At 37.3% G+C, this 72,089-nt stretch overlaps 1 protein-coding gene across 1 annotated transcript; it reads left to right on the forward strand.

The window, feature by feature from the left end:
• Positions 1–34,111: 34,111 nt before the first annotated feature.
• On the forward strand, positions 34,112–45,421 carry nkx2.2a (NK2 homeobox 2a). The gene is made up of 4 exons (XM_053633838.1): positions 34,112–34,197; positions 34,372–34,468; positions 43,384–43,698; positions 44,367–45,421. Exons 3-4 carry the CDS (start codon positions 43,443–43,445, stop codon positions 44,915–44,917), a joined length of 807 nt encoding a protein of 268 aa, XP_053489813.1. The 5' UTR covers positions 34,112–34,197; positions 34,372–34,468; positions 43,384–43,442; the 3' UTR covers positions 44,918–45,421.
• The last annotated feature ends 26,668 nt before the right edge of the window (positions 45,422–72,089 follow it).

Consider the following 72,089-nt stretch of genomic DNA (forward strand, 5'->3'; position numbering starts at 1 on the left):
AGAGGGTGGGAGGAGGTGTTAACAACTGTCCATGTAATGGCTTAGTCTATATCGGATAAAACTGACACGGCACTGAGGACAACCGATGAGCAAAAAATCCATATCAAATAGTCGAAAAAGGTGTTTGCACCAGTGAATGTTAGCTCATTATAGCATCACGTCTTGAGCCTCCTTTCTCAGTAAAGCACACAGGGCCTAACTAAAAATAAATAAATAAAAACACCCCCGATAACTCGTAAAAGTTTCCCCCACCAACGTCTTTAGCCCTAACAAACCAACAGGTAGACAATGCTAACACTTATATTTAATGAAGTCCGTGGAGGGGAAAAAGCCGAAAATAGAGAGTTTTAAGGAAAAAGGGCTCCAAGCAGCCGGGTTAATTACTTATGACCTTTACAAAAAATTCCCCTATTAAAAAAACATCATCTAATTGGAAGATGTGGAACGGTGTCACACATTGGACGAAAACACCGCTCAGAACACGACCCATGGCACGCTTTTCAGCTCTAACAATACATGCCAACATCTCCTCTTTGGAAAGGCGTTAATGGTGAATGTTCGGTTACGGTGCCTGAGGTGAAACATAGTAGCTTATTTCCATGTATCCATTTTCATTCCAATGTTTTCATGTTTGGTAAATTTTAAGAGAGAGAGAGAGAGAGGGAGAGGTCCAAGTGTTGCAAAAGTGCATTAGTGTTATCTAGCAAGGCAGCCTTTTTGAAAGAAGTGACACAGCTGTGGATTTGCTTTTGTTATCCGTAAGATTCTAATTATTTAAAGAAACAACAAATAAAAGTTAATTCAAGTATTCAGTGCAGAGTTATGTGTTTGCACAGCCAAAGAGCCTGAAAGGTGTATCAACACAATGCATATTTCCTTTAAAGGGGTAGCATGTCTCTAAAGTTTTTAGGGACAATTTTAACCAAACAATATCCTGAGGACATCCTGAGGACAGAATAGAGAAACACACCAGTTTGTCAATTTTGCAAAACGTAGAAATGTTGCATTATTAAACTTTAGATAAAGTGTGCCTTACAAAGAGCACTTTTATTGTATTACAGTGTCAGCAGCATTGAATGTAACATCACGTAAGGTGTGTATAGGGTTTATTTGGGCTTGCATGCAAGCAAGCATGGCTCGTGACCATGCATTTTGATGGGGCAGGATGTCATTAACAACGGTATAACCTCAAACAAAATTAAGTGAAGAGGCTATCACATTTGAGTTATGCTACAGGCTTGAATTATGTTGTGACTTTTTAGAGTAACCCCTTAATAGGCAGTTGAGAGTGGACAACATACAGTCATCCAGTATGCAGTCTAGAAGCTTGTTTTGAGCAGTTGTAGACATACCTTCATTCAACTGTGTTCGACACAGAAGGTGTACTTCCTATGTGTTTCACAGTGTGTGAAGGTATAATATCACTATCCAGGTTGTCATGTATCAGCAAAATATCCAAGCCAAAAGCATCTCAAAAACCACACAAAAGATCTCAGGCATTGTAAAAGGGAGTCATTCTTCTTTTTCCTTTGCATGGAGAACAAATTCACAGTTGTGCACACACATTTCTTGCGTACCAACATCTACAAGATAATTCCCAATGGCCACAGCATATCATTTATCATACAATATCGATTTTATTAATAATGTTATAACACTGAATCATCATGTTCTGTGGATGGGGACATTCTGGAAGAGACCACTTTCATCAAGATAGAAATGTTTCACCATAAGATAAAGCTAATCAGTGAGAATAACGTTGAATTACTATGCAGTGACCCTTCCCTCTAAGGGGACAAGTGGATCCAAACCATGCCAGTATTTTGCTAGCTGGTGACAGATTGCTGGTCCATCAGAGTCATTCCCTATCATAGAAAGTTCCACGTAGAACCACTTTAGGAATATAGCAACCTTTAACTACATAAAAACTCATGAGATGCCCTTTCATTGCACATCTGCCAGAAATAAACAGACTTACAGCAGTGACGTTAATGTCCTAAACACAATTCATAGTTTTGTCCGACAAATAAAAAAACATTATACTTGATTCTACATACTGAATTTGGACATTATGTCAAGTCTCATGACAGCCTTGCTAAGACAATAATATTTACCTATATACAATTCAGAAGTCATTGCAACAATGTGGCAGTGTGATTTACTGTTGATGTAGTGCAACATGAATTCATATTACTCAAAAGCTAGTCTAACACCTAGCAACTGCATACCTGTCTTTGCATGCTGGCAAAGAAAATAATTGCACAAACAACTGCTTATTTAAAAGCAAAATATGCCACTTTCTGCAAATAATTTTCAGTATGTACAAAGCAGAACATTTTTGCTGCATTTTACTGAGTGAGGTACTCAGGGTGAAAACAAAAGAAAATCATATACCAGCTACCATGAGAGTATGTTTGTGGCAGTAGTCTTGTATTATATAATATCATCAACTAGCAAACTAGAAATTTCCCAAACATGAATCTGAAATACTGACTATATTAAATGTTCAGTCATCCTATTGCTTTCTCCAGAGATTGATCCTGTTGAAATTGAACACATTAATAGACTTTTTTTAAATTAATGATGATTATTGCATGGTCAGGTACTACAAGGAACAGTGCCATATACTACCAGTTCTTTCTCACATTCTCAGACATACCGACAAAACCTCCAATGTGCTAATCTAGACAAGCTTCCTTTGCAGATGTGGCGCTGCCACCCCATTGCAAGCCATAAGGTGAAGTGCCACTGATAGAACCTAAATGGTAAACCTGTTGGAAATACACTGAAGTGCCACTGATAGAACCTAAATGGTAAACCTGTTGGAAATACACTGAGGCCATTTTAAATGCTGTTTCTACCTGTATAATTCTATGACATTATGGCATATTTGTATTTATAGTCATTAACTTTAGCTCTGTTTAAGAACAATAATAAAAAATCACATTATTTTTATGTGTTTATCTAAGTTTATATACTTTCATTATATTTCAGCCATTACATTTGGTGTTTTAAGGAAACATGTTCTATAAGAAAAAAATTATATTCTTTAACACCTACTACTTACAATTAGCATAAAAAAGACTGTTCTGATCAGAATATGGTATTAAATTAAATGAATTGACTTGAACCTCCAGACTCTAATTTTGATTGAAAAAGTAATTCAAATCTGAAAAAGCATGCAAAAAAAAGTTGAGTGCTTGCACACCTCTTACACCCATGAAGAAGGAGCTATCTAATCTGATATCTAGATATTTGAGTCGGAACTAATGCCTACTTGATAGGAAAGGTTCACTAAATAGGTGATAACTGCTGCTAGTTGATCTGTACATTGCCATAAGAACCAAGTAGTAATGCTGTCTGGGCCACCAGCTTTACTAAGATTTAACATCCTCTTTTGTACTATGCTGTTAACCCACTATTCTAAAGTGAAATATAAAGGGAGTAAAAAGGATATATAGGTAGTATTAGCATGAGAGGCTTCAAGAATTATTTAGGTTCTCAGCAACATTACTGCTGTCTTTTAATATCCTGTATTTGTACGGTTATTTTTGATCACGAAAGTTCTTCAGTGGTATAGTCCCACCACTCCTTAGGATTCTTTTCTGAGCTTTTGAATTTCATTTGAATAATTGTTTTTCCTTGCCTGACTGACTTTATTTCTTCATCCATTTCTCAGATGTCTCACATTAGTCAAATATCCCAGCAATTCAAGCAAGTTGAGGTATGAACAACTAGTAGTGATCACTTGAGGCAAGACGTGGTAGAGCCGTAAGAGTACAATACCTGGTGCTCAAACTGATAATGATCAGGTCAAGAAAAGGTCAAGTCAGTGTTTTGCTCCAGAATTCTGTCAGATTATAACCCATTTCATTTGGAATATTAGCAACCAGAACCTTTAAAATTTGTTCTGTACAAAATCTATTTTGTAGATAGATTGGTAGAAAGATAATTAGTTACCTGAATCCTGTGTCTAAATCTCTTTAAGACTCAAAGACTCAAACTCAAACTCTCAATGTCACCATAAATATTCTAAAACATTTTTAAGGAATTCATTTGAATTAGATTGATCAATGCTTAGAAATTCTTACTACAGTGATTTTGCCAGGTATTTTAAAAGAAATAAAGAAGTCACACTGAAAAAACTGAGTTAAACAGATGTTTTTCCCAAACATATTTTCCTGCAGGTTCTCCAGTTTAATCTCTTATATGATATTGGTTCCCTAATTGCCCTTAGGTGTGAATGAGTGTGTGACTGCATATGTGCAGACTGGCCCCCCTTACAAGTGTGTAAGGCTATAATTAGTGATTGTTACACAATTTATAGAAAAAGAAGGTAAACTCAAATCAATTTTCTTATGACAATGTGATTTCTGGACAATGTCATGAGAACCAACACAATTTAGGACTAATGGAATATAACTGGAGAAAATACACAGTGACACCCTGGTAGAAGTGCAGACTCCCAGAAGTAGCATGCCTCTGAGAAATGCCCATGAAGAGGTCTAGCAGTTCCTGAAGGAAAGTACCAGTCAAAGAGATGCACACTATTAATGGAAGAGTTTCTGCCTAAGGGCAAACAATGGTTTTAAATGGATCTTTTGGTTTCATATACTGTTAGGTTGTAGTAATCAACTTCATTCCAAGAGGCGAATATCACAGGCACAGGCTGGGGCTGCCAAATCTCTCCATTCATTTGGGATAGCAGATCCGCTCGGTGAGAAAGCCAGCAGGATTTTCTGACCACTAGCAAAAGCAGCAATGGTACCCAAGGCCTAATTGGGTGCATGAAAATTATCTGCAATTTGGGAAGATTCAGCTGTAGAGGTGGAAGGCATAAAGTAGATAGTGAGGGCAGTCATGAATAGGTGTGTAATGTCCCACCGGACTGTACAGCTCCACCAGAGAGAATCACAATCAGCAATGAGTTGATTTGACATTGACAAAGTCCACCTAAACTTTGCCAAATCTTTACCAGATCTTAGACAACACTTTTAGGTGCCTCAGTATCCAAGCAGGCTTGAGGGGCCTGAATGACTCTTCATGCCTAGGGCTCACAAAAGGCAGACAGAACCTTTGTTGGCATTGGAGCACAGAACTGGGATGCAGTGACCTAAAAGTGCCTCATGGCTAGTCCATTTGACCATGCTGGTTTTGTGATTCTGAACCTTTTTTTGTGATTCTGTAGCCACAAGCCACACTACTTAGTTAGTTTTACAGAAGATGTGGAAAACTCTGAGTATAAAAATGCTCCAGGGTAGAACCCAACTCATCTGGGAGAACGAGGGGTAAATGGAGACAAACAACACAGAGCAAGTTTATAGAGCTAACTCACAAACAGGATGGTGAATGATTGCTAATAAGGCTAGCAAAGCTAATAATAATAAAAAAAAAACTCTCAAAGTTAGTGAGAAACACTAGAAATGTATTTTTTCATAATTTTCATACTCTTGCCACAATGGACACCACCACAATGGATTTTAAATAAATCAATTAAGATTTGATTGAAGTGTAGACTTTCAGCTTTAATTCAAGAGGTTTAACAAAAATACTGTGATAACTGTTTATAAATTACAGCAGTTTTTTACATTGTACCTTTTTCACATTGGACAATTGGAGGATAAGCAGTTTCACAGACAGGTGTGGCTTGTTTCCTTGTTAGTTCATGACAAATTAAGTAGATAAAAGCTCTGGAGTTGATTCCAATCGTTGAATTTGCATTTGGTGCATGGGAAGTCTCAATATGCAGTCCAGTGAGGTATCAATGCAAGTGAAGGAGGCGATCATTAGGTTGAAAAAACAAAACAGACATACAGTGCATCCAGAAAGTATTCACAGCGCTTTACTTTTTCCACAATTTGTTATGTTGCAGCCTTATTGCAAAATGGATTAAATTCATTATTTTCCTCAAAATTCTACAAACAATACCCCATAATGACAACGTGAAAGAAGTTTATTTTAAATCTTTGCAAATTTATTAAAAATAAAAAACAAAAAACGCACATGTACATAAGTATTCATAGCCTTTGCCATGACACTCAAAACTGAGCTCAGGTGCATCCTGTTTCCACTGATCATCCTTGAGATGTTTCTACAACTTGATTGGAGTCCACCTGTGGTAAATTCAGTTGATTGGACATGATTTGGAAAGGCACACACCTGTCTATATAAGGTCTCACAGTTAACAATGCATGTCAGAGCACAAACCAAGCCATGAAGTCCAAGGAATTGTCTGCAGACCTCTGAGACAGGATTGTATCGAGGCACAGATCTGGGGAAGGGTACAGAAACATTTCTGCAGCATTGAAGGTGTCAGTGAGCATAGTGGCCTCCATCATCTGTAAATGGAAGTTTGGAACCAGCAGGACTCTTCCTAGAGCTGGCCACCTGGCCAAACTGAGCAATTGGGGGAGAATGGCCTTAGTCAGGGAGGTGACCAAAAATGGTCACTCTGACAGAGCTTCAGCGTGTCTCTGTGGAGAGAGGAGAACCTTCCAGAAGAACAACCATCTCTCCAGCACTCCACCAATCAGGCCTGTATGGTAGAGTGGCCAGACGGAAGCCACTCCTCAGTAAAAGGCACATGACAGCCTGCCTGGAGTTTGCCAAAAGGCACCTGAAGGACTCTCAGACCAAGACCAAGACAAAGATTGAACTCTTTGGCCTGAATGCCAAGCATCATGTCTGGAAGAAACCAGGCACCAGTCAACACCTGGCCAATACCATCCCTACAGTGAAGCATGGTGGTGGCAGCATCATGATGTGGGGATGTTTTTCAGCGGCAGGAACTGGGAGACTAGTCAGGATCGAGGAAAAGATGAATGCAGCAATGTACAGAGACATCCTTGATGAAAACCTGTTCCAGAGCGCTCTGGACCTCAGACTGGGGCGAAGGTTCATCTTCCAACAGGACAAGCACACAGCCAAGATAACAAAGGAGTGGATACAGGACAACTCTTTGAATGTCCTTGAATGGCCCAGCCAGAGGCAAGACTTGAACCCGATTGAACATCTCTGTTGAGATCTGAAAATGGCTGTGCACCAACGCTCCCCATCCAACCTGATGGAGCTTGAGAGGTCCTGCAAAGAAGAATGGGAGAAACTGCCCAAAAATAGGTGTGCCAAGCTTGTAGTATCATACTCAAAAAGACTTGAGGCTGTAATTGGTGCCAAAGGTGCTTCAACAAGTATTGAACAAAGGCTGTGAATACTTATGTACATGTGCTCTTTTGTTTTTTATTTATAATAAATTTGCAAAGATTTCAAACAAACTTCTTTCACGTTGTCATTACGGGGTATTGTTTGTAGAATTTTAAGGAAAATAATTAATTTAATCCATTTTGGAATAAGGCTGTAACATAACAAAATGTGGAAAAAGTGAAGCGCTGTGAATACTTTCCGGATACACTGTAGGTCTGAGGCAAGAACAGAGATTGCTGTATGATCGCAGTATTTATTGCTAGCTGGCTAGATTTTGGAATATGGCTGTGGAGTGTCCAAAATCAGGTGTCCAAATACACCCACTGAGCATTGGGAACACCTGTACACCTACTCACTCATGCAATTATCTAATCATCCAATCATGGGTGGCTATAACAGCAGAAGACCATGCTGGGTTCTACTTCTGTCAGCCAAGAACAGAAAACTGAGGCTGCAGTGAGAACAGACTCAACAAATCTGGACAGTTGATAACTGGAATAGCATAGCCTGGTCTGATGAATTTCAATTGCAGCTGAGGCACACAGGTTTGGCACCAACAGCATGAATTCATGGACCCACCCTGCCTTGTGTTAACAGTCCAGACTTGTGGAGGTGGTGTAGTGGTATGTTTTTCTTTATTTTTTTTGGCACACTGTGTTAATAGCAATCAATCATTGTTTGTATGTCATAGTCTATTTGAGTATTGTTGCTGACTTTGTGCGTCCCTTCATGTCACAAATAAAAAGTCATCTCAAACTGGTTTCATGAACCTTACAATGAGATCAGTGTTCTTCACAGGCCTTCCCAGTCACTAGATCTGAGTCCAATAGAACAATAGGAATAGATAATAATAATAATAAGAAGAAGAAGAAGAAGAAGAAGAAAATATTGAATACTAGAAGGAAAAAAGAAACTTAATAAATATCATTTTAATATCATCAGTGACATATTGCTAGAGTTTGCAACTTCAGTACTGGAGGGTTGGAGTACAATATAGTTTGATTGTACCTGATTGTAGATTGTACTTGACCTGTCTTCTGATTTTTACACTGCGAATTACCAGATTGTCATTTCCACTCTTGCAGATTTGGGGATAGAGGACTGCACTCTGAAATGGTTTTCAGTGGAGTGGTTAATTTTCATGACTTACAGGCTTACTATTGCTGTTCATCAGGGGTCAGTTCTTGGTCCACTTTTGTTTTAATCAATAATCAGTTATAGACATGACTACTGTAACACTCTTCTTGCTGGTCTCACTACGTATGCCATATCTCCTCTCCAGTGCATTTAAAAACCTGCTGTCGTCTTGCATATAACCTCCCAAATACCTACTCCAAGTGCAAGATCTTGCTGCTTCAGTGTCCTGACACTTCAGTTGTAGAATGAGTGTCCTCTCTCATTCTGAAAAGTCAAGTGCCTCTATTACTTCCACAACTCTTCAAGCAGTATCTAAAATAACACCTTACTTTGCATATGCCTTGCATTATGTGGCTTTTTTTATTCTGTTATTGTGTTACTAGCTATGCACTTAGATTTAAAATGTTCTCTTGTCTCTAGGATTTGTCTCTGTCTTTCAGGTTATGAATCCTTGCAGATAAACGAGATGCTTTCTATCATGGCACCTTCATCTGTTGTCTATGTGCACATCAGAAGAAGATAGCTTCTTCACTGGACTTCTCAAGATTTCATTTTCCACCTACACATCAAGGCCACAGACATGCGTTTTATGTTACACATAGGGGTTGTATGTGCTTTAAGCAGTTTAACCATTCATGAATTGATGGGCTTAGGAAAACCTTGAGAAAGCAAACTCCATATCTGTCAGTGTGACCAGCAGTAGCTATTCGAGACCATGTAAAACATAATCTCTCCTACAACCTCTAATACTACAGTGCAGTGAGTTGCGAAATGTATTCAGAAACTTTTATTAGAACATAAATTGTATGTATTCATAAGCATAAGCAAATATATGTTTAAAAAGCAAAATTGAAGGTAAAAAAAAATTCAGACACCACAAATTACCAATGTTAGTACATTGCAAAGCTGCTGCTGGCAATTATAGCTCGTTTTAAACTGATTTTTTTATCTATTGCTTTTTTTTTTTTTTGAACACTGGGAATTTTGCAAAGAATGATTAGAAGCATTAATAATAATTGAATACTCACAGGACTGTTGGCATAGCACTGATTTTGACAGATCTGTTTGGCCAAAAGGACAGACATGAACAGGAAAGAAAAGTTAATAAAAGACATAATTATAACTTTGATATTTAGCTAATATATTTACTGAAATTGCAGCTGTGGTTTTTCAAATATTATTTTAAATCTCACCACATTTACACCCAGCAGCCAGATATCTGTAAATACGATCCCTTATTTGTGCCCTTGTGTGAGTGCCAGATGGTTCAGGGTGTGGGTTTGTTTTGGGTGATCAGCAAAGCCCTTGGCTCGATATTTCACATAAGAGGTCTACTGACTTCCTGAAATACCCACAAACTTCTGCCGCTAGTCGTCTGTCATTTCAATGATTTTGTTGAAAGCTGCATAAGTTAAGCCCCATGTCTGCATAATGCTCGTTTGTTTGTGAAGTTACACAAGGATTCATCAACCTTCAACTTTGTGGCAGGCAATGCTGAATAAATGCAATTTCAGTTTGTGGAAAAAAGTACAGTTATATTGCCAACAAAAATACACATTTAACCAGCTTCTGTTTTTAAGGTAAATGCTCTGTTAAGTTTAGATTAAAAAAAAAAAAATCATGAAGCATGTCTGTGTTAATAATTGATCATCTCATCCCAGTAAAATCATGTACCTATTTATACTACTTATGTTATCCATATATGTATATATTTCCCCATTAAAGCCATATTTTCTGAATGGAATAAGAAAATTTTATAAATATTTTCTTTTAGGTTAATAGTTGTTTATATACAAATGATTAACAATTCTCTTCTCTGTGTCTCTATCTTTTTTGTTAGGCAGGCAATATTTGACAACAACTGTTCATTTACAAGGAAGTTCAGGACAGAAACTGATGCTCTAGAAAGCACACCACACTCTGAACATTAGAAAGCAGTTTTATATATTTTAGTGCATTTCTGATTCTATATTACAGTTTCAATTATTAAATGCTCAGGAGTGATCCAGAAACAAGGGGGTTTCCACTGTTTGAGTGATAAACGATATGTTACGATATGTTATTATGTCCCAGAGGAATGAATGTGAAAATCTGATGCAGGTAGCAGAATTCAACATGCTTTCTTCAAGTCAGAACAAACATTCTGGTCTTGCTGGACTTTAAGACAGAGTCAGTCAGTCTCTCTCTCTCTCTCTCTCTCTCTCTCTCTCTCTCTCTCTCTCAAACACACACACACACACACACACTAACACAAACAAACACACACACACACACATAAACACCCAGAGTTTCAATGGAGGTAGGCAGGTCAACTAATTAAAACTAATTAATCACTCCACTGTAAATATGGGTACCATTCAATTCCAGTTTGTGTTAATTTGTTAATATCTATAAACTATATACATACATTTCACTTACGAAATCAGGAATAACAGCATGAAAAAACGATGTATATTATTAATTCAAATGAAAATAGACAAATTAAACCACTATGGTGCAAAGATAAATTTAGCCCTTGGCCCTCATTTAAAAGACCTTAAAACAGACCGTATAGGATTGTGTGTAGGTTTTTTGCGATTGTTGCAGCCACAAAATTCTTGATTTTGTAGTGTTTTGTGGAAAACCATTTGAATTGGCGAAATGTCCGGTCTTCAGTATGTAAGTTGAAACTTAAGCACAAGACAATCTATCCAAAGCATAGGAGTAAATCCTAGTCCTGGAAGTAAGAGAAAGACTGATCTTCAGTCATCGAAAGCGTTTGGTTGCAGTTATTGCTGCTAAATTTTTTCACATGGGTGACAGGATAATTTGCTTCAATTAAAATAATAAATAAATAAATAAAACCCATATAGTGTGCTTACTCAGGTTGCCTTTGTTTTATGTTGTTTTTTGTTTGAAGATCTAAAACTATTTAGTGTGAGATATACACAAAAACAGAAGAAATCACAGCACTGTAGGTTTGCCACTGATCTCTTTTTAGATAGCTAGACAGAAGTAGCTAAATTTAGTGTCTATTAGTTTATGATGAATAACTGTAGCTGTAGGGAAAGACAGACATTTTAGTCTCCCCTACACTGAGTAGCTTTGAAATTATGAATCTGATGACAATTTGAAGAATCAGTTTCTGATCTGCTTGATGTCATGTCGAAGCACCTGAAGCTAGGCAGCAGATGTACCTGTGTACCTGTGCACTATGTCCAGAGTGATGGTCTGTTTCTGGCAGACATTTACCACATTCTTCTGGGCCTTGCCTTAAAAAAACAGCACATGTTTGTGTAATTAAAGGAGCCTATAGCACTTACAAAGTGGTATAAACAAAATGGATGCAATAACGGACACATGATGGTTGCTGTATAAGATGCTGAAATTTTGTGTAGAAAAAGTGTAGAGCCCCATTCTTTCTTTGCCACCGTTGTAAATGACAATAAACTCTCTTTTTTTCCCCAAAGAGTGTTTTTAATCAATTACTGAGGAACTATACATTCTATATCTATCTATCCATCTATCTATATACATTTTCCATATTGCTTATCCTACGCAGGGTCGCACGGCGCATATATATACTCAGTAAAAAAGAAACACCCCTTTTTCAGGAGACTGTATTTTAAAGATAATTTTGTAAAATCTAAATAAGCTTTACAGATCCTTATTGGAAAGGGTTTCAACAATGTTTTTCATGCTTGTTCAATGAACCAGAGGAAAGGCTGCATCATCACAGTCAGCACATGACCTCTTGAGTGACAGTTAACAAATATGGATAGGAAAGTTGTGTTAGCAATTGTCATGTGCATGAAATTGGCAGTGCAGTTCCTTTTAGTGAAGGTTGTGTGGTAAATCTCTTAAATTGGTAATTCATATTTGTGATCAGAGGTTTTCTATGAGCAACAGTGTCAGCGTTATGCTAGTAGGCCAAAAATAAGAATAAAAAGTACAGCAATTTAAATGTCACAGAAATTTAAAGGGATTTTACACTGATGCAAGGTTATCTTTTTCTTTGCTATACAGATATCAACTAGCTAACTAGTTAATCAGCAAAATGACAGCCTATTCTTGTACCCTTGTGGAATTTGCAGCTAATGCTAATTATTTTTCCTAGTGGACACTATAATAAAATATATTGAATTAATTGTAGGCTCAAATACTTCTCTGTATAGCATGCATTAGAAATGTGCATCAGAATTCTGCAGCACCAAACCAAAATGTTGTGTGATCAGACAATGTTTACTTTCATGTGGACAGGAGAGGGCAGGATTGGTCAGAATTCCTTCAGAAGCGGGTGAGAGGGGTATTTAAAAAAAATTAAAATAAAACTCCCACTCACACCTCTAGCATACATTCAGTATATACATCCATCGATTAAAAATGACAACAAAAAATTGCATTACAAATCATGATGTGGACTATACCCACTGGCAGTTACACAACAGTATCTCACGAAAGTGAGTACACCCACTACATTTTTGTAAATATTTGATTATATCTTTTCATGTGACAACACTGAAGAAATGACACTTTGCTACAATGTAAAGTAGTGAGTGTACAGCTTGTGTAACAGTGTAAATTTGCTGTCCCCTCAAAATAACTCAACACACAGCCATTAATGTCTAAACCGCTGGCAACAAAAGTGAGTACACCCCTAAGTGAAAATGTCTAAATTGGTGCCAATTAGCCATTTTTCCTCCCCGGTGTCATGTGACTTGTTAGTGTTACAAGGTCTCAGGTGTGAATGGGGAGCAGGTGTGTTAAATTTGGTGTCATTGCTCTCACACTCCCTCATACCAGTCACTGGAAGTTCAACATGGCACCTCATGGCAAAGAACTCTCTGAGGATCTGAAAAAAAGAATTGTTGCTCTACATAAAGATGGCCTAGGCTATAAGAAGATTGCCAAGACCCTGACACTGAGCTGCAACACGGTGGCCAAGACCATACAACGGTTTAACAGGACAGGTTCCACTCAGAACAGGCCTCGCCATGGTCGACCAAATGAAATTGAGTGCACGTACTCAGCGTCATATCCAGAGGTTGTCTTTGGGAAATAGACATATGAGTGCTGCCAGCATTGCTGCAGAGGTTGAAGGGGTGGGGGGTCAGCCTGTCAGTGCTCAGACCATACGCCACACATTGCATCAAATTGGTCTGCATGGCTGTCGTTCCAGAAGGACGCCTCTTCTAAAGATGACGCACAAGAAACACCACAAACAGTTTGCTGAAGACAAGCAGACTAAGGACATGGATTACTGGAACCATGTCCTGTGGTCTGATGAGACCAAGATAAACTTATTTGGTTCAGATGGCGTCAAGCGTGTGTGGTGGCAACCAGGTGAGGAGTACAAAGACAAGTGTGTCTTGCCTACAGTCAAGCATGGTGGTGGGATTGTCATGGTCTGGGGCTGCATGAGTGTTGCCGGCACTGGGGAGCTACAGTTCATTGAGGGAACCATGAATGCCACCATGTACTGTGACATACTGAAGCAGAGCATGATCCCCTCCCTTCAGAGACTGGGCTGCAGGACAGTATTCCAGCATGAAAAAGACCTTTTTAGCCTTGCTAAAAAAGCTGAGGGTGAAGGTGATGGACTGGCCAAGCATGTCTCCAGACCTAAACCCTATCGAGCATCTGTGGGGAATCCTCAAATGGAAGGTGGAGGAGCACAAAGTCTCTAACATCCACCAGCTTCGTGATGTCGTCATGGAGGAGTGGAAGAGGACTCCAGAGGCAACCTGTGAAGCTCTGGTGAACTCCATGCCCAAGAGGGTTAAGGCAGTGCTGGAAAATAATGGTGGACACAAAAAATATTGACACTTTGGGTCCAATTTGGACATTTTCACTTAGGGGTGTACTCACTTTTGTTGCCAGCGGTTTAGACATTAATGGCTGTGTGTTGAGTTATTTTGAGGGGACAGCAAATTTACACTGTTACACAAGCTGTATGCTCACTACTTTACATTGTAGCAAAGTGTCATTTCTTCAGTGTTGTCACATGAAAAGATATAATCAAATATTTACAAAAATGTAAGGGGTGTACTCACTTTTGTGAGATACTGCAATCTAGTTAGATTATGAAAACCCAGTTATATTTTTCCCTAACCTATTCTGAATTTTTCATAGGCATATTCATTTTTATTCCTTCTCCTAGTGAATTAGCTCAGAGTAGGCCTACATCTTACAGGACTTCTGGGTAGCTTAATGTCACCCCTAGAACTCGCTAAACAGGTTGTAAATGATACATGCTGTCTCTAGAGATTCAAACTAAATCAAGCATGGCATTATTAGCATTCTTGAAGGAACATGTTTGAGTTAAAATTTTAAAAGAATTTGTCACTGTCCACTTTTACTCAGAGGATGATTCACTGTATCTGAAGCCTGTCTTTCTTTTTCTTTTTTTAATTTGGTTGAGAGCCAAAACAAGCTTTCTTTTCTCTGAAACATTCCACTGGGTGCTTTAATAGCTCTTATTTCTCATTAATAGTAACCCCAAATTTTTTTTTCTGTTATATCAAAAATTTTGTCCAAGCATGAAGAAATCAGATTTGCTTTAAAACTCAATGGTTATTATTTTTTAGTTTAGTAATCAGTTAATGACTTTATGACATATTTTAAATATTATACCTGATCAAAGAAATAAATTAATGAATAAATGTACTACTGGAGCAGTTTCCAGATGAAAACACTTCATATTAAAGTTTATATCATTGCACTACAATATTTCAAACTGGCAGACTGATTAATTAAAAGTAGTGGTTAGCTGCAGTACAGTTAAGAAGTGACTGGTTGTTGGTGCCTCATCAATCTCATCCCACTTCTATTGCTTTCACCTGAACTTGATATGAAAGATTGATATGAAAGTTTCATATCAAGTTCAGGTGAAAGCAATAGAAGTGGGATGAGATTGATGAGGCCCCCAGTGGAAATATGACCTAAATGCAAAGTCAGGTCTTAAAGAATTCCAAGTAAAGGGTAAAATCTTTAATCTAATTATTCTCCACCAAGTTCCTTATCTTATGAACCTGTTTTTTCAGGTTTTGTTTTTTGTTTTTTGGTCAGGCTGTAGACATTTATCTTTTACATCACATTAAAATGAATGCACATATGTTACATGCTCATCTCTGTCACTTTTGAATACATATATTGATGTTTGTGTTTGTGTAGATGAGGGCAAAAGTTTGCAAGCTCTGTGTTTTTTGAATGGGGAAACAGAAAATCTACCTCTATTTTACAAATGAAAAAATGTTACAAATGTTATATATTCTGCAACAAGACACAAAAATTTAAGGCAAAAATAAATAGGCAAACTTTTAATGAAGTTTTGAACTTGAAGTGATAATGAAGGAATATCAGTTAGACAATTTCCCTAAATGTCTTCATCCATAAGGGTGTGAAAATTTTGCACTCAGCTGTGCACAGGTAGGGTTGAGAGCACAGGGTTTGTCAGTCAGTATGACATGAACTTTTGACATTATAATAAAATTATATCAGTTTAGAATTTATAATAGTCTGGTTGATAATAATAAGTAATGTTTCTGTGCTTTTGGTATTCCTCATAAATTATTTTGGAAACAGTTAAAATAAACTTTAATTAAAACAAAAATATGAAGTAATTCACTTAAAAATATTAAACCTGCAGATGTACTTAAGATAAATCTTGTTTGATTTAGCAGTGTTTCTGGGCTGCATTGTATAATTGATGGCTAGGATGAAGTCCAGTAAAGATCTCTTCCTTATGTTACAAAGGTGGATGTCTCAATTTACCTGACTTCATTATACATTTTTATATAATGGCATATGAAATTTACAATATACAGAAATAAAATCAGGTGTGTGTGTGTGTGTGTGTGTGTGTGTATATATATATATATATATATATATATATATATATATATAGAGAGAGAGAGAGAGAGAGAGAGAGAGAGAATTTTTTTTTTTTCAAATGTGATATCCAAGAACTAAGACTTACTTCTGACCCTTATTTCACTGAGTAAGAAGATGTCTATATAGTCCTTCTTCTTGAACAAATGCTCCACCTTCTGGACATGACTAGAAATAACACATCACCATGAAAAGGAGATCGCTGAATGCTTAAGAACAGAATGAGCATATGGAAAAACTGAACCTGACTACAATCAGTTATATATACATATATAACTAATGATGCGTACAAAATTTGCCACCTTCTTTTTTTCTTCTTTTTTTTTCTTTGTTTTACGTGACAGTACAAGTTGCTTGAATATGTGGAATGTGGCATGATATGCACACAGGTGACAAATTAAAACCTAAATCAGTGACTGAAGAAAGATTACAAGTGCAGATGCTTCTAGACAAGTTTACTGCATGATACAATTATCAATAGGGTAATTAACGATTACCCTACCATGCTCTATGGCATGTATAAAATGCTGAGCAATTTTGAATCAAGCAACAAGCTGGCAACAGAAAAGCTCTAAGAGGTCTCATTATTGGGGTCCAGGTAGAAGAAGCTTCAGTCAGTGACATCTACATTTAGAACTATGGTGAACAGAACACATGCTGGTTGATCTAACCTAAAACGATGGACTGTTCATTTAAACCACCATGTAGGGTTGTTTATTGTTAATTTAACTAAAATTTTGCTTCATATTTACCAGAACGCTGGGTCAATATGACCTTAACTGAGATGTGGTATTATTCTTATGTTATAATAAATTAATTGTAATAACCCTCATATGTTTCTTTTCAGTATAACCTGTAAAAATGGTATGTAATATGATTACTGTAAGAAGTAAATAACGTGTATGTGGCTTTGCACATAAATACCTTTAAGATTATATAATGTAAATCAGAAACACATTTAAATTATAACTTTATTATACATCCAAAACCAAAACCAATATTGTTTTACTGTTACCCAGCATCTAACAAGGACAACTTATCAGGATTTCTAAAGTAGTACACTAAAGAATACATTAGTGCACAACTTAATGCTTCTTCCAGCGAATGCTTCCTTGCTAGCTAACAAGCCTGAATAGCTGCGTGCGGTTATTGGCAGGGAAAGAATGTGATTTTAGCCAACTTGCTAACAACCAAGCACGCATTTAACCCAACATGTTGGGCTGTTCATTGTTCAAATGAAACGTTTCCACAAACTTTTCCTTTATTAGAAAAATGTGCTCTTTTGCCATGCTGTTAAGATGGATGAAAAAATGCCTGCTTGTTTTGTAGAGTGACCCAGCCACACGGTAAAAGCAAGAAATACTGAATAGATAGGTGGATCATTTTAAATGGGATATTTTGGTGGCACGGTTTGGGTCCACTTGTCTGCTTGGTCACTGTCAATCAATACAAAGTTATTCTCACTAATCACCTTTCTCCTATAACGGAAATCTGTAACCTATTTGGAGTGGTGTTTTCCAGGATGACAGTGTCACCATCCACTGGACATGAGTGCTCACTGAATGATTTGAAATTAAATGAGTATGAACATTTTGTAAACCATATTCCATGGTTTTTGAAGTCTCTCGCTCTCTCTCTCTCTCACACACACACACAAATTGATCTTTTTTTTTTTAAACAGCGGACTCTTCAGACACCTCCGAATGTGAAATAAAATTACCACGTGATCTCTACAATTAAACGGATAAATGCAACGCATTTAATATATCGTCATCCAATCTTGCCACATTAAAAACTTTAAATAAATAATAATAACAACAAATACACGGAAAATAACCTTTATAAGAGTTCCAGTGAAAATTGTTCAAATAAGCTGCTAGTAAATAGGCGGAAATGACATCTTAGGTGTGTTCGACTTCGGCTGCGGCTGGATGTGACCGATCGGAGAGAGTTTCCGCTTGCAGTCAGGGGGCGGAGCTGAAAACGGAGCCAAGTCCGACACTTTCTGCTTCCCGTAGTGACGGTGTTCGCTTTCTTTATCGCAGAAGAAGTGGATTAGATGTAATATTTGTTACGTCTGAATTTTACGTGTAGTAACCAGAAACACTTTTCACTGAATAGGTTAATACAGTGCCTGCATGTACAAGAAAGTTCAACATAAGCCTGTATTATTTAAAAACCAATAACGTGGGGTCTGTATATATATTTTCCCCAGTTTGAATTTGATAAATATGACACAATATAACATTAAGATTACATCAAAAGGGTTTTTAGTATTATAAAAATACGGATTTGTGAGCCTTAACGGAAGTGAAGGGGTCAGAATAAACATGAAAAGCATGTCATCGTTGTTGGTGGGTATGGCCAATTGTGAAATAGCTGGAGAAGCTGCAGCTGGCAACAAGCTGGCTTCTCTCGAATCTCTATGTACTTTGATACCATATGTCACAGCTTGGTGCTGTCTCAAATCGGACAAAAATTCTAACCAGTACGCACTGCTTCAAGTCAGCCGCCTATCGGTCTGTGCTGCACAGCATGAAGTTGAACACATCTAAAAAATAAAAATGGACTGTTATGGAAAAATGCTTGATTCCGATTGGTTAATCACGTTTCTCACAGTAGCAGCTAATGGCCAATAAAATGTGATTAAACGAAGTACAGGAAGCGTTTGCTTGAAGTCTAGGACAGTTAACAATTTATTCACAAAAAAGTTATTTGACACATATAGGCCTATAACATATTTGTGCTGTACTATGTGTGTTATGTTAACCAACCACAAACAAGAGTTTGGTAGTGTTATTGAACAGCCTCAGCCTGTTTTAGAATTGGTTCAGTCTTGGAGTAAGAGTCATAAGAATGATCCACGTTATTGATTCAAGTTGTTTAGTATAAACTCTAGTGGATATTAAACTGTAAACGTCACAACCAAGTTTGTATTTCTAGTCAAATGGAGTAAATCAGAGCCTCCTCTCTAAATGCTGCTGCTCCGGTTTGGCAATAACTCAAGCTGTTGGTGAGTCTCTTGAAGGTGAAGCAGATTATGTGGTATTTACTAGTTGAATGTGTAAATGGATTAACGTTAGGTAGGAGACTGAGAAGGCAAGAAATAAAAAAGAAAAGAAAAAGCAGGCGAAAAGGATGCAGAGAGATGCCCGACAGTAACGGTTATGTTTCAAACAGGTAAGAAGTGCAAAATGCTAGCAAGAGCCTACAGCACTCCTGACTAAAAGCTTGACATTTAATATTGTAGTTCACGGCATGCTAATTGTGATGGTTGTGTCACCTTTCATATGGGAAAGTGTTTTATGTCTATATTTTCCCATTACAAGAGGTAATTCTCCTGATTTTAGAAAATAAAACAGTAGTTTACCCTGCTTTTATTTGCTAAGTCTCTATGGGTGAGGCAAGTTTATTTTTTCTTCCCCAGAAGCACATGATCTTCATTGCAAGTATGTGCCGCCTTTTTTTTTTTTTTTTAATTTAGTTTGGAGACAAATAATTAAAAAAAAATAGACAGCTAAGTCAAATGGGCCTGGTGCATTTCCTTGCCCAATTGCTTGTATGGAAAGCATCCTCCACTACTATTATTGGTCTGGGTAAGTCTACTTCATGTAGCCTAACTCATCAATCAATTCATCTTGAGTGATCAATTTATCCGGCTGAGGAATCAGAGCCTATCCCATGATGGGTTCACTGGGGACAAAACAGGAGCTAATTGATGCTCCAGCTAGTTGATTAACCGTCCACATTGACCGCTGAAACTGTAATTTTCACACAGTTCAACTGACTAGCACTACTGTTTAGTTCACACAAGAAGCACTCTTAAGTTCATGAAGTCCATCAAATATATAACCTCATCATGTTCATACTTGTGTGTCAGAACAATTAATTTTTTTTTTATTCAGTTTAAATTTTGAATGTCTTCTGATGTCTTTTTATGTATCTGCTATCCCTGCATGAAGTTTAAAGCTTCCTCTACATTTTATGAATACTAATCTAAGTCCATCTATAAATCATTGTTGTTTTTCTCATGTTTGCAATTTCATCCTGACTGAAGGTGCATCTTGCACACCTCTAGAACAAACGTCTAGATACCTTAACACACCTTTAACATACATGACCTTAGTGATGGCAGAATATAGTTTTATACAAATACAAAGGGTGACTTGTAGGCTAGTTGTCCTTGGGCATGATATAAATAGAACAAAAGAAAAAAGTGGAATGCAAGTCAAACTGTGGTATTTTGTTTGCAATCACAGACAGACACAGAAATAATGGACCTGTACAATTTCAGCCCCTGTCATGTGTATTCTGCTATGGCTGTCAAGTTTATGTGTAGATAGCTAACAGTAACATAGAACTGTCATGGCTTTATGTAAGAGTCAGACCATGTTGTGAGTTTATGGGTGTGGACAATGGAAGCAGCTATGTTTTGAAATACTATGGATAGCCTTATATGTGTGATTGTCATCTTCCTGGACACATACTTTGTCATATCCACCAGGAGAAATTTCTTATTCAGTCTGTACAGGATTTCAGAGGTTTTTTTTTTTTTTTTTGTAATTGTTGCGGCCAAAAATGCTCGATTTTGCTGCAGATTTTTCAAAATTTGTGATGTAAATTGCATAGTTTGTACTTTTTTTGCAAAAAAGTATTTGAATTGTCAAAATTTCAGTTATAAGAAATTGTTTTGCACGGTCTTTTGCAGTGATGTTTTTTTGTGAATGCAACCTTTTAGCTGTACTCATGTTCGATGCACGTGAATTGAAGAGGGCTTTGGCTGAATGCACATTATGATGACATCACATGATGCGTCTTGGCCCAAATCTGTGGAAATTTTCAAAAATTGCAAGCTCCTCCAAATGTTGTGGAGTTTGCTTGATTTTGTGTTCATTTTTGCAATTATAAAATTGCAAAATCCTGGAGGGACTGCTTATTGAATGATATTAGGTTGCACCCTTGGATGAATTACCTTTCTTAAAAACCACATTTATTGGCCAGACCCTAAGGTTATCATTTGTGCTTCATGTTCAAGCAGCATGCAATACAGACAATCCCATGTTACTGGTTACATTAATACACATTATGACTAATTATGGATCATAAAGTACAAAAAATGGGATAGATGTTATTTTGCAAGCAAGTGTCAAATGAATGTTGATATGAATGATGTACAAAGATCATTTGTATATCATTTTTCTCAGTTGTGAGAAAATATGAGAAATATATGAGGTTAATAATAAAGGTCAAAATTTCCCTTTGCTCATACTTTATAATGTCTGAGATGATGTTTTCTTTCCACCACCAGTAGCTGGCAGTGCAGGCTAGGCAGTGGGATTGCATGCCATAAAAGCATTGCTTTGTGAGAAGAGTTATACATGGAGACCAGATGTGTAGCTGACCTTCATACTGTATGCTGCATGTGTAATTGGTTTTTCCAGTGTAGAGTTGTATGCACAATTCATCAAGGCCCTATCTGTCTCTCCCAAAGCATTCATAAGGCCATGCTTGCAAAAGGAAGAAAGAAGGAAAAAGGTCCTCCCTACACACCTCTCAATGCCTGACATGGACACTGGTCGATGTGGAGAGGAATTACATGTACATCTACACAACACATCTTGCCTTTGAATGTCTAATGTAAATAGTTCAGAAGACATTGAATGATTTTAAATCTTTTATTAATTACAAATTATTTTTACTATTATCTACAAATTATTTTTATGAACTTAGGTCCTTACTTGAAACATTACAAATTTAAAACAAGGCTTCTGTGTGTTTACTAGCATTACTTGTCAGCAATATAGCTTTCAGAGAAGCTTGGATGATATAGCCTAGTTGAGATTGTAGGCCTACATTTGTAGGTTAGAGCACAGAATGTGGCCTATAGATGAGCAAACCCCAGCAGAAAATAGTTCTACTTGCATCTGTACACCTTAAGACCTTGAATATTTGCTATACCTGTTATCTGATTAGCCAGAGGGTGGCAGTCTTTTCCCATTCTTTTCCAAAGACAGCAGGGTGCATGGTGAATCATTAACTGTTTAGATGTTTATTAAATCTAATTCAGAAGTGCATTGTCTTATCTCTGTTTTGGAACTTTGTGTGGGTGACCAAAATAAACCTCTCAACCCTTTTGCTCTTTGGCAGTCCTTTTCTGCAATGATATTTACTTTGCCCATTCAGTATTACTTATTTTATTTTATTTTTTTACTTGTTTTGGCCTTTCTGTCATTTCTGGTCATTTGAGTTGAGGTCAAGTTTTTCAAGAAGAAAAAAAAACAAACAAAAAAACAAAACAAAAAACAAACAAACAAACAAAAAAAACCAAGCATGTTATATGATGCATGAATGAAGTTGATGCAGTGAAAGACAGCATTTTTTCCCCATGGGCACCAGTCTATCCAGCCACTTTCAGTTCTTTACATTCATTGGGTGCAATGATTTGCCTTATGTTACAGCAGTGCTTTTGAGCTGCACATTAAATGAAGTTCAACAAACACCAAATATTATTGGAATTTGTGTTGTAGCAGGGTGTTTAATCATTCTCCTAAACATGAAAAGACATGTGCATTTGATGTGATGTTTGTGGTGCAGTTCACAGAGGTTTTGCTGTACTCATCAGTGCTTAGCCTGCTCTACCTCGTCCCCTTCACTTTGAGAGTCAAGCCAATCTGATCACGTCGAGCCTCTACACACCTCCTAATTTCATTTCAGTTGTGCACGGCTGGAAGGAAGGCAAGGTCTGCTATCTGGCCTCATCTTGACAGACAATTGTATTTACTATTTTCTTTTTCACAATCCAATAAACGGGAGGCTGTTATTGCATCAGATTAAATGAAAAACTGTTTAATGATTCCACTTTATAACTCTAGAGTGAATAATGCCTCCTTTAAGGGCTGACAGGAGATGATAAATGGGGCCTCATATAAAACATATTCCGAGTGAAGAATGGCTAGAGATGAATTGCACGCTGATACAAACCTCTGATAAGGAAAAAAAAACCTAAGAGCCACTAGAAGACTTAATAATGTGCTGTTCATTTTGAAGTGAATATTCCCAGTTAATAAAAGTGTGCAAATGAAAAATATAAAATATATATTTGTTGCAGTATAATGTACCAGTTGTTTGAGTGAAAGCAACAGTTGTTAGGCCCTATCCTATGTACATCCACCATTGATGTATGGCTGTGTGTGAAGACAGATGCATTCATGTGATTTAATGAGAAAGCAATTGCCACTGCACCATCAATCAATTGCTGATGTTTGCCTCAGTGCTTGTCACAGTGTGGACTGTGCCAAAACCGTGGCCTTCAGGCGGGTTTAAGCATTACTGATGTGAATGAATTTATTACTTTTAGCTGTAAATAGGCTAGTTCTTTATAGTATAACATTTAAAAAATTTACATAGCTTGGAATTTGTTGTGGTATCTGCATCAACATTTAAAAACATTAAATGCAGCACAGCACTAAAACTTTCATAATATAAAAAAGAAGAGGCACAACAAGTATGGCATGAAATATTTTTTAAAGCTTTGGTTTGTGAACTTTTTTTAAGTTGTTGGAGGACTAAAGCAAATTTTTATATCAAGCATACTAAGCCTAAAGTGCATTGCTCAAAATTCCACACAGCCTCCTAGACTCAATTTTCACAGAATTTGTCTTTTTGCCATATGCAACAATGGAGCTTTTGGCGCTGGATCACATCAGGTGGCTTCAGTGCTGGAGAGAGCCATGTCTGCCATTTTGTTGTCAAGGGAGACCTATGTTCATCTCTTGGACAAGTGATGATCTACAAATTTGAATGATAAAAGTGGTCTACTAATGAGAAAATGCTAATGCGGGACCGTTTGATGAAGGAACAAGAGAGGAGGACCACATTTTCTTTTATACCTGGGTGCCAGATGAGCATGGCGGTATTGTGAACTGCAGCAAGCAGCTGAGTCTGCATGGACAGAAGGGACACGGAGGGCAAGTGTTCCTACCTGAAGTGAAGGAGACCCTGCGTAACCCTGAATAAGAGCAGATTAAAGGTAGAGAACCAGAGGTTGACAATGTTCTGTTTCTTATTGCTGGGAATGTCAGGTGGTGGCACTTTGGTTAAAAGGCAATTAAAAATACGAAGCATGAGAGGTACTGAAGGTCTGTTTCTTCTTAGTCAGGATTAACTCATAAGCTTGGATGGTCTTAATTGAACCACAGCCTGAATGTGCATGATGTATAATTCCCATGGTCCTGAGTAGAGATTCAGCAGATTACATAGTTTGTAAAGCTTAGCCATGGACACTTGTGAAAATACATAGTTTGAGCTACAGTTCACTTGAGACATGTTTTTCTACAAACTTGTACGGAAACAGACAATTTTGGTATAGCTGTATAATTAATTAAAAATAACGGTGTATTAATAGAATCCTTTGGTGTGTACGCTATTATATTAAAGAGGCAGCTACTAGCAACCCCCACCAGCAATCCTTGAGATGTCATACATGATAATTGCCTGACACCTCAATTGTTGTGTAGAACAAGAGTTGGACCCTTCATGGCCACTCTGCTACATCCTAGCAACACGCAACAGCCTCTTTCTGGACACTTATAGTCCTCACCCGACACAAGCCTTACTCACCCCACCCAAAACTCCCTATACACAATCCCTCTCAGTGCTTGTAGAAGACCTCAGGTCAGTGCTTGAGTATCAAGGTCCTGAATAGGCCTTGCCCTGCCCATTGTCTATCAGCCCCTTTTTATATACACAGCTTTTATTTTGTGTGTTTTCTTCACCTTAATTGCAGCTCCTTGGTCAGTCAGCATAGAGGTACATGTGGTACATGTGTTTTAGAATCCCAATCCCACCCGATACTGCAGAACGTTTGACCAATCCTGCGGACTGTTTGCACCTGCCCATGATATTTTCTAACAAACTTAGTTGGTTCTATTTCCCAAATTATAAGCAAATTGGTAATTTACTCAATGGCAACCCAGACCAGTATAAATCATTCACTGAATGAATGAACAAAAGTTCAACGAAAATGTGCCACATCCGTTGAACTCCCATGTTAATCATCAAGGCTTTTCTTTGTCCCACATGCTTCATATATGACCATCTGCATTATAGTAAAAAATGCCCACTCCCACTACTTTTTTTCTGGGTCCTGTGGAATTTCTGTCCTGATGAACACTCCAAGTCAGTACACTGTACTGATGACCTCAGGTAATAGTAGCCTAGCTAATCAAAGAATTCACCTATTCATGAACCCTCTGCCAACGTACTGCAACACCCTTGCCCTTTTTCCTATTGAATAATGCACAAATATGCCAGTAGTCTAATTTGGTAAGAGTTAGTCAGGTAACTTTTTTTTCTGAAACAGTAATTTGAAACTATTTTACAAGCTGTACTATTTTTGTTTTCCATGACATATGATTACTAGATTGCACTCTGAAGAGGAATAAACAATATTCATGCATTTATATCGTAAATGACGCAGTAAAGGATGGTCCATACACAACCACTGAAACCTTTTGTGCTAAAACCAATTCACTGAAATGTCTGGTGTATCTATGTTAGAACATTGCTTGTGAAATTGTGATAGAATCTCTCAAACTTTTCCAATGCTTTGTGCAGTTTCCTCATGCAATATGTATGGTTACCACACCAACAACACAATCACTTTCTTGAAAAGAACTTGAAAAAGAACTGCACCCTTTTAAAACAGGCTTTCTTTGATGGCTGAAGCTGAAAGGAATTGTACAGCACACTAGGGTCCTCAATATGGACAATACTGGAGGGCTAGATGACAGTTGAGAAGCAGCTGCAGTGATTTTATAGGTGCTGTTTGACAATTCTGTGATTTTAAGATACTGAACCATACAGTTTTGACCCTCAATAAGGTCAAAGCAGATTTTAGTGGCATGGTGTATGTACATGGTGCATATTTATTATATGAACTATTTTATACCCCACATCAGATAGAACATTCCAAAGTCTCAAACGGTTATATAAAACACGTCAAATGGTCATCTGGCTAAAAAATTCTATTAATTATGTCCTTTAGGTTTAGACAATCTGACTATCTTTTAAATCGTGTTACCCTCAGATTAAATATAGGTGTCGTTGTATTGCTTAATTGGTGTAGAACATATCACTCTTCCAGAGAGGAACCCTTCCATCCTTCTATCCACATGACAAAGCACAGGGAAGCACTAAATCAGACTTGTAGTGTGCACCTCTCAAAACGTAACCCAGTGTGCACCCGCTGACATTGTCCATATTAACTTTTACATGTTGTTTTCACCTTACTTTAAATGTAGAAACAAGTGATGTCATACTTTTTATTTAGATGTCTGATTGTGAATGAATGAATTCTGAATGAATTTCATTCTTCTGCCATTAGAATGTTTGTCCATTATAATTAAAAGATGAAGATTTTTCCTGAAAATTTTGGCTAAATAACCCTTGTACTCCTTTATGTAGGAGAAGCACTTGAAAAAAATGCATGTAATTTATGGCATACTTTATTTTTGCATTTTAATTATGTATCAGTTTTGTCATTATGTATAATACAAAAATATCTTTGTATTCTAACAGTAATTATATATATATATATATATATATATATATATATATATATATATATATATATATATATATATATATACACACACATATACATATAAAATATAGTTTCTAGCAGGAACCTCTTGGCATCACTGATTTTCTGTTGCTGAATTCATATATCAGCAATGATGCAAAAATAAATAATTAAATAAATAAAACATTACTGTATGATGTGGTGTTTCTGAAATATAGCTGGAGAGAGGTTAGGTATTTTGGTTAGTATGCATAGAAGACATACACTTACTGGCCATGGACACTTTTTAGGAACACTTGGAGCCCAGATCATTTGTGTAATTATTAAATCAGGCAATCATGTGGCACCAGCGCAATGCATAAAATCAGCACAATGCATAAAAAATGCCACTGATCACAGTGGCCAAGTAACCATGGTATGGCTATTTTGAATATTTCTAAAACTGCTATCCTGTGATTTTAACACACAAAATTCTCCAGTGTTTACATACCATAAAATGGTGTGAAAAACAAAAAACCTCCAGGGAGCAGCAGATTCTGCAGGCGAAAAAGAGAGGTCAGAGGAGAATGGCCATACTGCTTTGAGTTGACAAGAAGGCTAATGTCACTCAAACAGCCACTCTTTGCAACCAAGGTGAGCAGAAAAGCATCTCAGAATGCACAATATGTCAAACCTTGAGGTGAATAGGCTGCACTCCTATCATTCCTGTCAGCCAACAGGAATCTGAGGCTAGAGTGGGCAAAGGCTCACCAAAACTGTACAGTTGAAAATTGGAAAAAGACCATGCCTCATTGCCTGTATTAGTCCAAACACAATGAGGTTTGCTGCCACTCCCAACACTCTCAGCTCTCTCTCTCTCTCTCTTCCTCAGTTTAATCTAGTGCACTGCCCACAGAGCAGAGGCAGACCATAAATCATACAGACTTCCCAAAATGGATATAGTCTAAGCATATTACAGTGAGAAATCATTAAAACAGATCCTATAATGTTATTAGATGAAAAGGTGTGAATGGCAAGCAGTTCCACATTAATTGTTCAAAAGCATGAAAATTAAACAGTTAAGCATCTGAAAGGGCTTTCAATTTGCTGCCACATGGTGCCAATTCACTGTCACTGGTAACGTGAAATTAATATTGATTTGAGTTACCTTTATCTATTGGACACAGTCTGCTGCTTGAAAAATGTGTTGTGTGACTACATTAAAGCAATTTATTGCATTGCATTGTTGAATTGGAACTAACGAGGTAAAATAGTCAGAAACTAAGTTTAATACATAAGTTCATTCAGTCTGTACAGGATTTCGTTGAGGTTTTTTGTGATTGTTGCGGCCAAAAATGTTTCCTTTTACTGACGCTTTTTTGAAACTTGTATCTTTCTGAGTTTTTGTGCTTGTTTTGTGGAAAACTATCGAATTGGTGAAATTGCAATTGTACTAAATTGTTTTGCACTGTCTTTTGCAGTGATGTTTGTAGGTAAATGAGACCTTTTAGCTGTACTCATGACACATGAATTGAAGAAGGCTTTGGCTAAACGTGCATTGTAATGAGATCACATCACATGTCTTGGCCCAAATGTGTGGAAAATCTTAACTTAAGTGTGGGGCTTGCTGCAAAACTGTAAGAATTTTATGTGTCACTACAGTGTTAGCTAACGTTATCAGAAGAGGTAGCTGCTGTTAGCTTGCCCTAATAATAAATGCCTAGACATGCTGTAATTTCAATTCCCGCATCCACTGAGAACTCTGTTTCCCAGAACACACCGTGCCCAACAAACATGGACTACACTTCCCAAAACACACAAACTAAGCATGCACACCTGTTCACAATCACAGTTGCACTTGTATATAAACAAACCATGAACAATCAGTCAGTTGTGAAGTAATGCTCAATGTGCTCAATCTGATCTTACCAAGCTGTTTTTGTGTGTAGTTTCTCTGTTTTTTTTTTGTTTTGTTTTTTTTGCTATTGCTCTCTACCTGTTTTTTTGTTTTTGTTTTTTTTTCCGGATTAATGAAATTATCCTTTCACTGTGGTTTGCACATCACCAGATCTTTGCCTGTTTTGTGATTAGATTTTTGTCTTACGACTCTGGCTGTCTGATTTATTCAAAATAAACTCTTTCTGCATTTGCATGTGCTTCTGCCTACTTTATCTGATACATGCTAACAATATCAGAGAACAGAGAAAGTGTATGAAAGAATTATTGTCTACAGTGGATATAAAAAGTCTATACGCCCCTGTTGAAATGGCAAGTTTTTGTGATAAAAAAAAAACAACTAAACCAATATAAATCATGTCAGCACTTTTCCCACTGTAAATGTGAAATTACAACATATAAAAAATTAAGTGGAAAAACAATCAGAAACATTTTAGGAGAAAAATAGAAAAATAAAAAAGTTACAATAACCTTGTTGCATAAGCATGCACATCCTTTTATAATTAGGGATGTGGTTGTGTTCAGAATGAACCAATCACATTCAATCTCTTGTTCAAAAGTAATTATCATACAGATGTCATCAATTAAATTATTCTGATTAAACCCAAATTAAGACCAGTTGTTTCTGTAGGATTTTCTTCACATCCTCTTGCTTTCATCTGACTGCTGAACCCATGGTCTCCAAAGAGCTAACAAAGCCTTTACAAGATCTCACTGTCAAAAGAAATCGATCAGGGGAAGGGTACAAATTTCCAAAGCATTAGATATACCATGAAACACCATGAAGGCCATCATCAAGTGGAGAATATTGAAGCATCTCAGTGATTATCAAGAACAAGACATCCCTCCAAAAAGAAAAGACAAACACTTACCAGGGAGGCTGCCAAGAGACCAACAGCAACATTAGATGAGCTGCAGGAATATCTGACAAGTACTGATTACTCTCTGCATGTGACAGCTATCTCTCATTTTCTTCACATGTCTGGGCTGTGGGGTAGGGTGGCTAGACAGAAGCCCTTTCTCACAAAAATGTCCAACAAAATTGCCCCAAAATATTTTCTGATCTGATCAGACCAATTCCAAAAGGTATAATGCATAATTCCAAAAGATTTGTTTGTTGCAAAAAAAAAACCCAAAAAAACCAAACAAACAAAAAAAAACAAACAAACAAAAAAAAACACATACAACAAACGAACACCATATCCATGTTGAAGCATGGTGGTGGCAGCATCATGTTTTAGGACTGCTTTTCTTCAGCCAGAACTGTGGATTTTATCAAGGTGGAGGGAATCATTAACAGCTACAAATACCGGCCAATTTTAGTGCAAAAATATTCAGGTGTCTGTTAGTAAGCTGAAGATGAAAAGGAATTTCACCTTTCAGTTTGACAGTGACCCAAAGCATACATCCAAATCAGCAAAGGAATGGCTTAACCAAAGGAAGATCAGTGTTTGTGAATGGCCTAGCCAGAGCCCAGACCTAAATCCAGCTAAAAAATCTGTAGGGTGACCTGAAGTGGGCTGTGCACAGGAGGTGCCCTTACAATTTGACAAATGTAGAATGTTTGCTTTTGCAAGAAGAGGAAAAAAAGTTTCTGATTGTTTTTCACATTATTTGCATACTTTGCAGTTGCACACTAACGGTGGGAAAAAAATCTGACATGATTTTTCTCAGTGTCATTCTTTTACTTCACAAAACCCTACCATTTTAACAGGGGTGTGTAGATTTTTTTTTTTACATGCATTGTATATCTTCTGTCAGATACTGGTCTGGATAAACTACTAGACAACTTGCTACAATTAGCAGAAGCTAGCTAAAACTTATTGGATGTTATTCCCAATTAAAAATGTGATTAAACTAATAATAAATATAGGAAAGCGCAAAATCATGAACTCTTTATGGATGCTTTACCCAGTAGAAAATCTTCTGTATGTGATTTATAATTTTCTGAATTAATGGACAGGATTATCATTAATTATCAGTATGTTTAGTCTTGAGTGTTGCACTCATTATATTGATGCTGGTCAATCATAAAATATAGACAAAAAATCCATTTGAAGCTGCTGATATTGTGTGTTACAGTGTTATTTTGGAAGATCACTGCAGTGGTATATGAATATGAGAAATGCATAAAAATCTAGAAGCAGCACTAACAGTGCCAGTGTAAGGGTTTTTTTTTTCTGCAACTGATGACACTCACTATCAGATGCCCTATATACTGTGAGCTGTTTCTCAAACAAAGCAGTTGTGTAAGTGCCTTCATGTCAAGCATGATTTCCAGCTATAAGTGCAGCAAAACAGTTCTCTTTTATTATTGACACTATACAACCAAGTGAGAAATATGGGGAGGGGGAACCAGTCACTGTGTATACAGTAGTGTTTAAAGTAACTGCTACATTATGTGTGAAGGACCATATCCTCTCTTGTTATCAATTCAACAATGACTTTCTAAGTACCAGCCAAACCACTGTTTAGTAAGAGAACATATAATTATCTTTTGTTTACTTTAATAAGAAGACCTACAAGTGCCTGCACATTAAGCATACGCACACACCCTCGCACTAGAAATAAACCTAAAACCAGCAAGAATTATATTATCCCATTCATGTGCTGTAATTAAAACATTAGTAATTAATTGCCCTTAACTAACCCAAATGCTATGCAAATGTGGGTGACTAAGAGAGATGCACAACACAAAGACTTTTATTCTCCCCTCCTGCTTGCGGGCAATTTAAGGTTCACCTCTGAAAATGTTGTTTAGAATGTGATGTGATGGTGCTGTTTCATTTCAAGAGGTACTTATCTCAAAGTCAACATCTTACTTCTGTTTTCCCTGATGCCATGCCTCACCACCTTTATTAGATGGTAGCCTGGCAACCACAAGAGTGTGGCTTTAGCAAATGGCTGAATTTGGGATGTGACTGACCCTACGTAGCCCACCAGCCCTGACCTTCACAGCCATTTTGGTTCGCTTTTCTCTCCATGCCCTGGAAGGTGTCAGTGATAAACATTACCTTTTTTCGGCAGGTGTGACCATATGGAGAGGCCCATCGCACCAAGGGGGTCACAAACTCATGCCATTACCCCCATTTATTCCAATAATGGCCCATTACATACCACCCATTGAAAATGTGTCTGTTTGTGGTCTGTGCGAAATAAAGGCAATAATTAGCTGTGAGACATGGCGCTGCATACAGTACTTTTCTATACTTGGGCTGAGCAGTGTGAACTGCACTCAGTGAGCCTTCAACCACTAGATGGCAGCAAAGGCAAGCGCCAGGCAGGAGGCCATACCACTGTCTTTATGGTGTACTGCAGGATTCACTTTGCTACTCCAGAGGAGAACATTGAGAAAATGTGGCTACATGGGGCAGAGATGCACAAGAATGTTTACTTTTTACACATGCAGGTACATCTGTTAAATGTACCTTAAATGTATTATCTGAGATTGTTATTTAATCAGGCTACAATCACCTAAAACAGCACAAAATGCACACAAAAAACATACTAATTCTTGCTTGTTTGTTAAGGGGCAAACATTTATGTTTCTGTTCTAACATGTCAGTGTGAATTAGAATCAAACAACATAGGCCAGCTTTCTTCTTCAGCTTTCAATTTAACTGAGTCTGTTTAGGTCAACGATTTACTGAGTAAAAGCCCACAGATCAGATTGGCATTCACGTGTTCTCTGACTTGGTCTCATTTACTCAGTATCTCTTTCTGTATTATTACCAGACCACATGATTTTGCACATAAATATAATCTTTAGGACATATAAGGAATTACATTTCTATTTCTATGCTGTAACTGCATGATGCACATCTTATGTTCATAGTGTATATAATATGTGTATTTTGTAAATATTACGTTGTGGTGTTGTATGGTGCCATTAAGCTGATTGATATATAAATGCCAAGAAGCTTTTCTTTTTATTCATTTTCATTTTAATAATTAAATCTAAAGTGTGCTTTGCTACATGCCAAATGGCATATTTGGATAGGATTTTGCTTTCATTGTAGAGATGTGTTTATATGCATTGAAAAAAAAAAGAGATGGCCAATTAAGGTCTTGAAGATGAGTTCTTCATAGGTCCTTTACATTTTATTTTTCAATTGATATCACCTTATAAAAGCACCCTTTCAGTATTGAAGAATGGACAGCAAATTTGATTCTCTTCACAGATGGACTTCAATCTATCATCACAAATTGTCATCTTGACCACTTTAGATGAAAGTTTTCCCCTCTCCACAAAACGTGCTAATTGCCATCATAGGTCCAATATAAAGAGTATATCTACTGCACAATTATCCTGAAATTTGTCTGCCCATCTGTAGAAGACACATTGAATTTCTTGCTCTTCTTCTCTGCTTTTATTTTCGATGTGTTAATTAAGAGGCTTCAGAAAAAGCAGATGGGTAATGTGTGTCTTTCTGGGGTGATGTCTGGTTCAAGGTGAGTGTTACAACCATTTTAATACTGTGGTCTCGTCTCTTTGTATGGCCGGCCTACCTGGAGTAGAACACTAGCTCAACCTCAATTCAAAAGCCAGTACACTCTGGCTGCCTAAAAAGCAGACCCGACTGAGACATATACACACAGAATCCACAGGAAGAATATTATGTCCACATCCTCATGAATCATAATATTTTTAAAGTCATGATATCAGGTACTTAAGACATTGGGGGAAAGGATTTTTCTCCTCTTGTGTGCATGAATTTCACAAATTTGATAAGTAGAGGACCTCTAATGGAAAGTTATTCTAATACAAATCAGTTGTCTAGTCATTCCTCATTCAACACAATTATGAAGAGCTAATGTTCATTACCAGGCAAGGATTATTGGAGAAAATCATCAGCATCTCAATCAGCAAAAGCTTCTATGATCTCTTTAAACTGGTGTGATTCTTTGCTCATCTTAGATAGTGATCTCTAAAAATGAAATTTTGAAAGTAAGTTTGGATAATCTTGTTGCATCTTTTAAGTCTAAATACTCTCCAGGCATTTGATTCTTTGTTAGCAGGGACTTTGAAACAAGACTGATATATTCAAGTACATCAGACATGGAAGTGTGTGAAATGGAATGAAAGCTTTGAAATGTGAAGTAAGCCCTTGTTATGCTTTGATCGTGTGAAGGATGGCTACTTAATATCTTCTTTTTGTGCTACTACTACAGTGATATAGGAACAATAATTTCAATCTGAAATGAAATTCTTTTGCATTTGTTTTTATAGGTTGTATCATATAGAAACATAACTTCTATGACTATTTTTGGACAGCCTGCTTATTTGGACCATGGGGACAGCGATATCATATTGCCACTGTAGCAGCTCGCAGCCTGGAGATTTGCAGATGGTGTGTGAAGGACAGTTGTGCAGACAGATTGGCGGGTTTAAGGGGAGCAGAGAAGATGTTGAATGCCACCAAGGCCGGGGCTGGTCTGATTTACCATGTGAAACCAGGAGGTCTGACTGGCAGGTATAACAGCCTTTACCACATTTACCACTAGCTAAACTGCAGTAAAAGACACGTATGGTGGAAGGAAACATTCAGTGAAAGTATTCTTTAACTATTGGAATACATGCAAGCAAGTATTGCTGTACTTGTAAGTTTGCAAAAATTGTCTTTTTCTTTTCCTCCATTATCCTTTAGGCCTGTCATATGGTTGGTTTCCCATGACAGTCTGGCAGAGTCCAGAGTCCAGCAGAGTCCAGCATTCTGACAAGAGAGAATGCAGTATTCAGAAATGGTATGTACAGCCTATCCCTTCCACCACAAAAGAAATGAAAAATGTCTAAAGAAGGCAAAGTGAACCTACTGTAATCAGTATTCATCTCTGTTAATTGTGGAATTTGGAGATGCAGCACAATAATATAGTCATGAAAAATTACATGTGTAAACCTGTCAGTCAGTTGTTTATTGGATATTTGGTTGATTTGGATCTTATTGACTTCACTTGTTCTGTCTGTAGTTTGTGTGGTGCGCAAGAGCTAAGTGCTGTTTAGTTTTGATTTCTACCTGACTGCGCATCAAAATTGAGCTTCTTAGGAGTGATTGCAGGACACCTAATCAGTGGCTAAGCCTTCCACACATTCATATTGACCCCCCCACCCCCACACCCGTTTAAATCACAAATAATCTGCACAAATGTGCAATCATGGGAAATTTCAAGTGTTTCTCTCAATTGTTTTTGAATGAACCAGTGTTCATTTCTGTGAAGTTTTGGTACCATTGTCATGGTATAAATTCAGTTTATAATCCACCCTTCTTCAATACCACATTGAAGAAAAAAAACACATCTCGTTTAAAAACAAATGCTCATTATTGCAGTTATTTGTACTGTTGGCCTGGTCAAGAGCACTCTGTTTTGGTCATTAGTCTATATTTACATTGGCCTTTGGTTGATAAATTTGTCATTGATGATGTTATGATCTATGGTTATGGCTATTTTGGCCTTTGTGGGCCTCTATTTCAATTTTGTTCATAGTGAATAGTAGAAAGAATTTTTTTTCTGAAATTTTCTTTTTCAGCAGTCCAAGTGAACTGGGCTTCTTTGCAGGATTAAATGTAACTGCTAGAGATTTTAGGAACTGTAGTACGTCTTAGAAAGAGTTTCATGAAAAAGCTTGACAAATTCAAGCCAAAATGGTGACAAATGAATGCAGCAAGGGCTTCCTCATCACCAGGCTTTGGGAGAATGTTATCTATAAATACAATTATGTTTCTACTGAGTACACAGCTGGTAGCAGTAAAAAGCCAATACTTTCAAAATACTTTTCCATTTTTGCCATTGAGTCCAAAGGCCACCATTAAACTCACCACAGTTTTACAGCACACTATCCATACCTGTAAAATATAACCTTCTGAGTGGCCATCACTGACAGTAGTGCCTTCTTCTACGTTGCTTTCTTTTGCTTTTTCTTATAACGAAAATATTCAAACATTGACAAGCCCTTTATATTAGCAGCCATCACCTGATTGGTCCACTGGCATCAGAAAGGTGTAGAGCCTTCTCTGGGTTTGGCCTCACCAGCATTACTGCTGTTCCAGCATCAAGCTGGATTTAAAATTCACCACTTTTGTCTGGTTCACAGAGAATCAACCCTTTCATTTGAAATCATTGCCCAGTGTGCTGCAAATTCCTTATTCATGTGACCTGGTATCTTGAGGCACCATTTAATCAGAGATGTCCTTAAATCAGAGATGTTTCAGCCAGCGGTGTAAAATGGTGGCTTTTAAGTCGATAACATTGGTCATCACACTAACCAAAAAGTAAAGTGTGAATAAGTCCTAAGAATCTTTCTCACACTAAAATGCACAAGGGCACCCGGGTGTTAATTGAACATTTTTCCTCAGAGTACACCCTTAGATGAGAATGCACAAAGCTCTCAGTTACGTCTGTGGAGAAGCATTCCTTCCTCATGAGTGTCTTCCTTTGAGTGGCTGATATATCGAAACTTGAACTGATAGATTAAAGAATGGCATGCCATTGGTGTCTTTATGTGGTCTGTGTGCTTGTCCAGCTCATCTGAAGTGTCTCAGTCATCAGGCTTTGGGCAGGGATGAGTCCTAATAGCTTGACCACAAGGGTCTATCTTCCCCATTGCCTTTCTGAAGGTCTTTTAGTTGGCCCTCTGAGTAGATTTAATGGAACTCCCACGGCACAAGAGGATTCACATGCTAGGGTGAGTGGAAAGGATTTTTGTACTGACTAGGACCTGTATGAATACATTGCAGGTCTTACCCGCTACTTTAGGTTAATGTGGAATTTGAATGCTATAATGAGGCCGTTTTATTTATTTGTATTCGGCATGTCATAGCAGTACTCTTAAGAAGAGAGATAGCGCTGGACTAATCTAAGTCTTTCATCAGTAAAGTGGAGACCTGCAAAACCTATCAGTAATGTATTCTTCGTTGACTGCTTCTTGCTTCTGCATTACTTGGCAACACCGTCATTATAATAGGACGATTCCAGACTGCACACAGTAAAATTGCCCATTCAAACTGCCCTCCTCAGTTAAGAGAGGTTACCTCTCCATGGCTCTAATATCTCTCTCTCTCTCTCTCTCTCTCTCTCTCTCTCTCTCTCTCTCTCTTTCTTTCTCTCTTTCACTCTTTCTCTCACTCACTCACTGAGTCACACACACACACACACACACACACACACACACACACACACACACACAAGTACACGTATATCCATTGAAATAAATAAAGGGGTGTCAGTGGTAAATGTGAGTTATTTCCGACAGGCAGAATAAAAAGAAATTTTTACAATAATAATGAATAATTATCGCGCTCAGATATTTTAAGACGTTTCCGTTTTATCTGCGTTTTGAGTCACCCAAGCGCCCATTTATATTATTTTCCTAAAGGTGACATATTTATATAAAAATGAATACAGCCAATTTGTGTAGCAGTAATATCTTTTCGACCTGCAAAAATCTGGGCATATCATTCATTAAAATGTTAATCAAAAATAAAAACACCCAAGGAACTCAAATGTTTACATTTTCACTTGAAATGCCCCGTAGAATGGCAGTAGGCCGGAATGGGTGTGAGCAAAATGGTACTCACGTATTTTACCTCATTATGAGTACAACACGTCTGTTATACAAAAATAAAGGACATGCGATCGATTCCTGTATAGGAAGGTTAAAAGAGAGACATTGACATTGTCAAGCCTTTTAGTAGTTAATGTTGTACATGTTATATTAGGTTGCTGTGTATATTACTATATCAATGTTATCTTAATGTTGTTTAAACTAATATTACTATATCAAATCGTTCATAAACACTTCTGATATCTGGTGGTTTAAACGCACATCAGTGTTAAAGCTTAACACATGCTTTAGATCTCTTCCAGATGAAAGTACAACTACTTTGACCTAGGATGTCAGCACTTGCCTCATGGTATCTTAGGTAAACTGTGTTTTCTCCAAAAATAACATGCCACATCTGCCCTTTTAACTGTATATGCCCTTGGTAACCAAACGATTTATTAAACAACATATCAGCCAAATGAGCTAAAGTAAATGTAAATATCCTGAAAGATGACCAGTTATAACTGGATTAATCCATATGTTGTGAAATTATTCTAATAATCTGCCACAGATTAAACGAAGAAGTCCAGAAACTTGTGTAGAATCGACAGATTTGGCGATTTTGTGGCGTGCAAGCAGCTAAAAGCCCTGACAGGCGGGGGCCGTGTTTGCTCTCATGACCAATTTATTGTCGATGAACATATGGCCAATATTTTGCCTCGCGTCACTGCGGGGGAAAACAAACATGGTGCAGTGTTAGCGAGGCAGCTACAGCAGAGCCACTTGGCCAGCTATGCAAACGCACTTGGACAATAAGAGAGCAGCACTTGCTGGTCGGGTATAAAAAGCACATCAGGCTTATCGAGGCGTGTGCACTCCTGACTTCCATTTGGAGATATTTCATTAACGGTATAGTGTATTAACTCTGGCTTCACCACGCTTCCGTAAGCCGCCAGGTGAGCACGTTTACCTTTATCACTCAACTACTCTATGTGATGCTCTCTCTCTCTCTCTCTCTCTCTCTCTCTCTATCTCTCTCTCTCTCACACACACACACACACACACACATACACACACTCTTACTCTCTCTCCCCCTCTCTCTCGTCTTCTGATCCTCTCTCTCTTTCGTCTTCTGATCCTCTCTATCTCTTTCGTCTTCTGATCCTCTCTCACTCTGTGACTGGGATGATAGTATATTTGGTTGGGTTGTCGCATATTACAAATTTATTTATTTTAAACAGTGGATACACTGTCCAATGAGTGTATGTATAGACTACTACACATTTACAAAATTTGGATTCTTCGATTCCTGTTCCTCAGTGGGAAACTTAAAAGATGTCAAACCTTATACACCAAATAATTTCCCTATCAGACAGATTTACAAGTAGAATATTCTTTTTTTTTTTTTTTTGAGGAATTACCCAGTGAACCCTTAAAAAAAGAGCCATTTTTTCCTCCAAGTGTGCATTAGTTAGAAAGTAACTTGATCGTGCAGGTTCACAATAAAATATGTATTATTATTATTATTATTATTATTATTATTATTATTATTATTATTATTTGTGGTAAAAGAAGGACCACTTTACTCAGGGCAATGCTCAGTTCTGTCAGTAGAGTTCGCTGGAGTATCAGAGATGAGGGAACCGGGCCACAGTGAAAACACTGTTGTCCATCTCTCTCCCTCTTTGAGAAAGAACTGCCAGATGCTTCTCGTATACTGGTGTGAGTAAAAGATTGCGTGCGTGCCTTTTCTACTTGGTTGGATTCTAGCTAAGAAACTCACGATGAACCCAAGTATGTTAGAAATCTTCACGTACACGAAGCATGCATTGCTTGCTAAAAGAAATTCTGTAATTAATTTCAAACAGACTCGAAGGCATTCCCTTCAGGCATCAGGATATTGAAAACATGAGTGATTAAAATGATAATCCTTAAACCAATTTGTTTCGGGTGCGGCGATAAAGATGCCGAAGAGGCAAATTTATCGCCAGAAAATTCACCGTTACAAATAAACTAGTAGTTTAACAAACAATAGGCGTCTCCCCGGGCCACGGGCACTAAGCTAATCTCTTTGCGACACGTTTAATCAGTGGACGGTTTCAGACGAATAAAAGCACAATATCTGTAGCCAAAAGGTGCCTGGATTTCCTGAATCAAACAGTAGTAAAATGCTTTACGCTACGGGCCATTTTCTTGAGGCGATTGCGTAAATCCACACTCCACCGGGTTTAGAGCAGCATTCGGCACTTCATGGCCTTTTAATCAGAGGGAAGGCACACGCAATCGCCCTTGTCAGTTTACACATTTGTCATGAGGACCTAAAGGGAAACGAGGTTATATTATCAAAGCCTAAATACTCGCCTGAGGCATGGGAACACACTGAAATTCAGCGATTAAAGCAAGAAAAACGATCAACCTCATTACAGGCTTCACACTTCCCTCCAGCGTCCTGACTGCATGCAGGCTGAGATTTACTTTTTAATCAAATATATGGAGGTCTTTCCCTGCCTCACAATGGTAGTCCCAAAATATGTGCAGAATCGATGTGATTTTTTAATTATTGTGTTGTTGCGAGAAATTAATTAGTGAGCATCCTCCCCTTTTATGCTGTTTGTTCTCTTTGTGCCGCACTTTATTCACGTCGATGCCGAATTATTTCCACTAATATGCCTATAGCTATTCCCTGCAAAATGAACCTTAGTAGGCCTATTATTTATTGCATCCACAAGCTGGGCATTGCATTTAGGAAATCCAGCTGATTTATTTGAGTTACCAATATAAAGACCATACTAATTTTTACTTGACTAAAATTCTAACCCTGAGTTGCACTGGTGAAATTTTGTGAATGGCTAAAAGCAAGTTTGTACATAAATTGCATTTATTACTAAGCAAACAATGTTCGCTCGTATTGAACTCGTTTCCTTTTTTGTCTTGGCCTGTTGTCTTGTGGACTGTTGAAGTAGTTTACAATTTGGTGCCAAACGATTAAGAAGATTTGTTTGCATTATGGCTACAAGAAAGTGATACCGTTCGGACTGATCTCTCTCTCGCTCGCTCTCTCTCGCTCTCTCTCTCTCTCTCTCCCTCTCACACACACACACACACACACACACAAGGAAAGAATTCAGTATCAAGTATTTTCAATTCTGTAGTAATATTTATCAACAGTTTTTATTATTTTTTAATAACAGCACAAGCACATTGTTCATAATATTAATAAAATAATAGGACTTAATAATAATAATAGTAGTAGTAACAATAAAACCAATACTACTACTACTAGTAGTAGTTATAATAATAATAATAATAATAATAATAATAATAATAATAATAATAATAATTATTATTATTATTATTATTATTATTATTATTATTGTTGTTGTTGTTGTTGTTGTTGTTGTTGTATTATATTACTGTATGTTATTGTTTTTGTAAAAGAAGTGTAAAACATATAGTCTCCTGTGGGTGAGTGTGTATATACAGTATACATACACTTTTTCTTTTTTTTCTTTTTCTGTTCTGTTTCTTTTCTATTGTTCACTTGTGTTTGTTTGGAGAACAGCAGAGCAGTGTATAGAGAGCGGTAGCGATGTACACATTGTTGAAAGCACTCATCAGGATTTACACAAGTCGAACAAGTCAGCTAAATTGCGGGATGCTTTGCGGGAGTGTGTTCCCAGAGCTATACCTGTAAATGTAAACAGGTAAACACGAGGCATGGCTCTTGAAGTGAAGTATGGCCACTTAGCCTGTGCACATTTACTTCTACTTGCCGAACTCCTCCTCGCTTGAGTTGTTCAAATAAGTGAGTGGCCGCACCCCGCGCACGAGCGCTGCTGCCGTCATCCGTTAGAGCACGCAGTGTACGTGACGCAAGACTGATTTTTGCTGTTAGAGTCATAAATGCATCTTATATTTTGCATACAATTCATACCGGGCAAATCTAATAAAATCATAAAAGGATGATTTACTCGACTAAAAACAGCAGCGTTCTATAGGCCTAAGTGTTTGAGCCTGTGAAGTTTATTGTGAACTAGGTTATTTTCTGAGCATGAGCTTCTTTTCATACTAAGCACGGTGCGTGTGTATGCCTGTGTGGCTTTATTCCGGCGACAGTGCTGAGAGTGACCTTGCGAAAGCGCTTAGTGTTCGACTTTGCTCCAGGCCCGGCCAGTTCAATGCTGCCATTGTCCTGCATATGTCACTGCATGATTAATTCCAAGCAAAACTATGGTGAAGCAGTTACATTTCAGGTAACTGATTATAGGACAGAATAGACTAGAAAAAAGTATGCATATTGGAGCATGTACTGGGAGATTTCAAATAAATATTTATTATTATTATTATTATTATTATTATTATTATTATTACCAACCGTGCGTTTATATACTTGTGTTTACAGAGAGAGAGAGAGAGAGAGAGAGAGAGAGAGAGAGAGAGAGAGAGAAATTAAGGACTTTCTTTAATATTGCGAAGGGGCTCAGAAATGAATGAAGAGATAGTTCACTGAATGCAGTTGAATGCCATGACAACTAGGAACAACCTCAGATTTATTCCAAACAGTTAGAATGTATTGTACACGGGCGTCAATCATCTATTATTTTGGCCCTTAAATAAATGCAAAAACTGCGACCAGACAAAGGCTTCCAACAGGAGCCGGACATTTGTCTACATTTCCTCCATTGTCTGCAGCTTAGCAATCGGTTTGTATTTGTGTTTGCCCGGGTTCGACCACCCAGGATGAGCAGAGAACTGGCTCAAAACGTGCAACATTGTCACCCACATCACATACGAGATAGGAGGCACACAAGCAAAAAAGAAAAGAGAGACGGGAGGGGTAAAGACCGAGAGGAAAAGACACTGATCAACAATAATGCTTTGCTTTTCTGTAAGCTAGGGCAACGAAAAGAACCAATAAGAGTGAAGCCTAATAAAGGGGAGCGAAAGAAAGAGGAATAATTTGCCTGATCTGTGTTTGCATTGAGCAGAATGCAAAGACGGGGGAAAAAGAAAAAGAAAAACACCTTAATATTTCAACATTAAATATGCTTTTTGATTGCTGTGGAGAGACTTTAGATTGATAAGAATTCGGAATCATTTTAGTGAGATAATGACTCACTAATGATTGTGTTATCATCTCTAACACGGTAATCAATCATTGGCAACAGCAATATTAATATTAATATTAACAACAACAACAACAACAATTATTATTACTATTATTATTATTATTATTATTATTATTATTATTATTATTATAAATTCTAAGTGTTTCTATTGCAATGGTATTTGATGACTTAATCATGTCTAGTGAAAGCTCTTCATCTTAATCCTGAACTAAAATATTGACCTAGAAGGTTTACATAAATTACCCTTTTTGGCAGCTGATGCGATCTCAAATAGTTTGATTATTGAAATAAACGCCAATATATATGCAGGAAAGTGGGTAAAAATAAACATTTATTGTTCAATGGTTCTGATATATATATATATATATATATATATATATATATATATATATATGAATTTTTTTGCTCAAACTTTTTTTTCACGGACGCTTTGCTAAAACGCGCTTTCAAGTTGCTCTGCGCCGCGTATAAAGCTACTTGGAGGTCCTTTGTATGTAAATAGGGTGTAAAAAGGCCCTCCCCATCTTTGTAATTAATTGACACGTTATACCACTCATCATGTTGTGAAGCACCAATGGTATAGGCTCGGATCTCCCCAAAACCCACAATTTCACATCGGCAAACACTGTCTTCATCCACTTGACTCCCAAGACCCGCCCACACGTGGCCAACCTTTTGCGTTTTTAATGCTTTTTCACTGCAGGTTCATGTGTTTGAGACCAACCTTATATGGACTGATCAGTCCGGTAATGGCTTATTTCCCCCTAACACCCAGCCGTAGCGCGATATCCATGAAGCAGCGATAGCTCTTCACTCTCTGTGGTGCTCTTCCTGGACTTACAGAACTGATTCCTCCGCTACTTTTTTCAAGCAATGCTTATCGACCGAGTCCCATGAGTCGCCTTCACTGTGCTTCGTGCTGATTCTCTGCATTGATTCTCTGCGTTCACCAAACCTCGCTTGTGCATTTGTGATTCTTTCCCTTTAAACAGCGGATTGCCAAAGTGGTGCAGCAACTTTCCGGCATTAACTGCATCCGCCGTCCCAGAACATGTCGTTGACCAACACAAAGACGGGTTTTTCGGTGAAGGACATTTTGGACCTCCCTGACACAAACGATGAGGAAGGATCTATCACTGGCACTGAGGAGGATACGGAGGGCTCGGAGTCGACTAAAACACCTGGAGTGCTGGTGCAAAGCCCGTTAGAGAATGTCCAAAACCTGCCTTTAAAGAACCCTTTTTACGATAACACTGACAATCCATACACCAGGTGGCTTGCAACTACCGACACCATTCAATACTCATGTAAGTACCGTTCAAGAACCCCAACTTCATTTCCTGAGCCAGCTTTAAAAGCCATTTTTTCGACCCCAGCCATATTTAATTAAAGTTTTAAATTGTATAACATATAGTATCAGATTTTTCGTAAAATAGCTTGAAGGCTGTCATTTTGTCTGCCCATCTTTATTGATGCACTTGTCTTAAGGCGTCACGCTACTGTTAAAAGTGCTGCTAACCGGCTTTAATTTGTGGACATACTGCATGTAGCCCATATTTCTGTAGAGTCGCAGTGCTGAATAAAAAATGCAGATTACTTTGATACAATTACTTTGCATCTGTTTACATTTTGTTAATGAACAAGTGTTCAAGACTATATCTATCTGCATAATGATTCAGATAATGATCCATATAGTCAGACCATATAATAGTTTTGATTTTAGCAATAGATTTTGCGCAAGAAAGTGAAATCTCTGCTACTGCAAACTACTGCTATTGCTAGCTATTCCTCTGGGGCTGGGGGAGAGTTGGAATTAAATCGTCTATGTGTGTGTGTGTGTGTGTGTGTGTGTGTGTGTGTGTGTGTGCGTGTGTGTGGTTTTCAAATATTTTCTGAAATGTTGAGCAAAGGGATACATGGTCATTTTGTGATTAAATACCACAAATGGTTATACTGACTTGATTTTTCTTTGCAGTGCACGGTCTATCTGCAACCTCTCAGGACTCGTCCGCTAAATCTCCTGAGCCGTCAGCAGACGAGTCACCCGACAACGACAAGGAAACTTCGAGCAGCGGCAGCGACTCCGGTAAGAAGCGCAAGCGGCGAGTTCTGTTCTCCAAAGCACAGACGTATGAGCTGGAACGACGTTTCCGACAGCAGCGCTACCTCTCAGCCCCCGAGCGGGAGCACCTGGCCAGCCTGATCCGTCTCACGCCCACTCAAGTGAAGATCTGGTTTCAGAACCATCGCTACAAGATGAAGCGAGCCCGTGCGGAGAAAGGTATGGAAGTGAGCCACCTTCCTTCCCCGCGGCGCGTGGCCGTGCCCGTGTTAGTCAGGGACGGCAAACCATGCCACGCGCTAAAAACTCAGGACCTGGCGGCCACGTTTCAGGCGGGCATCCCGTTCTCTGCCTACAGCGCTCAGTCTCTGCAGCACATGCAGTATAATGCGCATTACAGCGCCGCCGCCACGCCGCACTTCCCCACGGCGCACTTGGTGCAAACGCAACAGTGGACCTGGTGAAGCCGTAGTGACTTTTTGTTTTGTTTTGCCAGGGCTGCGTTTCAAAGACCTCGTTAGAGAGTTTTTTATTCTCCAACGAAAATAAAGAAAAGACTGATTTTCGCAGCTCGACCCATTCTCGCCGTTTCATTTTCGGGGCTGATGTGTGCGCCGTGTTTACATTTGTTTTCGTTCAGAAAACCGGGTCCAGCCCTTTCTCCCAGATCCGAGAATGTTGAAGCTCTTGTGAAATTTTGTAAAAATATTATTGTGTGTTGTAGAAATGTTTTCCTTTTTGTCCCTCGTGTTACAAGCACGTACAAGACCACTTTATAATTATAGAAAATTTTATTTCTAGCTTTTACGATGGACCGAATATATTTATGGCCATGAATAAAACATTGGCAACTTTTAGCTTATTTTATTTGGTTTCATTTTTTCGTTGTAAATATCTGTGTTAAGTGTATGCAATGCAGATATATTTGGGCGCTCACCTAGTTATGAAGACATAGATATATTCCCAGGAAGGTGGAAAAAAATGGAACAACAGTTATCGATAAATATCTCTATAAAATGTTGACAGTCGTTGCAAAGAGCGTTGATGAAAAAATAGGCTACCCCAATTTTTTTTAATAAGACTTTTAATAAAAATCCTGTGTTTCAGAAATTTCGCTTTGGATTGCGTTTGGTTTTTGACGGAAGAACGGACTGGATACATTGCATATTATTTTAATTTCATCATGATTTTCGTAGAGGGACTCCTTCATGAACGAAAAAAGAGCGCACGTGCCCTTTTTATGGAATGTTTTCATGAGTCTTTTATAGAAAGACTACTTTCGAACAAAGTCGCATGGGTATGTACAAATTTGTTCCGCTCTGTTTTCATAAAGGGCATTAATTGCCTCCATTTTCTGAATTTATATGTATGGTCACTTCATCAATAAGAAGGCTAAAGTCACTTGTGAAATGGGGTAAAAAATCCACTTACTTAATATAAGAGGGCTTCAGCCGTTAAGCAGCCATTCATCCGCTAGCTCTCTTCTGTTCTGTGCGGTACTCAACTCGAGCTCTGAAATGGCACATTTACAAGAAAAATAAATCATGCTTGAGTTACTTTCTTCTGTTACTCTGCTTTCGCCTTTAAAGCTTTATATTGAGGCTTGCTTGTGCTGTTGGCTAATTAAGTATAAGTAATGTTGCATGTTTGATACACACTATATCTAATATTAAATCCATATGACTGCATAAGGTATATCTTTGTGACTGTTTCCAACACAGAAAAAAAAGCGTTTAAATTAGCTTTTCGATAGCCTCAGAGAGCGTAATAAAATATTGCCCAGAAAGAAAGAAAGAAAGAACGAGAGATATCCGTAGAAGTCTTTCCCCACACGGGGGCTTATTGTCTAGTTTAATGTCTGAAGTAGCTATCATATCCAATAGAAAAATCTTACTTGGCTTGTTTTCCCCGCAAATAACAACAGATGTTAGACCGACCCCACTATCATTAAACAAACTCGTGGATTGACACACGGTGCTAATTATTTACAGAAGTCCGTGTCATGGGACCAGGGCCTTTTGCCCTAACGAAGGGATTCTGAGGGCACCAAGTTTTCTTGCGCGCTAAATCGCCAGACTTGTTGATATAGCATTCGTTTTTATCTAAATAAAACCTAAACGCGTCGTGAAATATTTAAGAGGACAAACTTACTAATACTAATAATTGGGTGATATTTTAATATGTTATCTCATTTGTTTTAAGACTATGCCCTGCACATAATTCTTTAAAAACTGTGTGCAGTGCAATTGTTTTTGCCTAAATTACAAAATAGGCTATGGTTAACAAATTATTCAAGCGTTAACAAATTCAGACAAATATATTAGGATTGCATGTATTTCATTTGATTTTTTGTTTGTTTGTTTGTTTGTTCATTTATTGGTTTGCTTAGGTTTGATCATCTTAGAAATCGAAATTCGTGGAAAAATGCATGCACTAATTTATAGTCCTTTTTATAGTCCATTTTACTTGGTTAACTTTTATATATATATATATATATATATATATATATATATATATATATATATATATATATATATATATATATATAGTCTATCACATTAAAATCCTTGCCCAGAACGATCCGTTAGTGCGTAAAATATTGCTAGAGCCAGACGTGCTGATCTAATAGTCGACAGAGTGACCCAAAGTGATAGAGTAGTCTATCGTTACACAATATACTGTACACGACAGAAAAAGCGTACAAAGGCATGGGGTCGGTTGTTATGGATGTTAGAGGCGTGCATTTTAACAGGGGGAGTATATTCTTTGTTTGTGTGTGTGTGCGTGTGTGTGTGTGTGTGTCTTGGAGTTTCTTGGTACTATTCAGTCCCTTTATGTCGGGCAGTGCATCCCGAATCGGGGAGATACATCCTTGTTTCTTTTTTTGTGAGCCTGTCTGTTGGTGCCATTGTGGTCCTTGTTGTACACGTTCTCTTCCATATGGACAGCTGGGCCCACGAGAAGAGAAATGGATCCTTCACAAAACCCAAATTGTGTCCGGCTTTCAAACACAGCATTGTTGTCTCTCAAAGAAAAACGAATTAAAAATTCGTGCTATATCTATTCGGTAAAGAGGCAAAGCCATTCACATATAACAGGGAGTCCTTCTTCCTTGATATAGCGCTGCTAACAACAGTTCTCTCATTCCCTTTAGCCTCTCCGGCCTCTCCTCTGCCTGGTGAAAGAGGACGATTATTGTCTGTCCTGCAAAGTCTTGGGTGATACTCCTGCAAAACTATTTGACACCAAGCTTAATGCGTTTTTATATTCTGCCTTTAGTCTCGCAATGTCACTGGTGTTTTCTGAACTTTTTACCACTATGGAATGATTTTTTTTGCATGTCGATGAGAATGTACATTTAAATATTATGCCTAATTTTACATCTTATTGACCAAGTCCATGGCAGAGAAAGATTTTCGATAACACAGAAAAGTGCGATTACAAAGTGGCAAAATAAATTTGGCTACTAAAAAAAGCCAGACGCTACTAATTTAGCAAGTGTTAGTTACGCGTTCAGATTGCACGGATTTTTATTTATTTATAATGTTTAACTTTTTTTAAAATTGTTTTAAAATGGGAAGGTCACTACCAAAACAAATGTCTATTAAAAGATCGTGACATCTGTATTTATTTTTAATTAAAGAAAATTATCTTAAAACCCTTTTGTATTTAACACGACTGAAATGGTCTACTGAATTATTTATTTATTTATTTATTTGTGGTTATAAAATGATAGAGTGATTTGTGTCAAATCAACATTACCCATAAGTACCCATCATGCAGCGCACATCCACATCAGACCACTGTGATGGAAAAATAATCCAACTCCGTGTCATCGCTTTAGAAACACTGTATTTATCTGAAATTGGTTTCAGTTACAGAGTCTTAGAGAAACTTTGTAACAAAAAGGAAAAAAGACAAACAATCGACAATATGACCGCGCACTACCTAACCCATGGATAATACAATTTCATGCCTCAAAAACTGATTTTTTTTTCGTCAGGAAATGAGTTCATTGGATCTCGGTAATCGCGAGCGTTTGATCGGCAACATAAATCATTTTTATCGCGCACATCTCCAAATAACGAGCGTTCTCAGTGCCATAATAAGAGGGACTTTTATTTAAAGGAAGTAATCTACTATTTTATTGCCTCTCTGAAGATCCAGATTACACTGACCCCACAGCCACAAACCAGATATTGGACAGTTTCATACACAGGATAATAAAGATGGCCATGTGGAGAACCACGAGATGGCGACAGAGTCCTTCACAAGGAAACCTCTTACTCAAGCGCCTCATTACAGTCCGTCATCCAGTCCAGCTCGTTGTGTTATATAGATTAAACGCTATAAATCGTTTTCGGTGTGTTTTACAACGGTACTATTACAGTTTGACAGTGAATGATTCTTTACAGGTTAAAAGCAATCCAGCCCACAGTGATTGCGTCCTCACTGATCACTGACCTTAAATGTGGGAGGAAACAGCAAGCAACGCCTAGAGCAGAAGCGGTGCCGTGCCACAGAGAGGCGCAATTGGCTCGCGAAAGCTCAAACCTGTACTATGTCCAAACACTTTTCTTGGACTTAAAGGTGGCTTCAGCTTCCACATGCTCTCACAACCACATTTTGTAAGACAAATATCAATCATGAATGGCAAATAAACTTAATATGGGTTCGTACACTCTCAGGATAAAAGGGGTACTAAACTGTATAATTCCTTATCGCTGTGGTTATAAATCATTATAACACCTTCTTTAGCTTTAGTAGCCTGTATGTAGAAAGCTGCATATAGTCAGGGGCGTAACATAGCCTGGGCCTGGGATTAGTGTTTTGATTTAGCCCTGAATAATTCTTCACGTGAGCGGTTTGTAGCAGATAAGCAAAAGAAGACGGCAGTGTTGTAATTTTTTATCTTCAGAGAATTGCAAGACAAATCATACAGGGTTTACAGAAATATAGCCTACATGGAAATACTCGAGTCTTATTGGTTGACAGCTCTCAATCCCGCTCAAAGCCAGTTCACACAGTCAGTTAGTGTGAGCGAAAAAAAATGGATATTGGTCGATTTTTTTTTAACCAGTAAAGGGGTTGAGACTGAAACACTAACATCCTCTCATTCTGAGGCAGGAAAACAAGGTGTGTAAATGTCTATACCTGATATGAGCAGAGCATAAGGACAGCTAATGTACTCTGCATGGCACTGTAGCAGCAAAACCCTTACAACAATAGCTTTGTTGTGTCTCCCCTTTACTAGCAACACCAAACTGGCAGTCAAAAAGTTTTATATTTTATCTGTCTGATAACACCTGAGGCAAGCTTTATGACAAATCCAACTTTTTACACTACATTCATTTTAAAGGTATAAAAGATAACGTCAGCACCCCAACGACAAGGAAATAAACTATTTAGTAGGCCTACTCTTTTCTGAGACTGGAGCTTTTTTCCCAACCTCGTTTGTAGATTAGAAAGAAAAACTGCTCCGCTCCTTAGACTGTGGAAGGATGTATGTTATCGGTCATATCATTTAAAAGACTGACTATTAAAATGTGATGTTTTTAAATCCCGCAGAATAGGCTATTTGAGGATGTATTTATTTATTTACTTACTTACTTACTTATAAGTAAGTAAGTAAGTAAGTATACTTACTTATTTACTTACTTACTTACTTACTTGGCATACTCATTTACTTAGGCCTATTTATTTGTTTGTTTGTTTGTTTGTTTACTTATTTATTTATTTATTTATTTATTTAGCGTGCTTAGCTCGCGTCATAGGCCTACTAAATAAACACGTCTGGCTATGGTGCCAAACTGAATTGTGCCATGTCCTACATTTCCTCGAATTATGGAAAGTTAATGCTCATTATGGTATTGTGTTAAGCAAGGTGGCGCTCTTGTCACACTAATGATTTTAAACGTAGCCTTTTAAAAATAAATGAATAACTAACTAACTAACTAACTAAATATTATTTTGGAAAATTAGGCCAAACTCTGACTTCATAATGTCAGTGGGATATTATGTATTTTTTCTTTATGTTTTTATTCGGGTTCTGGTTGCACTTTCACTTTTAAAATAAAGTTTTCAGTTAGAACCAAAAAAAAGGTCTCAAGTTCTTTAGAAATGGTTCTTCAGAGTAGTACCACAAGGAACCAGGTTAACATAAGTTCTCTTAAAAAAAAACAACCCTTAGTTTAACCTTACCAAAGTAAGGTTGTTAAGAGGGATTCCAGGAGAACCTTTTCCAGTCCCACAAAGAAATTTATTGGGTTCACTTAAATACACTGCTGTGAAGAAATTGTACTTAGATTAAACTTCTTTAATCTCCAAAGAAACATATAGCTCAACTCAAGAACCTTATATGATGAGAATTAGTTCTTGACAAGAAGAAGGGTCTTTGCAGAACCTCTAGTGCTGTAAAGAACAATTGAAGAACCTTTATTATTAAGAGTTTGGCCTGCTCGGTGTATTCTCCTGACCTGTACAAGTAATATCCACCTCCAACATAATAACCAATAACCAATTACACCAGGTTTCCAGATCAAACAGAGAAAAATAGAAAGTTTATAAAGTTGTAATCCTGAATGCTATGGAGGAGGTATTAGTTTTACTATACATGTTATTAGTGTTTGTATTGGGGAAATAGTGATACAGGCAAAAAAAAAAAAAAAAAAAAAAATCCATGTTGCAACTATTTAGATTTTCATGGCATAATTTAGAAATTTCATCCAAGCATTTTATTGGAAATAGTCTTTGCAGAGCTTAAACAGAGATTAAACAGTTCATGGAGCATTTGGTATGTATACGTAGTTGGGTCATAAATGTCAGACTGGTGGAGAGCTCTTGTCTCCACTGTCAAAACAGTCTCAAGGTCCAGTGATCTCTCAAGTCTTCTTGCCTGTTCTGTGGCCCATGCATAGACACAAAGTACACACACTGGACCTCACTGATTTGTGACTTGTGAGTACATGCATGGTACAAATTGAGGAGTAACAGCTTTGTCTTTAACTTTTAGTTAAGTCAGTGTTCTTAAATCAGTGGTGAACTCTGGATTAGGAAAACAGACACTTTGTGGTTGGTATGTTAAATGCTTTGGAATTTCATTGTGAGCCTGGAAACTAGAAACAGCTATGGAAAAATAATTATTTTCTTGTAATACAAAAAACACTTTTGAATCAAGTACATTAAAATCATGCAATATGATAGTAGATACTTTTTGTGTCTTCTTTCATTTTATCAGTATGTCAATCCCAAAACACATGAGTTAACTTTAATCAATTGTAGGTCATATACAGGGCAGATGCAACATATTACATTCGTTTGTCCTTGTAATGTGTCATGGATTGTTACACATTTGCTCTATTGTTAGTTTAACATAATATTGTATAGTGTTTTTGATGACACATTTTAGTTTCTTTGGTGCCATTACTGGGAACAGTGGGTAAGGTTCTAAACCATTCATTAGAAAGCTGCAAGTTCAAATCCCAGGATTTCCAGAGAACAACCTCTAGGCCTTTGAGGAACACCCTTAACCCATGAAGCTCAGTTCAACTGTAAGTTGCTTTGGATATATCTGGCAAATGAATAGATGTCCATGTTTTTTTTAGAAGTAGGCTTACATGGAAAAGAATATCTAAACAGTCAATGTGTAACAAAGCTGGATAATGGAATTCATATTATTAAAATCACAAATCATATTTGTACTTATTTATAATACAAGCATTGTGAAAAGGGATTATTCCAAAAGCACTTTTTCTTTATAAGAGAGTAACTTTAAGGTTGATCTGCAATCCACAGAAAAGGTGCTTTGGATGAGAATTTGTCATGGAAAAAATTCCAGCTATTGTTTATGTATGTCTATTATATTTTATTTAATGTACAACTGGTATTGGGGTTAGGAATGGATTTTCTCTGCAGTTTATCAGTCCAGCCATTTTTATCAATATATTGTATATGATGACCGAATGGTTTACTAATATCCATTTAGACTTTAGCATCTGATGCAGTTTAACCAGAACATTAAATGTATAGGATCTATTTGGATCATCAATGAATGAAAGCTTGACAATGGTTAAAAAATGGTGCGAGGCTGGAAAGGTTCCCATCTGTCTGCTTTTGCTATTTGTCATATAATAATAACTTTCATAAATTTCATCAATTGTGTGTTCATGGTAAGAGGCTTGAAGTAAAAGTTTCAAAAATGTATAATATAAAACTTCAATATAATAACCTTTCAATATTAATAATGATTCGACCCTAGACCAGTCAGTAGTAGGTGGTATGGTTCTAATTTTCTACCAGCTGTTCATTTGCAACCTACTTGTGTTGTGAGTGCTGAAATATTTAGAAAACTGAAAGGCGTTATCTCACAGAACACTTTATATAAACTGTTTTTATCACAAAAGTGTCACATAAATCACATAAACATATGCTGAGGATATATAAAATCATTAAATTAGTTTATTATTGTCCTTTTTATGTCTTTTTCATTGTACTCCGCATGTGCAACAAATTTAAATAATTTTGGGTGATCTATTTGGTACTGGAAGCATTATAATATTACAATGATCTTAACTTGTAGAGAACGTGTGCAATGTGATGATCTTTGTGCTGCAACGCTTTTGGGAAATTCCAAGGTCAACTTCATTTATTTAAACTGTCTGGAAATGCTCTTTAGGAATGCATAAACTCATATAAACTCATTTTTAATTTATATATATATATATATATATATATATATATATATATATATATATATGTGTGTGTGTGTGTGTGTGTGTGTGTGTGTGTGTGTGTGTGTGTGTATGTATGTATATATATATATATATATATATATATATATATATATATACACGTTAACACGTTCGCCTCACACCTCCAGGGTCCGGGGTTCGAGTCCCGCCGGGGCCATACGTAAGCGGAGTTTGCATGTTCTCCCCGTGCTCCCCGTGCTGTGGGGGTTTCCTCCAGGCTGATCGGCGTGTCTAAAGTGTCCGTAATGTATGAATGACTGTGTATATGATTGTGCCCTGCGATGGACTGGCACCCTGTCCAGGGTGTACCCCGCCTTGTGCCCGATGCTCCCTGGGATAGGCTCCAGGTTTCCCGTGACTCCTGAAAAATAGTAAGCGGTAGAAGATGGATGGATGGATGGATGGATATATATATATATATATACACACACATTTGTTTACATTTGGGACATATATGGTTGTATGGAGGTATAAATATGCATACAAGTGATGAAAAAAAAAACCATAATGTGTCTTAGTAAGATGTTGAGCTGCTTTAGTGCACCTTGACATAGATTCTCTGGAAGTCTCTGGAAGTGTACTGGAGGGGTGAAGACTGTTCTTCCAAAAGATATTCAATCAATGGTGTTTTGATGATAGTGTTGGAGAACACTGTCTCACACGGGGGTTCAGAATCTCCCATTTATGTTCATTTGCAGTGAGCTCAGGTGACTTTCATACTCATCAGACAATTCAGTGAACCCTTGGTTGTGATCCTGGAAAAGTCACTCCCTGTCAGGACAAAAATGTTTCATCATAAGTTGAAGGTGATCAGTCAGAAAAATTTTGTGTTCATTGGCAGTGACCTTTCTCTTTAAGGGGACATGTGGACGTAAACATTAACAGCGAAATGCTGAAGACAGCATAATAGAGTCACCAGTTTTTCATTTAATTTGTTAACCACCTGTATTTGAGCATATGAGTGACTCAGTTAATCACTCAAAACCACACTAGCCCTGAGAATGAAAAGAGACCTGTATCTGTAGATCTGAACTGCAATACAAAGGCAAGTATGATGTTTCACTGATGGTCTGATTATACATTTTCCTCCCATGAAAGAGGATTTGTTTCAATAGCTCACAGAAATGGCATAGGTTCTTGAAAGATGTTTAAGCTCTGAAGGTTAAGTTCCTAGAAATGTTCTGAATGCAGTCAGATTATTTGAACGCTGGCCACTAATAAAGTGCACTTATAAGATCCGGATAATTTCACTTTGCCATGTTGCATCTCTTTTGATATCCTTTTAATTTCTGAAAAAAGCCCTTATGAACTCAATCATTTTGTATGTTTGAGTTTCATTCAGCACTATTGTAGTTGGAAATGGATTGCTAAAACTTCTATTTGCATTAATACTAATATTTTTTTCTATTGGCTGTTGAAGATAATAGTTTTAAGGAATTCAATTAGATGTTCTATTCACATGTAAGTGCAAGGCAAATAAAAAAAGAACAATAACAAAAAAAAAATTGTCACAAATATACATTATATAGTCAAAAGTATGTGGACACCTGACCCTCACACCCATATGTGCCCATCCTAAAATTATGGGCATTAACATGGAGTTGGTCCCCCCTTTGCTGTTATAACAGTCTCTACAGTCTCCATTTAGCCACAAAAGCATTATTGAAGTTGGGCACTGATGAGAAGGCCTTGTGCACAGTCGGTGTTCCAATTCATCCCAAAGGTGTTCAGTGGGGTTGAGGTCAGTGCTCGGGCCACTAGAGTTCTTCCACATCAACTTTGGCAAACTATGTCTTCATCTAGCTCTCTTTATGCACAAGGGCATTGCCATGATGAACCAGGTTAGGGAAATCTAATCCTTCTAGATAGTTGTGTGCTTACAACTTTGTGGCAACAGTGGCAACAGCCATATGCAATGGATATTGCAATGATTATGCGGGAAAGTGGAATTATGGAGTGGATAATGCCTGTACATCAGAAACGTGTGTGCATCATGGTGACCTTGTTTCCCACATAAAGAAAAAGAAGAAAATTGTCTCCCATTTACACTGCCTGGATTTTTTAGGTTAGTTTGAGGTCTTTTGTGTGGTTTTCAGATATAGTTGTGTTGGATTTTTTTTTTTGAAAATTATCAACACTTGATATTACCTATTATGTGTGCCTCACTGGTGAGAGGAATCACACCTTCTGTATCAAAGCAGTTCAACAAAGATATGTGTAAAACAATTAGAATGAGTGCTTAATTTTTTTTTCAGGCTATGTGATTATTAATGTTGTCCTGGCCCACCAAAATGTTTCTTAATGAGCCACTGCTGAAATTAAATATACATGGGTTTGTGCTAGTAACATTCCTAAATGAATCCAGCAAACACAGAAAGTTTCCCTACTGTTAGAAATTAGTTTCCCATTGGTTACCATTTGGGAACCATTTTATAACATTCTGAGAACATTATATTTTGGTTACGAAAGTCAGCACTGTCAGGAACTTTAAAACACAACATTCTCCGAACTAGAATGGCTCAAATTATTTAAAGGCTACCTGAACTTTGAGAGCATCCTGAGCAGCTGCATCAATGTCTGGTTCGGCAATTGCACCTTATCGGATCGCAAGACCCTGCAGCGATAGTGAGGACAGCTGAGAAGATCTCTCTTCCCTCCATCATAGACATTTACACCACATTCTGCATCCGCAAAGCCACCAGCATTGTGGATGACCTGACACAGCCCTAACACAAACTCTTCACCCTCCTGCCACCTGGAAAAAGGTACCAAAGCGTTCAGGCCCTCACGGCCAGACTGTGTAACAGCTTCTTCCCCCAAGATATCAGACTCCTCAATAGTCAGAGCCTGGACTGACACACACACACACACACACAAACACACACTGGACTGAACCCCATCACACTCCCATTGCAATATTTGCACATTCTTGCATTGACTCTATTGCAGTTTTGCTGCTACTGTACTTATAAAAATATAATATTTAATTTCTTGTCACTATTATGCACTTTACCTGGCTGCTACTGCAATAACTGCTATGTCCATATTTGGTATAAGCTAATCTGCTTAATACAAAGTCATAGCATGTTATGTTTACATTTATACCATTTTTAAATTATATTGTTACTCTTTGGCACCTATCTTTTGCACTACCTGTGATATTGGACACTTCCACTGTGTACTGTTCAGCGCTACACTGTCACTTACTGTGCCTATAGTCCTGTTTTAGTAGTACTGTACTGTCCTGTGTTGTTAGCACACATTTGCACATGCACTTTATGCAAAAATGTGTAGATCTTATTTAGTTCTGTGATGTCTCATGTGGTTAGTGTGTTGTTCTATGTAGCACCATGGTCCTGGAAGAATGTTGTTTCATTTCACTGTGTACTGAACCAGCTGTAATGACAGTTGAAATGACAATAATGCCACTTGAACTTTAGGGGAACATTCTCAGCAGTAAGGTGGGGTTATCTATTTAAAATGTATGTGTATGTTAGGGGAACATTCTCTGTATAATGTATAAAAGCATAATGTAAGGAAGCCTGAAGGTTATATTTCCATAAAGAAAACTTTCCTGAAAAACTAAATGGGACTGTTATCTTTACAACTCAGTTGTGAGTTTAGCTTGCTGGCTAGTTGGGTCATGACTCAAATTGGGTTTAGAATTGGTAAATCCTCTTGCTGGATTGGGATGCAGACCTGAAATGGAGAAGGCATGTTGCATCAACATTCATGTTCTGGAATTTTACACTGCACCTGTCAACACAGAGTGGCAACCAGCAAAAGTTTGAAGTAAAAGTCTGAAGCTGCAGGTACAAAAAAAAGTTTTTGTTTACATTTATCTCAATTTATTATTTATAATAAAGCTTTCAAAATTATATTTCTGTATTAACCAGACATTATATAGACAATTATTATTTTAGCATGTCATTTGTTTGGTTAGATAGCCAGTGTTAGCCAGTTGACAAAATGTACACTAGCTAACATTATTTGAGGGGAAAATATGGCTTAAGTTGCCTTCTTGTAAGTAATAAGACAAATTAGTATCTTCTGCAAGAAAATGTTTAAAATTTGATTAAATTGTTATCTAATTAAATTTATGGTGTACAGTAAGGTATGTAATGTTGGACTGCTAAATAAGCTCATTCATAGGTTGAGGTGTCTTGCCATAGCTTTGACAGAACAGGAGGAATCAATTCCAAAGGGGATACACTGGAAAGGTTCTCTGATGTGTAATGGCTCACGTGTTGCTGGATGTTTCACTACACAAAGTTTTTTACAGTCAGTATCTGCAAGAGCTCCTACAGATGAACATTGATGGTTTTCATCAGATATGCAAGAATACTTGCAAAGCCCCTTCTAGCAAGCTGGAGAAAGACTACAGCCTGTATGTTTCCTCATACTTACACAAAATCAAAGGTAAGAAAATACAGTATCTCACAAAAGTGAGTACACCCCTCACATTTTTGTAAATATTTGATTAGATCTTTTCATGTGACAACACTGAAGAAATGATACTTTGCTACAATGTAAAGTAGTGAGTGTACAGCTTGTGTAACAGTGTAAATTTGCTGTCCCCTCAAAATAACTCAACACACAGCCATTAATGTCTAAACCGCTGACAAAAAAAGTGAGTACACCCCTAAGTGAAAATGTCCAAATTGGGCCCAGAGTGTCAATATTTTGTGTGGCCACCATTATTTTCCAGCACTGCCTTCACAGGTTGCCACTGGAGTCCTCTTCCACTCCTCCATGATGACATCACGGAGCTGGTGTATTTTAGGGACCTTGTGCTCCTCCACCTTCTGTTTGAGGATGCCCCACAGATGCTCAATAGGGTTTAGTCCATCACCTTCACCCTCAGCTTCTTTAGCAAAGCAGTGTCATGACCACCATTCAAGTTGAATGGGATGGCTACAAATTCTACTACATATCAGTAACTCACCATTACTATTATGAAACCATGATAGTTGAGCCTTATAGCACAGTGTCTTGTATGCATAAAACTATCACACATACATACAGGAACACACTCATTGAAAGACAGATAGGCAACACCATTCATGAGTGTTTTTTAAGTGTTAAGTTCATAATCATGCTGCGTCTCTTCCCAGTAGCAAGCATGGTAAAAGAGAAAAGATGTGCTTGCCATTAGCTCTATCCTTCAATATGACATTTTTGATCACAATGATCTGTCACCCCTTTGTAATTTGTACCTTGATTTGACAATGTTTGCTTAATACTTAGCAGTATTTCTAGTTCCTCCAAAAGAATTTTGAAAACTCACTGTTAATGGCATAGATAATCAGTTAATTCATGTACTGTATATTACACTTGCTATTGTATTTCACGTGTGCCCTCTCAATCATTGCTGATGGTCGTAAATAAATAAATATCTCTCTCTCTCTCTCTCTCTCTCTCTCTCTCTCTCTCTCTCTCTCTCTCTCTCTATATATATATATATATATATATATATATATATATATATATATATATATTTAAAAAGTCACTTTAATCCATTTGTTGAAAGAAAACAAAACAATGTGGTTATCAAAAACTAAGCCTAATTTTTGTGGTTTTTTCCACTTCAAATAAAGGGTAGGTTTAGCCCTTCCAGCCCATTTGTACCAGCTATACATATATAACACATCTGTCCCTGTGAGTTTCATCATAATGCATCAACTTTTCACACTGTCAGCTACTTTCATTATACCAGGAACCCTGTACATGATGCATAAATAGATCATGAATGTAATTCCAGTCCATCACAGGGCACCATGTGCACACATTTACACCTAGGGACCATTGATATTTGACCTACAGTATTCACCTGTACACACTGACATGGGGAGGTTTGACGTAAAACTCAACACAGACAGGGAGGTCAGGATCGAACCAGGAACCCTGAAGCTGTGAGGTGACAACTGCATCATTCTGCCACTCCATTTGCATTTACACATGCATTTACACATATAATGAAAGGCGCTTTCAGGGCTTTCATTATAGGGTGTTTATTCTGAACAATTTTATTCCTTCTATTTTAAATACTTGAAAACTGAAGGATTTTATATTTGGTATGTCATCAATGCAAATTTGGTATTAATTTATGTTTAAAGTAGAGATGACCCGATGTATCAACCAATAATCGGTATCGGCCGATTAAGGCAATTTTTCACAGCATGCAGTGATCAGGGCCAATTATATCCTGTCAGTCAAAAGAGGGTGAAAACACATCGAATTCGTGCTGTGTGGAAAGATGTCTCTTGTGTGGAATTACTTTGAATTGGGTGACAGTGATGACAAAACTGCAGTTTGTAAGCTCTGCACTGCATGTTAAGTGAATGAGTGCTTTTACACGGGACGCTGCAGCAATGAAGCAGGAGTTTTGGCGTCAAGTCAAAAAAAAATTTTTGCTGTGCTGCTCGCGCTGAATTAAAGCGCCAGAACACTGTTGAAAGATTAAAATGAAGATGAGTTGACAAAAAAAGGTATATATTGCATAGAAAAATATATTTGTAGAGTAGTACATTTCATATCCAGTTAATATTAATATATAAAAAAGTTTATATAATATATTACCAGTTTGATGTTCAATGATGAAGTAGAAATGCTTTTGTTTGTGGTGATAGAACAGGAGTTGTTTTTTTTTTTTTTTTTTTAGAATGTGTTAATGTTAATTTGAGTAATGTGTTTTCTGTTTATGAGACCAGTTACTGTGAAACAACTTGTTGAAATGGAGAGCATAAAGTTTTTATTAGCATTTCCTTCAGAACTGTAGAATTAATTATTATTAATTTAAAAGAAGGTATAAAAGGCAGAACCACCAAACTATCAGTATCGGCATCGGTCGATATCACTCTGAATAATTGGTTATCGGTATCGGCTGAGAAATTTAGTATGGGTGTTGGGTGTTGGATTTATAATTTTGGGAAACACGACTGTCATGTTCACACTGCCCAACAGACACCAACAAACTTTTTTATGGACAGTCAGACTGGTTTAGAAATGGATGATCCTTTTACGACAATCAAAATTTTACAATTACTAGTGTCTTTACATGTTGTTCTTCACTTGAAAAGACAAAGAGTGAAACAAAAGAGGTTGTGGGTGAACCCTTGGTTGTTGCGAAGTGAGTGACAGGGCGCTTACTTACATTTATACAGAGAACTCAGACAGAGGATGTGCAAAGCTATCAAAATTTTGCTCGGTTTGTCCAGGGGACATAACCTGGCCTGGGCATTGGGGGCTGTAGCCCTGGAGACTTTTTCTTTAGCCCCGAATATTTCTCCACTTGGACCAGTTTGTCACTACGTAACTGAACATCAGTAAAAGAAGGCGGCAATGTTGTGATTTTGTATCTTCTGTGAACAAAGGCGAGACCAATCAGACAGGGTTTACAGAAAAATACGTAGAAATGTGTGTGTCTAATTGACTGACAGCTCTCAATTCTGCCAAACGCTAGCTCAAACAGTCAGTGTGAGGGGGAAATGGATATACAGGGTTGAAACTGAAACACTAACATCCTCTCGTGCTGAGCAGGAAAACAAAGTGTGTAAATGTCTATATGTCAGTTAACATGAACAGAGCATAAGGACAGATAACGTACTTTGCATGGCACTGTTGCAGCTAAACCCATACAATGATAGATTAGTTATGCCTCCCCTTGGCTAGCGGCACCAAACTAGCCTAGTCTTGTGTTAAGCCTAGTTTACACTGCACAGACAGACACTGACCCACACCAACTTTTAAAAGTTAGCTGTGATGTTCACACCACCCCAACAGATACCAACAATCTTTTTTACAGACAGTCAGACTGATCCTTTTACCACAATAAAATGTTACTATTTCTAGCGTCTTCATGTGTCGTTCTTCACCTGAAAGCGAAGCCTTGGTTGTTGCCACGTAAGAGATGGACACTTACTTAAATTTATACAGAGAACTGCAGACAGATGACATGAGAGCTTTAAAATTTTTGCTTGGTTTCACCCCAAGCAGTTTCAACAACTCAGAGGAAGACATCTTAAGGTAGGCTATGTGGTAAGCTAAGACCATTTTTAGGCCATACATTAATTTTAACAATAATTTTACAATAATAACAATAATTTTACACAAATGTAGGATTTAAACATTTGTTGCAATTTTGCTTCTCACTTCATGAAATAGAATACAGAAAATGGCATATGGTTAGTGGATGATTAAAACCAAAACACAAGAGCAGATGATCCTCATCAGGAGTCAAAATAAACAATTTTTATTCAATTAACACATCAATAAATAATTTATTATCCTATTTCTGATTTGTCCAGAAATCTACCATTTTACCCACAACAGCAATTTAGCACGCCTAGTACCTAGTGCATAGGCTTTTGTTTCTATTGAGTTTTCAGGGACTCTTGCCTCATCGTCATGGCAACGGTTTGTTCCCAGGTCAGATTAGATTAGAGTTTGTTGGAAAATCATACCACACTGCTCAGATAATCCATGACTGACAAACGCCAATTAAACGTTCAGTCAGTGAAAACAATGCCAACCAATGTCAACAGACACTGACAGGGTTAACACACTGATCAGACAAAACCTGACAAATGTGTCTGTTGGCATTGGTCGATGTCTGTCTGTGCAATGTGAACCAGGCTTTAAAGAGTATTGCATTTTTATGATACCTGCATACACCTTGTGAAATCTGTAGACAGAGTGATAATTATAGAACTTGCATGATCCAAGATTCTGTGTGCAGATGTGCCATTAGTCACTTGAAGACATACTGTATATCTGTTCTATTCATGTTAAAAATTCACTCCTCAGTCAAGTTATGTGCTAAAAGGAGTTTTAACTAAATGGCTTGCATTATTGTGGTTCAGATAACACTTTTGGAACACTTTTTTCAGTTTGAAGGCCAGATTAAATGGACTGGATGTACTACAGGATTCCAAACATCACATGGCAAGTTAACACCTTGCATGGCAGCTCTGCTACCATTGGTGTGTGAGTGTGTGTGTGAATGGGTGAATGAGAAACAGCATGAAGCACTTTGTAGAACCGCTAAGGTCAAAATTAAAAGCACTATATAAGTTCTGGGTCTCCAAGAAGGCAGAGTACTCTGAACTGGTGTTCGGTGCATATGCACAGACAACAGTCAGAGGTCCCCCCCCCCAACCCGTAGGCGTAAGGAGGCAACCCTCTCGTCCACCGGGGTAAACTCCAACATAACGGCACTCAACCGTGGACTTGTGAGTATCCCCACACCCGCCTGGCGCCTCACACCCTGGTCAACTCCAGAGTAGAATAGAGTCTATCCCCTATCCAGGAGTACGGTTCCAGAACCGAGACTGTACATCGAGGTAAGCCCCACAAGTTCCATTTCCTTCCCCCACAGAGAGGGGATGTTCCACGTCCCCAGAGCCAGCCTCTGCCTCCCGAGTCTGGTCCGTCGAGGCTCCTGACCTTTATTGCCACCCGTGTACCAGCGCACCTGACCCCCACGGTTCACCCCACGAGTGGTGGGCCCATAGGATGGAGAGGGGGGGCCATGTTGCTTTTCGGGCTTTGCCTGGCTGGGCTCTGTGGCAAAACCAGCCACCAGGCACTCGCAGTCGGGCCCTCCCACTGGGCCCCAGGGGCCCCGGGCTTCCTCTGGGCAGGGTAACTCCTCCTCTCTTTGATTTCTTCATGAGGGTTTCTTTGAACCATCCTTAGTCTGGCCCCTCCCCTGAGAACACTTTGCCTTGGGACACCCTACCAGGAGCACAGGGCTCCAGACAACACAGCCCTCAGGTTTATAGGGACACTCAAACCTCTCCACCACGATAAGGTGACGGTTCCCAGAGAGGAACTTGCTTGCTAGGGTGGCTGGCTTCTCCCTTAGAACTCTCCGAGAGGAACTCAGAGTAGAGCCGCTGCGCCTTTGCGTTGAAAGGAGCCAATTGAGGTGGTTCGGGCACCTGGTAAGGATGCCCCCTGGGCGCCTCCCAAGGGAGGTGTTCCAGGCACGTCCAGCTGGGAGGAGACCTCAGGGAAGACCCAGGACTAGGTGGAGAGATTATATCTCCACACTGGCCTGGGAACGCCTCGGGATCCCCCAGTCAGAGCTGGTTAATGTGGCTCGGGAAAGGGAAGTTTGGGGTCCCCTGCTGGAGCTGCTGCCCCCGCGATCCGATTAATGGATAAGCGGTTGAGGATGGATATATAAGTGCAGATAATTTACCATTCTGTGCAACGAGAACTTTTCAACACAATGGATCAGCGGTATGTCTGGAGAAAGAAGAATGAAGAAAGAACACTCTGTCCACAGTCAAGCATGGTGGTGGCTCAGTGATGCTCTGGGGCTGCTTTGCACAGTCATGCCATCTGTGAGGAAGCTGAAGCTTGAGCGTCACTGGACCTTCTAACAGGACAATGATCCCAAGCATACCTCAAATTCTACCAAAGCTTAGTTGCAGGAAAAAGTCCTGGAAGATTCTACAGCGCCATCACAGTCACCTGACTTGAACCCCATAGATAATCTCTGGTGGGATTTGAAGAAGATGGTGGCAGCATGCCAACCCAAGAATATTATTGAACTGGAGGCCATTGCTCATGAGAAATGGGCTAAGATTCCCCAGGAACACTGCCAGAAGCTATACATCTCGTTTGCAGCAGGTCATAACAGCAAAAGGGTGCTCTACTAAGTACTAAAGATGCTTGCCATGAAGGGGTTGAATAATTTTGAGACTGGAGAAGTCATTATAAGATGCATTTTCAGATGAATTTGGGGAAACCACTTGAAGCATTCGTTGTGTTGAACTATTTCAGTTGCTTTTGTTTGATTTGTTCATTACAAACAGCTGAAAGTCTGCAAATTTCGTCAATAAAGCTGATTTGCAATGGGGGTTTAATAATTTTGATTGCACCTGTATACATATATACAAACATGCAAAGTAATTATCTATACATTATTTAGTTTTATTTAAACCCTTACAATTAATACTGTGTGATGTCTGTCTAAGAGAGAATAATAGCACCTGGTATCTTCTTGTAATGTCTAACAAGATTATAAAAAAATTGCAGAGGGATTTTGACCCATTCCTACATGCAGTATATTTTAAGCTCTATTAGGTTAATAAGTTTGTGTATGTGGACTTGTACAAATTCTTCAAGTCAGACTATAGGTTTTCAGTAGAGTTCAAATCCAGAGACTAAGATGCTCATTGTACATTCCTCTAAACATTTCTGGGTTAATTTGGAAGTGTGTTTGGTTCCTCTAGTTGAAAGCACAATTTATGTCCATGAAAGCACAATTTATGTCCATGTCTATGCCTCCTGGCAGAGGTAGCCAGGTTCTGACCTGAATTTCATGATGCTATAAAAAAAAATCATAGTCATATGATTCATATATATAGTCATATATTACACTGGGTATCAGGTGTTCTTTCTTGTATACAATCCCTTTTTGTCACCAAACATGCTGTTGCTGTGCATGACTGCAAAGTTAGATTTTGGTCTCAGCTGACCCCAACACAATGCCAATTGTAATTGTAATGATGCTTGGTGAAGAATAGGTGCTCTCTTTGATGCTCTTGGAAGGGCTACTTTCTTGCAAGGTGTCCAAACAGCTTGTTGTTATGAAAGTGGTTTTTGACAGTTGATTTCTAAAGTTGAAGACCACATGAATTAAATAAACTACGAAATTTAAAACTATTTTTTCCTTCCACTTCCTGGCAAGTTTCCAGTTGTTTCAGACATGTGAAACTTTTGGTTATGGTCCAAATTGTGCTTAATGATATTTTCCCTGGCTGTGTAGTTTGTCTGTTTCATCTGTTTCATTTGTGTGACATTTCTTTAGTTTTTCTCATGGTGATGGAAAGAGGGGGAAAAACGTACCTGTGTGCAACCCTATATTTATACTCCAGTGAAACAGGACATCGCTAAATGGAGCAAGAGAGTTCCTGGTGACTGAGAGCAAATGATATGATTTTCAAGAATGACAATTTGTTTGCATGTATTTAATATGTTTTATATGGCACATAATAATATTGTTTTTAAAAAAGTATAGCTATATTGTGGGGCAGCGCAGTGGCTCAGTGTGTCACAGCTCCAGGGTCCTGGGTTTGATCCTGAGCTCAAGTTTCTGTCTATGTAGAGTTTCTGTGCACATTCTCCCCATGTCCGTGTGGGTTCCTCTGGGCTCTTTGGTTTCCTTCCACCCCCAAAAAACATGTTGGTAATTGGGTTGGTTAAGATATGTGTATGCATGATACCCTGTGATCCAGGGTGTATTACTGACTCATGCCCAGTGTTTCTGGGATAGGTTTCATACCCACCGTGACCTTGATCTGGATAAATTGGTCACTGAAAATGAGTGAGTGAGCTCTAATGGGAACAAGCTTCTTCTGTTAGTTTTGAATTATTGCATGTAATGTTTATAATTTTTGCTCATTTTTATGAACGGTGTATTCTCCATGATTGAAATTTCAGTGCATAACTGTGATATTTCCTAATGCACAGCACTAACTAAACACTTCACAAAACTACAAAAAAAAAAAAAAACAACAACCAAAAAATAAAACCAAAAGCCAACTATTCTTCATAGCATTTATTTAAGGAGACATTATGTACAACATACAGTGCATTTAAAAATTCATGAGCTACAGTTTCTTCTCTCTCTCTCTCTCTCTCTCTCTCTCTCTCTCTCTCTCTCTCTTACACACACACACACACACACACACACACACACACACACACACACACACATTGTAATTAGTTTCTTAAAATTTAAACATTAAAATTAATTTCTTCAAAGTAATCACTAATATATGTAAAACTGCACATGATCAAAAATTTCACGAGTGCATAACAGCATTTCCTATGAAAATAACATCTATCTAGAAAATCTAAGCATTTTAAAAATATATTATTATTTTTTCTTAGTTACAACATTTACATCCATACACCTGAAAGTTTCTTATGACTTACAATACACACATGATACAAAAATGAAGACAGAAAAAGAAAAGAGAAAGCTGTGAAAAAGTGTTGATATGCTGGTCTGTATTGTAACACTGCATCTGTAGAAATCAAGTTATTATGCCACAAATTAGAGTAATAGAATGAATACAAATAAATGAAACACCCTTTGTCAATATGTCATGGCATCTTTGAGCACAGTTACAAAATTAATTGCATATATATTTACAGGCAAGTAGCCTGCTTTAAATACCTTGCAATTATCATACAGCATCAGAGTTAAGCAACTGATTTTAAATTGTTCATCATTGATCTTTGTCACTGAATGCTTGTTAAGTCTTTGTTTGTGAGAGTTTAGCCTGTGAAATATCAGTGAAACTGAGAGTAATTAAAATCCCCACTACAAAACCACTGCAATCTGCAGTTTGGGTTTGGCACTAAAACAACAATAACTAACACTGGGAAAAGAAATCCTTAAAAACTTTGGTGTTCTCCTTTAGTGGAAGGTTCTCCTTCAGACTGAGTACAGAGAGGATTCAGTAATGGTTGATTAACATCACTGCACTCTCAACACTTTTGCTATTATATTGCACAGTGACAGTGACATTTTTACTGTATTTATTTTTATAGCTGATGCAGCAGCATGTGAACATAAGTTCTTTCTTTAAAAATCTTAGTAATATTGTTGTATCCTCTTCCATTTTTTTTTATAACATTGTAAATTTGTCAATAATTTGCAAAGCACATTTCTTTGCTTTGGAGATTCTGGTCACACTGATCGTCTTGGTCTGAGGGTAAAACCTCACAGATGTACCATGTACTAAAACTCAAATATTATTAATCCTAGCAAAGTTTTCACTACATATTAATACTGATTACTGTATGTGTGCTGATGTTAAGTCAATAACCATTTTGGGCTTTTGTGGTCTTTCATTTAGTAATGGGGAAATGTTTTCCATGATTCAGATTATAAAATGCAAAAGATAAAATTAAATATAAAAACAATGGAAACAATTTATTTATGTTGAATTGTATTTGATTAAGTTGTGAGAACGCAATATTCGTTATACAAAACAGAATACAATCCCTTCATTAAACCCATTTAAGTTTCTTCAGTTTCTACATGTTAAAGCATATTATTCAGTAACTTCTATGAATTCATTAGTAACTGCAGTGAAATTTTGGAAAAAGATCTAGTTTTGAATGTGAGTCTACTGATAAGCAGATGGCGTTGAAAGTATTATCCATGACTTCCTTATATTATCTAGTATTTGTGGTACATGTAATATTTGTCTATTATTAATATGATAAGCACCGCAACTGCCTATAATTACTGCAATCACAGCTATTAATTTTTACTTCTACATTACTTAGTGTTCAGGGAATTGAAACTATTACTATTACTGTTACAGCTTCTATTATTTGCTCTACTACTACTGCTAGTGATGCAGTGCTGCAAGCACATGTTTCCACATAATTTTCTGGACTGATTGAAAATTAAATTTCAATTATACCAAAAGATATTCTAAAAGATAACATAATTTCTAATAGCAGCTATTGTGATTGAGATGCCTTATATCTTAACCTTAGTCTGCATGCTGGCAATTATACAGCAGTTTCACACAGACTTCTCCACTTTACATTCCCAGTCTGTGAAACCTTCATGCTTTCCACCCTCTTTTAAATAGCAATTATTTATTTGTTTTTCTGTTTATCTATCTCATCATGCTTGAATCACTCCTAATAATAATGATGCATTCAGTTATGCACTCATTTTGGGAATGCAACCAGCATTTTAAATAATAACACTATGCTTGCAAATCCTAACAGTTATATAAGGTCCCTGTACTTTTTAGCTCTAATGCTTTTGCAGATGTGGTAATTCTGCAGCACTTAATTACTTGTTCTTGTCTTGTGAAACAATAAGTGTCTTCCTTTTGTTGTTCATTTATTTCAGAGCTCATATTTTACTAGCACAAAAGAGCCATAGAATTTGCAGAAATGGAGGGAAATGACAGGGTAATCAGATCTATTGGTTGAGCTCATTTCTCCTGAAGGTTGCGCATCATTAAGAAGGACCTGCATTAAATGTAAAAGAAGCCAAAAGGAATGAATTTGTCTGTAATGCACTGAAGAGAGAGGGGTGCAAAATGTATGGCTGAAATGCTAACATTTTGTCAAATTGCTTCACTTATGTTGTTCTTTTCATCCTTAGTATTCTCTTTAATAGGGCAATACATGTGCACATAATCATATTCTTTCTCAATGTTCAAGGCTCTGGTGCAGGTATATAAAAATAATATACAAAGAATTAAGTAGAGTCAGTGTTTGGATAACCATTTCTGGTGTTTATTGTTATGATCATGATTTAGGGAAACAGTGTGTATATTTTTATACATCTTTATCAAATAAGAAATTGTTGTTAAAAGATGTGTGATTGTAACATTTTTGTCTGTTTTGTATATTATGTAAGCTACCAAGTATATTGTAGGACTTTTATCTCTTGTGTATTACATGATGCAAAATGTTAAATGTGATCAAAGTTGCAGTCAGAATGTAAATTGAATTTAAAGCATGTATGGAATATTACAATTTTACTTATCACTGTATAACAACATAGTCATTCCCAATGTTTAGATTATTATAAGGTTAAAATACCAGATAAAATATCTATTATAAACAAACATACATAATATTTTATGCACTGGAAATTACACTGTGGTTGCTTTTTGGCCCTACTTTTAATGCAAATGTAAATCAAATCCTGACCCTGGCATGTTCTTTGGTTCCTGAAGTATTTGGATTAAGACTCTAACAAAGATGAGAGCTAATTATCCTGTTGGGCAAAATGTCCAGCAGAGGCAGCAAGCTAGTCGCAGCAGCTGATGATTTTCTTACTTGGTTGCTCAAAACTTGCTGATCCTAATGAATGATCAGACAAAGGATTTTTCATCAGACACAATAAGCACACAAACATTTTCTGGTCATAAAAGAAACTGGCACATTATTTTATATAAAGCATTGAACACATATTTTGAAATTATAATATCATGTTCAACCCTTTCTTTCTGATTTTATTGAATATTATAAATTGAATATTAAATAAAATGTTTTATAAGTTGATATACTATGTGGTTAACTGAATAGTTAAGGCAGGATATCTATGGGGCAAACATTAGGGTTTTTTTTCTACCCTTATTTGTTTTTTGTTTTTGTTTTTTTACTTGAAAACAAATTGGTTAGTGTAGGACAATACTGCTCAAATGTTTCTAAATTATTGTGAGAAACTCGTAAAATTATCACATTTATATTCCCCCAAACTAGAAGTGATAGTCATCAGAATAACAAGAGAAAGAAAGAAAGAAAGAAAGAAAGAAAGAAAGAAAGAAAGTTACTTTATGCACTGTGGTCAGATATTAAACTATAACAGATATCCTGTAAAGGAAGTTATTAGAATGGTAGTTAACTTTGTGAATAAATATTTGTCTAAGAGAATGTGTAACTGTGTAATGACGAAGGATGAAATGTCTCCAGTAACTAAAGTTTTTTTTTATCTTCTCCTTTCTTAAACCCAGTCTGCTTTCAAAGAATGAGGATAAATAATAATTATCTATCTAATTTATGTCGAGACCCCTCTGAGAGTTGTGTTGTTTCATTGGAGACTTTCGTACACGGTCTTATCGAGTCTAAATTGATTTTTTTTTTATCTTTGAACACATGGTGGACTTATTTATGATTCTTACTATAATAATAATCATCATCATAATCATCATCATTATCATCATCATCACAATCAACAACAACAACAACAACAACAACAACAACAACAACAATAATAATAATAATAATAATAATAATAATAATAATAATAATAATAATGAACCGGATTAAAGGAATATGTTATCCTTTAGATAACAGTCAGTTAGCCTACCACCAAATATTCCAATATATGATGTTAGATATAATTTAATAGTTTAAACCCCTAATGATTTTCACAATTAACATATAGACCTAAACACTAATAAATAGCTGCGCTGTGATGATAATATTATCAGATTTATTATTATCAGATTGTTATCACTGCTGTATTTTTTCCTGTTTTTTTGGCTTGATTGTCTGTGGGGTTTTTTTTTTTTTTTTTTTTTTTTGTTGTTGTTGTTGTTGTTGTTGTTGTTGTTGTTGTTTTATAGCCTAGAAGTCAGTGTAAAGTACTCACATATATGCACAGCATCCGAGTAAATTCGCCATCATGGTAAATACGTTTTCCTCATCGCAATAAGAAAACAAGCCCAAAATCGATTCTCAGATTCCGTTTGCTTTACATTTCACAAAAAGCTATCATGCATTAAGAAAAAGAAAAAAAAGAAAGAAAGAAAAAAAAAAGAAAAAAGATAAAAACTAGACGCTGCTCTAGATGCTCCTGCCTGATCACTGTGGTTTTTCCCTACCTATTAGCATCATTTCGTGTATCGAGCTCCATTAATTGCATGTGAATGAAAACTTGGGCTGAAGAATACGGTTTTGGAGAGGCCTGTCAGATACTTAGTGCTCTTGGGAGGACCTTTAACCTTCTTCACAGCGGGTATGTATCGCTTAAGGAGCTGCGACAAGCACCTGCAGGCTCTGGCCCAAAATGGGTCACAAATAATACGTGAACATTGCTTCATATGAAATATTCTCTGAGGACAAGTTAGTTCAAATGAACGATTTTTTTTATTATTATTATTTTAAACTAAGGGGGGGAAATACTTAAATGCTAGAGAGTCTCTTCAGATGAATGTATTTGCAAAGTGTGGAAGACATTTAGAAATCCCTTCAGCGCATGTAACACTGGGGCTGTATGCTATTTAAACCTGTGTTACAAATGTGAAGTAAACATGGTGTGCGCTAAGAAATAACAGCTGGAGGAAAATAAGAGCAACTCGTGCGATTGTATTTAAACAATAATGACACTGACCAGTACAGATCTGTAAACATGCCAAAGAGCCAAATACAAGCTCACACATTACACTCTAATTCACTGTAAAATGGTTCAAATATTAGACGCCAAAGTAATGTGCATCTAGATATAAATGCTCTTTAGCGATAATGGCTCGTTCTGCGCGTGATTTTAGGAGTGGTGTTAATATAAGGGCAATGGTCGCAAACGCATTCATTGCGCTAAAAAGAGACAAATATATAAGTAAAACAGCTGCTTTCAGAAAATATCTCTGTTTTAATAGTTTTATTTAGAGTTAGCTTATTTGTCGCTTTGCATATAAGTAATAGGCTAAAATAAAAACATATATATATATATATATATATATATATATATATATATATATATATATATATATATATATATATATATATATATATATGAGCCTTTACGAATTCAAACGTGTGCTATTTTAATATTTTACATCTGCGATGTTTATTAAGCATTTAAGGATTGGTAGTTTGATTTCTGGACGATTTCAAAACAAAATGTACCTATATTATGATTTACTGGACGCGAGTGTTTTGTGTTTTAGATGTCTTTTTAATATATCCTATGATTTACCAGGTATGGTTGCCCAATTAAAATTTAGCGTAAATTGTGATGTTATGTTAAATCATATGCATTTATGAGCTAAATATAAAGTATAGCCTATATAATGCTACAAGTAATAATGATGGTGTGTTTAGTGTTTTATCAACACATTGGATAACTTAAACATCAATGTCTCTAAAGCTTTCAGCTACATTGCACCATTTAACCTGATCTATGAGCAAATGTTCCTCGAGCTATTTACATTAAGGTGCTTAATAAGATAAATGTCCCCCCCAAAGTAGGCAACTTTAGCCTTCCACCAGGTCCAACGGGACCTGGCGTCCTACGGCTTTCTTGCAATTACAAAGGTAACAGATTTGATATGATGATCTTAATTTATGTAAATTGTCCTCTAAATTAACAGAACAAAGC

The sequence above is a fragment of the Ictalurus furcatus genome, chromosome 9, assembly GCF_023375685.1.
Source record: "Ictalurus furcatus strain D&B chromosome 9, Billie_1.0, whole genome shotgun sequence".
Classification (NCBI taxonomy): domain Eukaryota; kingdom Metazoa; phylum Chordata; class Actinopteri; order Siluriformes; family Ictaluridae; genus Ictalurus; species Ictalurus furcatus.

Bases quoted from the DNA above. Each gene is read 5' to 3' on its own strand.
- nkx2.2a (XM_053633838.1), top strand. From the start codon at position 43,443: ATGTCGTTGACCAACACAAAGACGGGTTTTTCGGTGAAGGACATTTTG. The intron at 43,699-44,366 runs GTAAGTACCGTT...TTTTCTTTGCAG, and splicing joins CGACACCATTCAATACTCAT to TGCACGGTCTATCTGCAACC.